Genomic DNA, 72089 nt, shown 5'->3' with positions numbered 1-72089 from the left:
AGGCAATTATCTTACATGAGCACTGCAATCCAAACGCAAGACTCTACGTGTAATATTTTTGTCCAAACAATATGAATGTAACTAAAAGGAAAAAGACAATCCTCAATAACTAACTGCCTATGAACAAAGTGAAGTGACTTTTGCTGTTGAATGTTGATCCCAGATAGAAGTATGCATGCAGCGCTCAACATTCAATGGGGCCGTTGTGGCATCACAGCCAGACTTAATTAGTTTTCCCCCATACCAAGAGAATTAATTATTAAATGACAGTGTCCAGTACTCTTAAGTGAAACAATATCAACCTCTATGTACTACAGAGCTGAATGAATGTTGTAAATACTACTGAGATAAAAAATACATAAAGATAATACTGTTACAATGTTGTAAATGGACATTTAAGTAGTAGGGGATAGTGGCTCTGAGCACAATGTTAATATCAGATTGATATGCAAATTAATTAAATTGATCAATTAATTACCCCCACCAACTGATCCCCACAGACCCCCACCCCAGATGACGCCCAGCAGTCACGTGGGTATCTGCCCCCTCCCCCTCCCCATGCCTTCCCCTCTACATTCCCCTCCCCCACCTACCTTATTGGTGGGAATTTCGAATTTTGCGATAATCTCGAATTTTGTTGGGAATTTCTTTGTCCCAGGGCTGTGCTGCCATCCCATCCCATCCCCCACCTGGGAATTGATTGGAAATTAAAGATGTCGGTAACCTTTCTCGGACTGGTACCCCAATCCTTCTGAATGGAAAGCCCAAGAGAACCCCTCCAATGCTTGGAAACTGTCCAGGTGCAGGAGAGGAAGGTTAGGTTAGTGTGCTTTATTTTTTCATTGGGAAACTGAAGTAAAGATCGGTCCTAATTACGTAATTAATCATAAAGATCGGTCCTAATTACAGAACTATATGCACAACAATACACAAAGAGCGCTTAATGTCGCAATACAGCTCAAAAATTGCCCATGTCATACAACTGGTGCTATCTCGTTGGGAAAAATTACACAATACCACTCGAAACCAGTGGCGGACATACTGAAACTCTACCCTTCATCTAGAAGCTGGCGCCGCGCAGGATTAGCCGAGCGGTCTCAGGCGCTGCAGTCATGGACTGTGCGGCTGATCCCGGTGGAGGTTCGAGTCCTCCCTCGGGCATGAGTATGTGTGTTTGTCCTTAGAATAATTTAGGTTAAGTAGTGTGTAAGCTTAGGGACTGATGACCTTAGCAGTTAAGTCCCATAAGATTTCACACACATTTGAACATAGAAGCTGGCAGGAAAAAGACTGGAGTGAAACACACTATCTTTATTTTTTGGGCAGGAATTGTGTTGAACTGATCAGTTGAGGAGTGTATCTATCGCTGTTTGACGTCAGAGTTCGCTACAGACACCTCCCACTGTTTAGCTTGAAAAATCACCCTGCAGCCCAAGTAACCAAAACTCAGGAAAGCCAATAAACGTTACCACTACTGATGGAAAATGCTTCACTGTTCTAATTAAACAACGTAGTTGTGAAAAATATCAGCACTCGTAATCAATGGGTCATAATGCAACAAATTTTCCGGGGACTACAGAAAATTCTCATCCGAAAAGAGGGATGGCAGTTGAATGTGCATTCTTCTTGATGCACAGTCACGAACTACTGACATTAGAGGCACTCTTGCCTCCCCTCATGTCTCTCTCTAGCTCCCTCTCCTCACTGTAGGTGGAGGTACAGACTTTTTCAAATGGCCAGCTGCTACTGCTTCCACGTGGCGCCTATGTCGAGTGCAGTCTCCCGCCAATCCGGTGACAGAGTCTTTGACCAATGTAGTATGTGGCCAGGTGGTCGAGGTGGAGGTTCTGCACTAACACATTGGACCATAACGCCACCTGATCAAAGTGGAAAAAAAAGACCGGCAACCCGAGTACAACGTTCTTGTTCGTTTAAAATGTAGGCACGCCCTGACCAGAGCGCAGCTGCCCCCTGGGACCACACACACACACACACACACACACACACACACACACATACACACTGGACCTGCCCCCCTTAAGCCCACAACTACATGCTGTTCTGCGATGGAGAAAACTTTTATTTAACATCGACACACTTCCTGCAATCGAGGATCTATTAAAAAAAAAAGAAAGAAAACACAACCGTGATGTTAATAAATGTCCTATTTCCACGAAAATAGTCGCAGTCCATTTTCTTTTAGTTTCCTGAGCAAAATCGGTATAGTTTCTGCGTTCAACTGCAGGATGCAATTCGCATCTCGCTCTCCCCCCGCCTCCCGTTGTTGTGCTACGTCCAATGAAATGAGAAAAGGCTACAGCACTGCCGCCAATTACAGATGACCAATCTGCAGTGGGCAAAGTGATTTCTCGGAGTTTGATGGACAAAATTTCATGGCTCGGGTGTGTACTTACGTTCAAGTCAGTGACTGTGTATTACAGTGTGTATCACAAACATTTAGCCACGTGAAATAACATTACAGAATACAGCCTTTCAAACCATTTGTCCACATGTCGGAAAAAACACAATCATTTTACGTTTAACAACAACAAGATACAATTCAAGAGAACAGTGTTATTTTGTACACAGTGGAAGGCCATATTTTACCATTGTGATGCCATATCTCACGTTTGCAAAACAGATCATGAGAGCCTATCTTCTAATACAGCCTCCTAACTTCACCTAGTAGAGAAGCCTATAAGATTCCTCCATTACATCGAAACAAATACTGGCTGTGTGCTTAAATTTTTGCTCCTTAACTCCCCTCTACCAACCTGCATGTAAAGTTTCTGTCATCCAGCAAACAATCATTAGCAATAGCAGCGATTCTTGCATTCTGGTTTCGTAACCAATTTGATCTTCAGAGAACAGCCTGTTTCATACAATCTACTCACATGTCATGAACAACACTATCATTTCTAGGCTCTACAGTGAGTTATAATTCAAGTGCTGTCTTCTTTATAATTAGAGATTATGAAGTATGAAATAAAACAAGGCTTGCAGTAACCCTTAATGTTAAACATTCAGTCGTGACAATAATAATTAATACAGTCATGACTCCTCACGAATAGATACGGCCGATTTCTTTTAGTATTATGAGCAAAATCGGTGTAGTTTGAGAGCATTCTGTGTGATAAAATTACAAATTGTGATGCACAAGGGTATTACATTCATTTCAGACGTATGAAATACCAATACAGATCAGTATCTATACATACATTTAGCATTTTCGAGGGCACTACTTATGGTTATTTTGTAACATCCAGAGTAGGTAAAAAACTATGAACTATTTGTATGCAAACTTTAACCAGTCATACCACTCCTTGTAATAGAATCTCCTATAAGATTTTACTGCATCTCTCTCTTCCAATATATCAAGAAACAAAAACCATCTCTGTGACAACACTGAGCATATCAAATATAAACATATTGCTCCATTGGCGCAGGTGGCCAGATGTCGAATCACTTACCCAGACATTGAAAAGTTTTGTCACTTGTATTGGAGGAAGACCGTTTCCAACAGACGCTCAGTCACAAGAGACAGTTCCTGTGTTGTTCTTGTATAAGCAATTTAATACAATATTTTTGAGCTGTAACACATCCAAGCAGCCTATGACTACAGCTAATGTTTTTCTACCATCACTTCGAGGTCTGTGTCAGGTGCTAAGCTGACATTAACACTTTTCGATCCATTGGCTCTCACAAAAAGCTGGATATTACATGGCGTAAACTATGCTGCACCCGTAACACACAAGATGGTAGAAATAATACACAGAGACGAAGCTTCTTATTTACAAAAATGTGAAAGACATCGCAAGATATGGAAACTGGAAGAGTTTGTGGCATTGTGTAACGTTTCCAAAGAGTTATCTGAAGGTGGTAACCTATACAATTAACCTCAGCTTCCACACCGATAGGGTAGCAGATTTCTGCTGTTCCACCAAAACTCTCTCAAATTAGTGTTATAAGACACAAGTGTGCAGAGCTACATGATATGGACACCGAGCAAAATCTGCATTGTATTCGCAGTCAAATTCTGTAACTACCATACCACAGAAATTAACTCCCAACCAGAGCAGTGTAACTGGCATTCACACCAGGCGATTTCGATAGCTATGGAGTGTTCATCAAACAATAGTCAATTGCATGATTAATGATCAATGTGTTTGTATGGACTCATGGATAGCTAAACTGCATTGGAAAGTGCTAAAGCACTGTTTACTAACTTTGACTGGAACGAGCATATTTACTGTACCGGTCCGACTTCACTCATTACACCAACATGGCTCTGCACTCCTAGTGAACTAGGAGGAGCGAACTTGTTCAGACTAAGGATGGTGCCATCTCCTGAGCTGGAGATGCATCCAGTGTCATCAAACTGAATGACGGATGAGTTTTTCGAAGTGGGGTCTGATGGTTGCTATACTTTCGAATATGTGGTTAAACTCTCTCTGATTACAATACAGATCAGTTGGTGAAATGAACCTGCTATCGCCGTAAAAAACTGCATTACAACCCAAATACGAAGTATGCTTGTTAATGTCGGTATAGTAGCTGACCGTGACATCAAAGTTACAGTGCAAATTGAGAATTTATGGTGGGATACAATGGTGCGAATAATTGAGATGGATTGGGAGAATCTCTGCAGCAAACTGACATAGATATCAAACGCAGTTGATGGCTAAGTACGACATATTCTGTCTCAGCATTCCCGTCTTTGGCAGGAGCAGTATTAGGACAGCATTTACTCATTCGGCTTACTATGATGAAATTAACATCTCAAGAGCCATCACATGATGTATTTCTAAAGCATCACATACACATTGTCCACAGTGGTGTACTTTGTTGTAAAGGATGGATCTTGTAGAATATGCTAGGTATGTAAGAGAGAGGTAAAAAAACAGCTTTTCCTATGAAAATATAGCCGCTTTAATCTATTTTTAAAACTTCATATAGGTCAGAAAAGGGTGTTGCTATACCCTCCACTTCCCAGTTTCAACTACTTTTCTAGGTCACACATCTAACTATTTTTCTCATTCGAAATATATGCACATGGATCATTGTGTGTAGGTAATATCGTAGAGTTTTTGATAGGTTAACGAGTAAGACATGCAAATACACCCAATGGCACAAGTCAAGAACGATATGTGATAAATAATTCAGAATAAAATCGAATGTCAAGCTCAGCGCTATTATGATCTTTCACTGAAAGCCATAATGCATGGAGTCCTAATACTAAGTAAACAGTGAACCATACAATTGTACTTGTGTGTTGCAAAGGACGACAAATGAAGTGCTGATCAAACAAACCAAAATTTATTCATGTGTCAAATAATATGCGCATGTGCAGCATCATGTGAAGGAACACGTGTGTTCAAAATGTTCAAATGTGTGTGAAATCTTATGGGACTTAACTGCTAAGGTCAGCAGTCCCTAAGCTTACACACTACTTAACCTAAATTATTCTAAGGACAATCACACACACCCATGCCCGAGGGAGGAATCGAACCTCCGCCAGGATCAGCCGCACAGTCCATGACTGCAGAGCCATAGACCGCACGGCTAATCCCGCGCGGCGAACACGTGTGTGGAACGCAATGTGATGTACTGCGAGACTCAAAACTTACACCAATGAGTGAAAACTGTTGATGCTTCCGCAATGAGGACATTGGCTGAAGACAATGCTCTGAGCTAGACTGGATTGTAACCGTGGAATGTCAGCCACAAAATCATACAGTATTCACAGTCACTGGAAATGCTCTGTATGTATGATCCACCAAGGAGACTTCTCAAATGTGTGTAGTGGCATCATAATGCTGTAAAATTGACTTTAAGCGATCATGGACTATGAACAGCGCATGTAGTGCAGTAAACAATAACATGATGTGTAATACAGAAGTGGTAGCAGATGGTCGTTTGAAAAAGCCTGTATCGCCACCTACCATGAAGAGAGGGAGGGAGAGATAGTAATGAGGGGAGGTAAGAGTGGTCCTAACGTCGGTAGTGTGACTGTACATCGAGGAGAACACATGTTCAACTGTCACCTCTCTCCTGTCGCAGTCTTTTGGGACAACGATTTTCCCTCGTCCCCATATATATTTTGCATTATGACCCGTTGATCATGAGTGCTGATATTTTCACCACAATTTCGATGTGTCATTAGAACAGGGAAACATTTTCCATCAGTTGCGATAGTTGGTTTTCCTGAATTTCGTTTACCTGAGCAGCAGAATGAAATTCGAGGAATGCAATATGAGGTCTCTGTAGCGAACTCTGAAACCAAACAGCGATAAATGCAGTCCTCAGTTGTATGCTTGAATTTAATACAATTATTAAACTCCCCTCTGTCCGCAACCAGCATCTCGACAGTTGAACACAGTTTCTGACAAAGAAATAAAGGTAGTATATTTCACTCCAGTCTTTTTTCCGCCAGCTTGTAGGTGAAGGGTAGAGTTTGAGTACATCTGCCACTAGTTTCGAGTAGTATTTTGTAATTTTTCCCAGCATGATAACACCAATGTATGGCATCGTCAGTTTTTGAACCGCATTACTATTTTAACAGCTCCTTGTTAGCGCTGTGCATATAGTTGTGTAATTAGGACAGATCTTTATAAATTATTATGTAATTAGCATCGGTTTTTACTTCAGTTTCCCAACCAAAAGAAATAAAATACACTAACCTAATTTAACTTTCCTCTCCTAGAACTGGATAATTTCCATGTGTTGGGGGGCGGGGCGGGGGGGTGTGCACTTAGACTTTCCGTCCAGAAGGACCGGGATTCGAGTCCTGGAAAGGTCACCGTCATTTTTAATTTTCAGCGAATTCTCTGGTGGGTGGTGGGATGGGAGGTAAGTACAGCCGTGGAGGCCCTTTCTGAAACTCCCACCATTTTTTAAATTCCTGCCAAACTTCGAAAATCTCACTAAAATTCGGAAACCCCACCAATAGGGTAGGTGGGTTATCGGCTAGTTGAGGGGATGGGGTGGGGATGGGGATGTGCGGTGACCCTCATGTGTATAATTTAATTAATTTGTATATCAGTCTGATATCAAAATTCCGCTCGGAGCCCCATTATCCTAGTACTCATGTATAAGTGTAAAAAGCTCTCTTCTTATCTTTCTCTCTTGTGCCCATGCTCTCTTGCCATTAGGTCTTGGATGGAATTAGATCTTTGTCGCTGAGCGGTACCAATAAAAGTGAGCCTGATTTATGTTTGCAGACTGAATGTCCATTAAAAGCATAAAAAAATACACTTGCCGGCCACCTAAAATGAATCACCCCGAAGGAAGCGTCCCAATCAGGTGAAATTTTCAGCATGCGCTGGTGGCGCCTAGAGATGGACACGACTAGCTGTTCACTGCAGATGCACATCACGGGCGCCAGTAAATGAAAGAGATGGGACCCCTCCACGCCCGCACCAACGTGGTGACCAGACAAAAAGTTCTACTGTCACCTCCGTCAACATGTTAGTTATCTAGTAAGTGGATCACAGGATGCTGGGCTGTGATGTTATCCGTGCGTCTGGGTAAGACTACGCATTAACACGGTCCATCAGGTGATAGATAGTGGACGAAACGCGACTGAGGGTAGCGATTTGAAGAGCAGAGGGAAAAAAGTGCCAAGACTCGTGCCGTGGGAAAAAAAAATCTCTGCGACAGTCGGATGGGTAGTAAGAGCAGTAGTGGCTTACTAGCTGCGATAGTTCATGCAAGGTTGGATTTGTTAGTAAGGGTATCGTACATCATTACCGTCGCAAGCGATGGCGATGTATCCCAGTTTGCTGCAGCCGCTACATTCATGGAACAATCAAGATCGTTATATAGTAGTGGGAGATCGGCCATAGATCATCTCACTGTGTGGGGGATGTGTGGAGCTAGTCTGCATGCAGTGTACGGTACGCCTTCCCTGTGTGGTGCCAGTTACTAGTGGAATTGTTATTTAGTGTGGTTGTTTTGCATAAGAAGCTTCAGTATGCCTAATATAAGACTGTGAGCATCTTTCGAACATGTTTCGTTGTTCGATTGAGGAAGAATAGTTGCCTACAGGCATTGCAGATTATAATTAGGAGACATTGGTCATCATATCGAACGGAACCAAGCCAAGTGTAATGCGGATTTGTAATCGCTGGATGTAGGAGGGAACGACGTACCAACGGGACCGATTGCATCCGCCTCGTTACACCGCCACACGTGATAATAGGCATATTGTACTCATGGCAGTGATAAATCGCTCTGCCACATCACAAACCACATCACAACGAATTCAGTACGTTGAACGACAAGCAGTGCCCGCGTGTACCATTCGATGTCGTTTGCAGCAGAGTAATAAGGAGTCCATTGCTGCGTTTAGTACTGAATCAACGGCACAGGTGTTTGCGCCAGCTGTTGTGAGTGTTTTTACTGAAGAATACCGATTCTGCCTGGAAATCGACGATGGTCGGATTAGAGTCTGCAGACAGCATGGTGAGAGACTATTGAACGTTGCTTTATCCACCGCCTTACTGGTCTGCACCCGTTATTACGGTCTGTGGTGGTATTAGAGTTCCCTCCCGCACCCTCCTAGTACACACTGCCAGTGCAGTAACCAGCCAGTGTCACATCTCTAGAATGTTAGAGCCTACTGTCGCCCCATACCTTTGGACTTGCTGATGACCACATTGCAACAGGACAACGTGTGTCTACACGTTTCACACAGTGTTGAAGACTTATTCATAGCCCATCGGATTGCATTGCCGCCATAGCCTACCTGTTCTCCAGATCTCTCGCCTATCGAAAACGTCTGGTCAGTGACTAGAGAACAACTGACCCAGGATATACCACCTGCTGCTACACCAGATCAGCTCTGGCAATATGTGGAAGCAGCAGGGACTGCTACACCCCAGCAACACATCCAGAGCCTCGTTGATTCAATGCTGAGGTGTACAGCAGCGGTTCTAGCCAGCAATGGTGGCAACACTCAGTACTGATTTCGCCATCTTCCTCATTTCACATGTGGCCGTATTTTCAATCATGTGATCTTTGTACATCGTGTTATTTCCCAGATCAGTTTCAAATGGTTCAAATGGCTCTGAGCACTATGGGACTTAACTTCTAAGGTCATCAGTCCCCTAGAACTACTTAAACCTAACTAACCTAAGGACATCACACACATCCATGCACGAGGCAGGATTCGAACCTGCGACCGTAGCGGTCGCGCGGTTCCAGACTGTAGCGCCTAGAACCGCTCGGCCACCCTGGCCGGCCAGATCAGCTTCGACGTGATGTATCTGGTCCTTGTTGAAGTTGTATGTTGGATGTCCAGCAGTGTAAATTGCGTGTTATGACCACGTTGTTTGAAGATATTGCTTCAGTTAAGCTCAGGCGTGAGCAGCTACATCTCCAACATGTTTGCATGGTGACAGATATATGTAGGCCTGATCCTTTCTTGCATTAACTGCCCACCATCACATGCCTTAAACTAGGACACTGCGCAGTGTTTCCAGATATTTAGCCAGGACAGTTATTTGCTAGAAGTTCTGCATGCGCGGCACTTTACGTACCAACACCATTTAATACTCAGACAATATGAAGATGCCTGAATCTGGCGAAATGCGTCATTGGTATATAAATAATAAATATATTCCTGCTACCCACACGAACTGTTTCTTCATTGTATGTTACTGGTGGCTATACCATACTTGTCATGTGTTGGAAAACGTATTATTTCACTTTCTTAATTACATTTGATAATTACATAACAACATAAAATATGAAATAAAATCTTAATATGTACCTGTAGATATTTTGTGTGTAGTGGTTTCATCGTATTTCATACAGTTTAATTGCACTGTAAAATGAACAGTTCTTGGGAGATTTCTTTCTATACTTTTATGGAGAATAAAGTTTAGAATGGTTCACTTGTCATGTGATATTGACCTTTGTTTGTTTTGTCTTTAAATAGTCATTACATTCAGTGTCATCACAAAGGATGCTTCAGTAATTATTAAATCCTTTTTTTCTTTCCCACAACTCTTCTTTAAGTAGTTTTTTTACATTGTTAGGAGAATGGCAATTTGCCGAATTTCTGCTGATTTCTCGAGTTGGACACGAGTGCAACAGCTCGCCAGACTGGTTGAGGATCGGTGCCAGGACTCTCGAAGCACAGGAACATGGAGAGGTGGGCCACCATCTCGAAAGCGATCAACAGGATAGAGGACGGCCTGGTTGTCATCATCCGGAGGTCAGCCAGCAATTTTAATGACCAGTAGTGTATATATACAGTAGAGTATACAGTAGCGTATATATACACTACTGGTCATTAAAATTGCTACACCACGAGATGATGTACTACAGACGCGAAATTTAACCGACAGGAAGAAGATGCTGTCATATGCAAATGATTACCTTTTCAGAGCATTCACACAAGGTTGGCGCCGGTGGCGACACCTACAACGTGCTGACATAAGGAAAGTTTCCAACCGATTTCTCATACACAAACAGCAGCTGACCGGCTTTGCCTGGTGAAGCTTTGTTGTGATACCTCGTGTAAGGAGGAGAAATGCGTACCATCACGTTTCCGACTTTGATAAAGGTCGGATTGTAGCCTATCGCGATTGCAGTTTATCGTATTGCGACATTGCTGCTCGCGTTGGTCGAGATCCAATGACTGTTAGCGGAATATGGAATCGGTGGGTTCAGGAGGGTTATACGGAACGCCGTGCAGCGTCCCAACGGCCTCGCATCACTAGCAGTCGAGATGACAGGCATCTTATCCGCATGGCTGTAACGGATCGTACAGCCACGTCTCGATCCCTTGGTCAACAGATGGGGACATTTGCAAGACAACAACCATCTGCACGAACAGATCGACGACATTTGCAGCAGCATGGACTATCAGCTCGGAGACCATGGCTGCGGTTACCCTTGACGCTGCATCACAGACAGGAGCGCCTGCGATGGTGTACTCAACGACGAACCCGAGTGCACGAATGGCAAAACGTCATTTTTTCGGATGAACCCAGGTTCTGTTTACAGCGTCATGATGGTCTCATTCGTGTATGGAGACATCGCGGTTAACGCACATTGGAAGCGTGTATTCGTCATCGCCGTCTGACATATCACCCGGCGTGATGGTATGGGGTGCCATTGGTTATACGTCTCGGTCACCTCTTGTTCGCATTGACGGCACTTTGAACAGTGGACGTTACATTTCAGATGTGGTACGACCCGTGGCTCTACCCTTCATTCGATCCCTGCGAAACCATACATTTCAGTAGGATAATGCACGACCACATTTTGCATGTCCTGTACGGGCCTTTTTGGATACAGAAAATGTTCGAGTGCTGCCCTGGCCAGCACATACTCCAGATCTATCACCAATTGAAAACGTCTGGTCAATGGTGGCCGAACAACTGGCCCGTCACAATACGCCAGTCACTAAACTTGATGAACTGTGGTACCGTAATGAAGCTGCATGGGCAGCTGTACCTGTTCACGCCATCCAAGCTCTGTTTGACTCAATGCCCAGGCGTATCAAGGCCGTTATTAAGGCCAGAGGTACTGATTTCTCAGGATCTATGCACCCAAATTGCGTGAAAATGTAATCACATGTCACTTCTAGTATAATATATGTGTCCAATGAATACCCGTTTATCATCTGCATTTCTTCTTGGTGTACCAATTTTAATGGCCAGTAGTGCAGTTTCTAGATTTGTATTTAACCTATTGAATTCAGCAGATTGTCTATTAGCCAATCCCTAGAAATCCTCATTCATTCGCTGTTGGATGCTAGTACTAATTAACACTGCTTGTTCATTCGAAAATCATTTGAAATTTTCATCCATCGTCGCTGTTTGTTCCTTCGCAATATGAAATATATATGTGTATGTATATATATATCTTAGCTCTCTCTTCCTTTGCGAGGTGGACAAAATTTTCCTTCATATTCTGTTTATATGGTTAGTAACCTCGGTCCGGCACACAGTTTTAATCTGCCAGGAAGTTTCATATCAGCGCACACTATGCTGCAGAGTGAAAATCTCATTCTATATGGTTAGTAATTTGTATCATCTCTTCATTTGCAAGTTGGACAACATTCTGGTTTACTACTGAGGCTAAACCTATATACTTTTCGGGAAACTGACCTGTTAATGGACATGGTGATTCAGCTTTTCCTTCGAGCTCTGCCGGTAATTCGACTTTACTCATGGCAGAACTCACACTTGCAAACGTACCAACAAAACTTGCCTCCATTCCAGACCCACACTCACAGGTGGATGTTCCAAGTAAGAACAAATATTCATTGGCCTCACATACCTAACGTTCATGAACTCGCATTATTATGCCTCCAAGGCGGATAATCCATCTTATTCTTTAAGTTATTTTACAAGAATTTTTAGTTACCTGATCATGCTACATCTTAGGTTATATTTTAGCGAGTTTGCTTATGGGGATTTGGAGCGAACAGCTTGTTCAGAAAATCACAACAACCAAATATCTTATTTTAAAGTGTAGTTTCGGTTAGTTTTAGTGTTATTCTCTTTCTTTATAAACTACTATTACTCATTCGAAATATTTTCTGTACATAGGTACGCACTTTACAATCTCAATTTTGATTCAGTTTACTATGTGTCATTCATTTTACCATTGCTTCTTGGTTGTTTGCTAGTTTGTGGAGATAGGTAGCTACTCTTTTTGCAGCTCCTTTCATTGACTACACTGGTGTCCAAAGTTAAAACAACAAACGGAAATATTGCAAGATTGCATTTATTTTGCCACAAAACACTATAAACAAATGATAGTAAAGTAGGAACATGTGTAGAATACAGAACGTAAACAACTGCAACAACCATAACGGTAGACAAAAATTTTCTTCTTTTTTTTTCCAACTTACCGGCTTTGTGCACACATTCCAACAATCGGTTAATGTGCTCAGTATGAGATGTGGTCACCACTTACAGCAATACAGGCTGACAACCAAGGGGCATATTGTGAATTATGTTATCAATCTCATTCTTCTTGCAGAGCTGCTCACAAGTGTTGGAGAGTGGTTGGTGGATGTTGACGTGATGCAATGCGTCTCCCTAGTGCATCCCAGACATGATCTATGGGATTGAAGTCGGGAGAGCACCCATCAGTAAAACGAACATTGGCCCCCTGCTGGACTGTCCAGGTGGCAGGTTGACGACTCCACGCTAGACGTTACCTTCTGTGAAAACGCGTCAGAGGTAAACACACAGCGGGTTTCCGACATTAAAGGCCACTCTGTCGAAGCCTTTTGTGCACCGTTTGGCTCGTTACAATACGTTCAGTGGGTGCTGCGAGGTTAGATGCCAGTTGCAGTGCAGTACTAAGGCCGTACGTCGTGCCCTTACAGCTAAATAACGGTCGTTTCTTTCTGATGCCACGCGTGGTCGGCCCTGACCTCGTATCCGGGATACAGTTTCCGTCTCTATAAACTGTCGCCACATCCGAGAAACAACAGAACGATTCACATTAAGCCATCGGGCCACATCAGTTTGCGACTGTCCTGTTTCCATTCTTCCTACGGCTCTTCACTGCAGAGTTACTGGTATGCGTCTTCTCTGTGCCATACTGCACCGTCTGTGACAGTGCACTCGGCAATTGTGGGACTACCTGGCAGACACTACCACGTTTGATAGGTGCCCTGACGCCGTTCTTGGCGTGGTTGTGAGTTGACCGGAATGCCATCTTCCATGCAGAACACGATCCTACGGACATCTGTTGACAGTTTGTGTGACTATATTGTGAATTAGACACAGAACAGGGAAATTGCGGTTCGTTGCTTTAATTTTGGACACCAGTGTACTTTCAGTGGGTAAATTGTAGCGTAGATTGTTCCTAACTCAGGCTGTTTTTTTTTTTTAGAGTGGTATGACTGGGAAAAATACCTGCAAATATGTAAAGCAGAAGCAGACGAATTATGCAGATGACGGTGGAGATGCGTTCTGAAGACTCTGCCTCTGAAGATGACTCCACAGATTCAAATGCTCCTGAAGAAAACGATCTGCCAACGTAATGACACGGCTCAGGCTCAGAAATATACGGAAACCAACCCAACGTGTCACATACGGTAAGCACGGAAATTGACCTTCCAAATTCGTCAGTTAATTCATCTAAGGTCTAACAAAGTGACTCTGTTCGTTACCTATGTACAGCTAAAATACTGTACAAGACTGTTAAAACTTACTTTAAGACTGATGGATTTCCTTTCCGCAATTGAGCAAATAAGCTGGTCTTTTAATTTCAACGGTTTACTCATTTTTAATTTTCGGATAAATCCTAATACTAAGCAGTGGAAAAGAAGGATGTTCGCCCAACAGGTGGATGTTCCAACAAACCGTCCGCCTCCCAACGAATGTTCCCGGAACGCACTGTAAAACGATGTTCCTAGCTGAGTGTTAAACAGCAGGACTCGTACCCTATATGCAGCATAGAAGGTTCACTGGAGCCAGCGGAGCGGCAGTTCATTGTCCCTGAGCACAACTGCGCCACGGAGGAAGAAATAACTGGAACACTCAACATTTTCAAATCTTGCCCAACATCACTTCTTCACGTAGCATAAAGATCAAATGAACGGTGGTGTGTTCTTGACATTGTTGTTGCATTCGCTGAGCCACTGATGGGTTGTGGTGCACTGTTTTAGTGTTCGGTTCTTTGCACTCCAGTTCGTTTGCTTTTTGCATTTCAGAAAGGAAGACTTCAGAACCCTGGTTTTCACTGCTAATTTATTGAATCTCGACATTGATAGCACGCAAATGCTTGAGTGTGTCTCCCATTGTCGTGGCACCATATTTAACTGACCGCAAAATAAACTGTACACACTTATACCGATTCCTTCATTATTGGGATCACCAGTTATGTGGAAAAGATTTACGCACCACGTAACATAGCACGTATCAATCTGAAGTGTACAGAATTGCTTTTGTTATAATACAAATTCAGTTCTGTCTAAAGGCTGGTATTAACGAGAAATGTGCTTAATATTTTGAGAGTGAAGCTTCAAGTTCATTTTACACAGTATGAGCTCAAAAAGTTTGTGAATTACGGTACTGTAATGTAAATTTTTGTTCTCGTAATCAGAATTTATATAGCTTTACATTGTGATCTCATTACTGAGAACTGGCCCATGCTGCTTCTGATAGTAGTACAACTTTTCGTTGCGAGACCCTGTGTTTTTTGCTTATCAGGGACCGCCATTTTACTAACGTAATCGCCTGATAAGAATGTGGCAAAGCCTATCCAAAGATGATACTAAACTCCGTATTGCTAACTCCATTTTGCAAGGGTATTTTGCATACATTCCATTGAACTTTTTTTCCTAATGTGATAACCTAAAATTCTTACTTAGTCATGGTTAATTTTTAAGAGAGTTCATCTTTATACGTACTGGTGAATAACAGTGTTTTTTCGTAGGACTAGCTTTTGGCATGAAGTACTCACGAAACAGTTGGCTACAGTGAGTTTGGAGTTCATTTTCTTTTCTTCGCTGGACGTGGACGCTGGCATAGTGGAATTCAAGCGTGTTTTAGTTTGGAAGGCGATATTGCTGAAGGTGTGAGGAGAAAATGGTCAAGTCGGAACCGGAGGTGAGCCAGAACATTTGCTAAGTTTCTGATTAATTCTGCGCGGTGTTCTTTTCGTAATTTTTCTGTAAAAACATTACATGTAAGTGGAGCGGGAACATTCCTTAAATCATTATGGAGGTACTTTGGAATATTGGCATAGAGAATCCTTCTATGCCGGTTGGAAATAATTGTGTGAAAACCTTAATGTAATTAAATAGTTCTACGAACGTGAGGTTTTCATTATTAAATCTCATAAAATCTAGCAGTGAAATGTGCAAATACCGGACTCGATTCGGCAACATGTGCATAAAATTCAAAATATTTGCACCTCAATCGACAGAAACATTACCATGCTGAAAAACAGAAAAAATATATGGTAATCTCGGCACGGAGTGATTTTTTTATGGATTAAATTTGTTGCCTTTTTTTTCCCTGTAGGCTGGTGACGATGTAATTCCTTCATTTGTTTCTTATCTGTAGATGCTTCTTCGGAACAAACTTTGTAAATTACATTAAATCATATTCGTCGTCAAGAAACGAACAAATTGACTTCCGCGTTTGTTAGGACTTGGTTTATAAGTCAGATTTGTTACGTGCATGTAATACGTGATGATAGTAAATGTGCAGGATAAGGACAATTTCGGCCAGTGCTATTAAATAGTACTGGATTGTGCATTTTACTGCGAGGAGTATCTTCACGGCTGCGTACAGCAGCTATGGAAAGTGTGTATTATTGATAAGTTTATCCTACTTAAGGGTTGAAAATTGAACACATGTACTGGTGTCTGGGAGGTCAAATTATATAAACAAATTAGATGCAGGCTTGTTGTCGGTGCCCTACTCTTGCAGCCATCTGGGTGTTTACTGCTTGAGTGTAGGTCCTGAATATTGTAAAATTGCTGAATGTTTATTTTTCTCCTTTTTCAAAATCAGGTTATGCATTCGAAAATTATGGAATGTATGGAGGGAAGGTATTTTATGAAGAGGAAAAACCACGCTGTTGTTGCTGTACACTTCGTAAAATTTTCGCTCTTTACTTGAGAAATACACTGCTGAGGTGGGGTGGGGGGTTTCCATTGTCAAGTGGGACAGTTGCACTAAGTATTTGAACAGTCGAAGACTAATATGATGAATAGTGTAAATAGAAATAAAGATTGATGGTCATCATAAGGAAAGTTTTTAACCTTCTCTTTAACTCTGGATGTTTGAAGTTAACTCCGCTGTTACCAACTTTAAAACTTTGTCATGAGTAGTACAGCAAGAGGACGTCACGTTGCTCACCATTATATAAGAGCGGTGTGAATTACAATACTTATTTTCTTTTGAAAACATTGGATTCACACTAACAAGTTTTCAGTTAGTGTGGTATTGGACAGACTGAGCAATAGTGCAACCTGAGGTCTTAAGTTAGGTTCAAAGGTGACACACTTCTTAGTTGGCTCTGCCGACGAACGTTAAAGCTGAGACTATGTGGTAGCAAATTGACCTGTAGTGAAGTGTAGAAAAGCAAATGGGGGATCCAGTTTTCTACATGATGAATCATCAATAAATGTTACATTATTAAAACTTGTAAAAACTGTAGTTGAAAACTCACTGGTGGGAGGAAGAATTGTCAGGTTAAACTTGTGCGAAGTTGTCCGCTTTGTTAACTTAGAATTAAATTTTAGTATCACTTGAAAATTGAATCAGTTGTTTACACATTTTGATCTCGCTTCCTAATAAAACAACTGGTGGGGAAAGTTTTGGTAACTATAATTTCAGTACAGTATTACTGTAACAGGAGTATCCAGTTATTTTGCATACAAAATTTACCACTTAAATATTAAGCTCACCAACTAACAAAAATGTCTAATTTCCTGAATAGTTGTAACATAAAAAATGCAAAACCTCAGTGAAACATGTCTGGGTAAAGAAAAAACAGAAAAAATTGTTCTACTGAAGGTGGACCCACTCAAAAAACAAATTTGTAAGCAAACACAGTTTCTGTGGTGGAAAACTTGATCCTTTGTTCTTTCGGGTGCCCCCGGCGAAAGTCAGTACCTTGCTGGTCGCTGGAAATTGCTGAGGTTGTTACAGAACTTCGAGCTCTACAGTAACATCAGCGGCATCCTTCCCTAGAGCACCTAATAGCTTTGAAACAGTTTTGTGGCCATGTTCGCCAGCTTATAATATGACAGAAACAGGAGTGTTGGGAGAGCTATGTGTCGATCATTGGGCACCATACATCACCTTCCCAAGTCTGGACGAAGATCAGATGTGTTTGTGGTTACCAGACCCTGACAGGTGTTACTGGTATTAACATCAATGGTATGTTATCCACTGACGCAAATGCTATTGCCGAGCACTTTGCTGAGCTCTATGCTCGAGCCTCAGCATCAGAATATTATCCCCCATTATTTCACACCCTCAAACAATGGATGGAAAGGAAAGCCCTCTTGTACACTGAACGTCACAGCAAACCCTATAATGCTCCATTTACAAAGTGGGAGCTCCTCATTATCCTTTCACATTGCCACAACACAGCTCCTGGGCCAGATTGGATTCAGTCAGATGATCAAACCCATCTTATCCGACTACAAGTGACATAATCTCGTCATCTTCAACCAGATCTGGTGCGATGGTGTCTTTCCATTGCAATGGCGGAGAGCACCATCACTCTAGTGCTTAAACCCGGTAAAAACCTGCTTGATTTGTATAACTATTGGCCTATCAGCCTCACCAACATTCTTTGTAAGCTGTTAGAATGTGTGGTAAGTCGGCGGTTGTGTTGGGTCCTGCAGTCACGTGGCCTACTGGCTCCATGCCAGGGCAGTTTCCATTGGGGATGCTCTACCACTGATAATCTAGTTTCCATATAGTATGCCATCTGAACAGCCTTTTCCAGGCACCAACACCTGTCTGCCGTCCTTCTTGATTTGCAAAAAGCATATGACGCCACCTGGTGACATCATATCCTTGCCACATGATGTGAGTGGGGTCTCGAGGGCCAGTTCCCGTTTTTTTTTGTTTTTAAAATCCAAAATTTCCTATCGCTCCATACTGTGTGTGTCCAAGTTAGTGCCTCCCATAGTCCTCCCGCCCTGCCCCCCATAACCTATGGTCACTATCAAAAGTATCAACTACCACCTCGAGACCTACCATGCTGCTAATTTCATATGTTGCTATGCAACTACTGCTAATGTGATCATTCTTTTCAAAGATGCACTTCTTCAAAGTGCGCAGGTAGGAACTATTCCTTGAGTGCTATATGAAAAAGGTTGTCCACAAGTTTACCAACTGTATAGAAAATGTTTACTTTTGGTTATCTGCTTCATCTTAAAAATACGAACTTAGTTATGTATTTTGCACAAAAAGTAATCCCAGACTTGATTTTCCTTTTTTTTTTTTTTTTGAAACCCCTGTGTGCTGCTTTTACAGGTATTGTTGAATTGCAAACACGATTATATTGTTACGAAGTTTTAGTATAATTGATTTTCTGCTTTTAGGGGGACAGGCCAGAACCAGAACATGTCAGGAAGCTGTTCATCGGTGGTCTGGACTACCGAACAACAGATGAGTCCCTGAAGAAGCATTTTGAACAATGGGGTGAAATTGTTGACGTTGTAGTCATGAAGGATCCTGGTACAAAGAGGTTAGTGTTAATGAAAGAAGCTATAATTTTCCATATTTTTTCTGTATCATATAAGTTTTTTGTAAATAATGAGCACCTTAGTAATTATACTAATGGGGTGTATGTGTGTCAGAATGTGTAGCATGGAGAAATACGGTAGCAAGGGGTAGAGCACAGTATTACACATACGGTCACAAGTATTTTGGAGGGTATGCTGATAATTTAGTGTTTTTGGTGTTTGTTTCTAGGTAATTTCATGACAACTATTTTACCATTGGTCATATAAATCCACTTAAATACTTCACAAGCCACTATATGGTACGTGATGGTGTGTACCATGTACCATTACTAATTATTCCATTTCCTTATCCCACTTGCATATGGAGTGAGCAGAAAAGGACTCTGCTTGCCTCCATATGAGCCTTAATTGATCTTACTTTCTTTGCTTTCTGTGTGTGAAATGTAGCTTTGTGCCAATAAAATTGTACTGGCATCAACTGCAAATGGCAGAATGTTGTCTTGCCTCAAGCAATTACCAATTTGAATCTGAAGCATATCACTAATGTTGATTGAACCTACTGGTAAGAGATTACAACACTCCTCAGAATTGCTTCAATGTTTCTCTCACTTGAGCAGTACTAAATAATGGAGTACTAATGTTCTATACTTTGTCTCATTTATAGGTAAACCACACTTTCTTAGAATTGCCAATAAACCAAAGTTGACCATTTGCGTTCCCAACTGTGGACCTTATATGCTTGTTCCAAAGATAAGCCTAGATATTTAATTGGTGTGATGAGAGCAGGCCACCATTCATATACCAAAATGGAAATTATGTCCAAACATTTCTGTATTCTTCTACAGTCACATAACGTTTACACTTTCCCATGCACTAAGGCATCATGAGCAAATTGTTGTAGATTGCTGCTCACCCTATCTGTCAGATCATTCGTGTACATAAGAGAACGAGAGTGGTCCTATTGTACATTTGTCTATAAATACTCTCAAGGATAATATACAAAAGTGGTCCTATCACTTTTGACAAAACCCTTGTCTGACTAATACTCACGGTCACATACTAGGCTCTATTACTTAAAAGTGAAGGCTATGACATTGGGACCACATATTATTTCAAACTTTGCTCACCTTTAGTAGGCCATTAAAACATAATGGGTCAAGTAGTAAGGTGCACTACTCTGGCAGTTCCGAGAAAATTGCAAGAGAAGTTTCACGCGTCTATTAGGTAACTGATGTATCTGTGTGAAGGTAAGAAATCATTGGGCTCAAGCAGTTAGTGTTTGTAATTTGATAGAGTTTCATGGATGAGGTGACTGTTCGAAACTCGCTAACACTTATTTTTTAATCACTGGTCCATTATGTCATTTGATAGGTAATATAATGAAATCACATGCGTTTTCATGGGGTTGTAGTAAATTTCATATGTTGGCTATTTCTAATTAAGTTTCCAAGGAAATGGATCAGGCTTGGAAAGATAGTCAAACCATGATAAAAAGTGATGCAAATGACATTATTCACAACCAGTGATGTAGTAAATCACAATATACTAGACCACAAGAGTAATGTACACTCGTCGGATGTGCTCTAGACATCACACATAGCAGAATGGTATATGTGGTACAGACATGGAAAACGTTAATTGAAACTGCATTTACATCATCAAATGCAATTTTGCTGCATGTACTGGGAATTTTCTTCAGATAGTTTGGATGCAAACCATGTGCTAGTGCAACATTTTGGCAAATATAGGTGCTTACAGTTGGTGGTGTACAGTGGAATGGATCCTAATAGCATATATGTGAAAAGCAGTTTTTCGCTCATTGTCAATCAGAAATGAACAGTTCTGAAAGCGCGTGACCAAGTTTTTTACTTGGCAAAATAAATAAATAAATGGTGCATGGTTGACTTTAACTGTGCAAGTGGGAAGACCATTGATAAAGGTGAGACTTCCTGGCAGATTAAAACTGTGTGCCGGACTGAGACTCGAACTCGGGCTGTGGCTAAGCCGTGTCTGCGCGATATACTTCCTTTCAGGAGTGCTAGTTCTGTAAGGTTGGCAGGAGAGCTTCTGTTAAGTTTGGAAGGTAGGAACTGAGGCACTGGCAGAAGTAAAGCTGTGAGGACAGGGCGTGAGTTGTGCTTGGGTAGCTCAGATGGTAGAGCACTTGCCCACGAAAGGCAAATGCCCCAAGTTCAAGTCTCGGTCCGGCACACAGTTTTAATCTGCCAGGAAGTCTCATATCATCGCACACTCCGGTGCAGAGTGAAAATCTCATACTGGGAACATTGATAAAGGTGTCACCACATAAATCAGGATTCTGGACTTCTTTGCACTTGATATCCAGCACGGTAGCCAGACCGTTGTGGTGGGGTTACCATGTACCCTGGTGGTTGTAGCCCCCTGACCACACAGGGATCGCTCTGCTGATGCTTGCGCCGTTAACTCCTCATGTATGCTAAGGGGTAGAGGCCCATTCCCCTGGGGCATCGGGACTCCCGGCTATGGCCATCCTGCCAGGTGGCCTTTGATGCAGCTGCGTGGCACCTGTGGGGAGGGCCCCTGGTCAGAGTGGGTGGCATCAGGGCAGATGACGTGCGATAAAGTGTAGTCCATCATCTCTTGCTGGTGGTGAAACACCAGCAGTCTCTTAAGTGTTCACAAGCTCAATTAAACGCACAGAAGTACGAACCCAAATCGTTCCACCCTGGCCACACAATGGGAGGAACATCAGGCTAGGATGTCAGCAGATCTTATTTGCCCCAGTACCTCGTATGTATGAGAGCTGATGGGAATCTTTAATGACAATGAAGCCTCAGTTTTTTGTTGAGCATTTAGAGGACAAGTCTTGGGGCTTGTCCAAAAGGAGATCTGGCATCCTCTGCCCAGTCATGGGCGTTGCTCGCTTGTGACAAGCTGGGGAACGTTTCTGTAACAATCATGCCCCATAAGAACTTAAATATGGTCCAGGGTATCATACCACACAGGGACCTTCTTTTGTAGTCCGACGATGAGCTGCACGCCAATTTAGAGTGGCGAGGTGTACATCTCGTCCGGCGTGCCCACTGGAGTCGGAGGGATAATCAGGTTGCCACGGTTGCCTTCATCTTAACCTTTGAGGGTGATACGTTGCCAGAGGACGTCAAGGTGATGGCCTACCGCTGTGATGTAAAGCCCTATATCTGTCCCCCTGATGCAGTGCTTTAAGTGCTGGTAGTTGGCAATATGTCTTCCCGCTGTACTTCTAGTGTCACATGTCGAGGTTGGGAACACCCATCACATGCCAATTCTCCGTGTGCCCCGCCTACCGTCTGTGCCAACTGTGGAGAGCACCATTTGCCATGCTCGCCAGACTGCAGGATTCTCCAGAAAGAAAGTAAAATCATGGAGTACAAGACCCTGGATCAACTGACGTACACTGAGGCTAAGAGAAAATTTGAATGCCTGCGTCCTGTGCGTATGGCATAGTCTTAGCCACCGCTACAACAGTTCTGGCACCATCAGCTCCGCAAACTCCAGTCACCTCTCAGAGCCGGAAGACTACACTACACCTACCCCCTTGATGGTGGCAGGCATTTCCCTCCCACCCCAACCCTCTAGCCCATGGCTTCCAGTTTTCAGCCCCAAAGTCTGTCCCCCTCTTCCAAGCCGGAGAAGTGTAAGTCTTCTTAGGTTTCTCTCACTAAGAAGGGGTCCCTTGGGTCACTCCCTTTCCAGGTTTCTGCTAGTGGGAAAGATGACACCCACCTGTGTCTGAAGGGCCCAAAAGCAGCTGGTCGTAGGGCTTCATGCTCATCTACAGTCCAGGAGACTTGAGCCAGTGAAGTCCTCCCAGCCAGGGAAACCAAAGGAGCAGCGAGACAAATCCAACAAGAAAACCCCCAAGACCAAGGAAATTGCAGTGGCGCACACACACCACCAGTACCTAAAAGCTCTGCGTCTGAGAATGGGGTGGAGATTTCAGCGTCTGCCGAGGACCTAGATCTCACCAGGCCCTCGGACACAATGAATAGAGACTGCTTAGGCAATAAGTCAGTGGCAGCAGGTGACTGAGGTGTAAAGTGCCTCATTAAATGTTCCATGCCTTCCCAGAGGAATTGCGGTGGCTTTTTCCACCACCTGGCTGAGCTACGGCAACTGTTAAGCAGTAAAACTGGTATCTGAATTGCCCTCCAGGAAACCTGGTTCCCGGCAATGCAGAAGACTCCTTGGCTATAAGGGATGTAGTGACTATAATAGTGTCAGGTGGAGTTTTCGTTTATGTGCTAAACTCGGTCTGTAGTGAAACAGTGCCCCTTCAAACCCCTCTTGAAGCAGTGGCTGTCAGAATGATGCCGCAGGAAATAACTGTCTGCAATGTATATCTTCCTCCAGATGGTGCAGTACACCAGAACGTATTGGCTGCACTGATTGATCAACTCCCTAAACCTTTCCTACTTTTATAAGCTTTTAACGCCCATAATCCCTTGTGGGGTGGCACTGTGCGTACTGTCAGAGGCAGAGATGTCGAAACTTCACTGTCTCAGTGTGACCTCTGCCTCTTAAATACTGGGGCCTCCATACATTTCAGTGTGGCTCATGGTAGTTACTCGGTCATTGATTTATCAATTTACAGGACTTCTCCCATCTATCCACTGGAAAGCACATGATGACCGGTGTGGTATTGACCACTTCTCCATCTTCCTGTCACTGCCCCAGCATCAGGCACACGGACGCCTGCCCAGATGGGATTTGAACAAGGCGGACTGGGAACTTTCACCTCTGCTGTCACCACCGAATCTCCCCCGCGTGGGAACATAGTGATGGTTGAGCAGGTGACTACAACAATTGTTTCTGCATCAGAAAACACAATCCCTTGCTCTTTAGGGTGCCCGAGGTGTAAGGCGGTCCCTTGGTGGTCGCCAGAAGTCGCTGAAGCAATTTAAGGAGCGTCGGTGAACTCTACAGCGGCATAAGCGGCACCCTTACCTGGAGCACCTCATAGCCTTTAAACAGCTCTGTGCCCGTGTTTGCTACCTTATCAAACGATGGAAGCAGGAGCGTTGGGAAGGTGACATATGGCACTTAATGGTCGAGACGTATCTCTCCCAAGTCTGGGCAAAGGTAAAACGTCTTCTCAGGTACTAGACCTCAACAGGTGTTCCCAGTGTTACCATAAATGGCTTGTTATCTACCGATGCAAACGCGATTGCCGAGCACTTTTCTGAGCACTTTGCTTGAGCCTCTGCGTCGGAGAACTACACCCCAGCCTTTCGCGCTCTCAAATGGCGGCAGGAAGGAACATTCTGTCATTAACTACATGCCACAGTGAATCCTATAATGCCCCGTTTACAGAGTGGGAGCTCCTTAATGCCCTTGCACATTGCCCTGACACAGCTCCTAGTCCTGATCAGATCCACAGCCAGATGATTAAACATGTCTCATCTGACAAGCGACATATTCTAGTCATCTACAACTGGACCTGGTGTGATACCATCTTTCCATTACAATGGTGGGAAAGCACCATCGTTCTGGTGATCAAACCCGGCAAAAACCTGCTTGATGTGGAAAGCTATCGGCCTATCAGCCTCAACAACGTTCTTTGTAAGCTGCTGGAACATATGGTATGTCAGTGGTTGGGTTGGGTCAGGTCTTCGAGTCACGTGGCCTACTGGCTCCATGTCAGGGTGGCTTTCGCCAGGGTCGTTCTACCACTGTTAATCTTGTGTCCCTTGAGTCTGCCATCCGAACAGCCTTTTCCAGACAGCAACACGTGGTTGCCATCTTTTTTTTACTTACGTAAAGCATATGACACAACCTGGTGACATCAAATCCTTGCCACATTGTGCAAGTGGGGTCTCTGGGGGCCCGCTCCCTATTTTTATCCAAAATTTCCTGTCGCTCCGTACTTTTCATGTCCAAGTTGGTGCCTCCCATGGTTCCAGCCATGTCCAGGAGAATGGAGTCCCGCAGGGCTCTGTATTGAATGTGTCTATTTTTAGTGGCCATTAATGATCTGGCAGCAGCTGTAGGGCCCTCCGCCTCACCTTATCTGTATGCAGACGACTTCTGCATTTTTGTACTGCTGCTCCAGTACTGGTGTTGCTGAGCGTCACCTACAGGGAGCCATCCACAAGGTGTAGTCATGGGCTCTAGCCCATGGCTTCCAGTTTTCAGCCGCAAAGTCGTGTCGTGCACTTTTGTCGGTCTCATGTCATTTATCCAAACCCAGAACTTTACCTTCATGATGATCCACTCACTGTAGTGCAGACGTATATATTCTTAGGACTGGTTTTTGATGCTCAATTGACTTCGCTTCCTCATCTTCGTCAGCTTAAGTGGAAGTGCTGGCAGCACCTCAATGTTCTCTGTTGCCTGAGCAACATCAATTGGGGTGCAGATAGCTCTACTCTGCTACGGCTCTACAGAATCCTTGTCCAGTCCCAAATTGACTATGGGTGTGTGGTTTATGGTTCGTCAGTGCCCTCAGTGTTGCATTTACTCAACACTGTGCACCACTGTGGGGTTTGAATAGCGACAGGAGCTATTAGGAAGAGTCTGGTGACCAGCATACTGGTGGAGGCTGGGGTCCCTCCACTACAGATCAGATGTGCACAACTGCTTGCCAGTTATGCAGCACAAATTCGTAGTTCTCCTGAGAATCTGAATTACAGTCTCCTTTTCCCGTCCAGCTCCTGCTTCGGCGGCCCAGTTCGGGGCTAATGATTGCGGTTTGCATGCGGTCCCTTCTCTCCGAACTGGAGTCTTTCCCTTTACCACCTCTACTCGCAGTCCATTCACTTACGCCTCCATGGTGTATACCTCGGCTGCAGCTTTGTCTGGACCTTTTGCATGGCCCTAAGGACTCCATTAACCCTGCGGCTCTCTACTGTCACTTCCTTAGATTCTTGGCATGTTCCGGGGCTCTGAAGCAGTTTACACAGATGTCTCGATGGCTGATGGTAGCATTGGCTTTGACTACGTTCACGGTTGCCATATTGAACAGCATTCCTTACCATTGACTGCAGTGTATTCACTGCAGAGATGGTGGCTATTTCTCGTGCACTCCAGTATCTCCGTTCATGCCCTGGGGAGTCTTTCCTATTATGTACCGACTCCTTGAGCAGCCTGAAAACTATCGACCAGTGCTACCCTTGTCATTCTTTGGTAGTGTCCATCCAGGAGTCCATCTATGCCCTGGATCAGTCCAGTTGTTCAGTGGTGTTCGTCTGGACCCCTGGTCACATCAGAATCCCAGGAAATGAACTTGCTGACAGGCTGGTCAGACTGACTACGTGGAAACCACTTCTGGAGATGGGTATCCCCGCAACTGACCTGCGTTCGTTATTACATCGTAAGGTTTAAAAGCTTTGGGAGACCAAATTGCAAATTCTCAGTACGCACAACAAACTATGCGCCATTAAGGGGACCACAACTGTGTGGAAGTCTTCGGTGTGGGCTTCTCACCAGGACTCCGTGGTTCTCTGCCAGTGCTGCATTCGCAGTGCCTGGGCGACCCACAACTACCTCCTGTGCTGTGAAGACCCACCTCAGTGTCAGTGTGGCACCTGGTTGACAGTGGCCCATGTTCTTCTGCTCTGTCCTCCTTTGGTTGTCTTGTGACTTCATCTTCGGTTGACGGACTCATTACCATTGATTTTAGCAGACAATGCCTCATTGACTGATTTGGTTTTACGTTTCATCCATGAGATAGGGTTTTATCATTCGATTTGAGTTTCAGCGCATGTCCTTTGTCCCTCTGTGTCGTCCACTCCAGTGCTTTTAGGATGGAGGTTTTATTGTGTTGCAGGGTGGCTGGCTTTTTCTTTTTATTTTCGTAGTCGGCCAGCCACTGTATTCTGCTTCCTTGTTTTACTTTGTTCTGACTGTTCCTTGCATCTCCATTTTCCTGTCCTCTTTTGTTCCCTGTAGTGTTCGTTGCATTAGGAACAAGGGAATGATGACCTTGTGGTTTTGTTCCTTTGCCCCTCTTTTAAACCAAGCAAATCAGGATTCATTTGATGCCCAAAAATCTATGATTAGGAAAAATTCTCTCTTACTACATTAGGTGGCATGACACTAGTGAAAATGAACTGTAGAGCTGTGTGGCAAGGTTCCCATCCTTTCAACAAGTTACAATGACTTTTGTAAAGTCTGTTGTTAATTTCTTAACAGTTTGTTGCATTTTTGGTCCAAACTTAACTGTAGTCTCTCGCAAACACAAACAGTACAGTGTTAACTCACCAGACACCATTATCGCATATTTGCTGTGTTAGTGTGTTACCGTGTTCATATTGTGCCTTGTAGCATACTTTTTTTTTGATTTTTCAGTGAGAGTTCTGTTTTAAGTTGACTGGTACTGGCAGCCTGTCTGGTCTGTATCGATCACCAATTTTTTGTTGAACTTGGGCATAAAGTCCTTCATCTGCAGTTGAAACAGAAAGTTTCCAGTGTTTCTTCCCCCAATTCACAGATTCCCAGTTACTTACAAATGTCATGATCTTCCTCTGCTGAATTCTGTGTTATTGATTGAATTTCTTAGCCCATGAAAGTGATGCTTTAAAGATGATGCCCTCAGATTGAAATTGGCGTGCAGCTGCCAAAACCCACTGCTGTAAAATCCTGGTTGTTACCTGAAACATAAAATCAAAGTTGCATATCATGGTCATAATCTGTTGTTAAAATACCCAGCTAAATTTGTGGTCACACGTAATGTCATGTCGACAGACAAATATTTTCATAAAGTGCAGTGGATACTACTACCACTACTTCCACGGTATATAAACTGCCTTTTTGGTATAAATGCCATACCTCATTAAATACTTTGGAGCTTTCTACGTGGGTTTCGTCCAGCTCTCTTCAGAGTACAGTTTGAGTGACAGCTTTCCTGGAGGGCAGTAAATTTATGGATGTTGTTAAAAAAGCTTCAGCAATTTACTGTTAAAATTTTGATGTTTGAAATTCCTTCACTTTGTGTGCAGTCTGATTTTGCTCTGTGCATATCGACTGGAGAGTGTTCATCGGAAGACATCAAACTACCACCTATGCTAAAAAAATGTGCACTCCACAAGTACTCTGCTACCAAGTAACTTCTTCTTTTGTGTACAGCACCCCAGATCTATTGACAGTCCTAAAATTCTCCACACCATAATGCAGGGCCAGAGATCTGCAACCTTGGACGTCATAGAATCTGCGGAGCTTCTGGTTGGACCCTCCAGTAGGCTTCAAGCCAAATCCTGATCAGTTCTGGACACCATACTGCAAACTATAATCTTTCACCAAGTGAATGAGGCCAGCAGCTTTCACTTCGGCCATCACTCTTGAAGAACTGCAGGTAGGCTCAGAATCCAACACGTCATTGGTGCCAAGATTAGCCATGACTTGCAGATGACTGTGGCCTGCACCCTGGATAGTTGCAAGTATGGGTTTCTCCATATCTCTGATGTGGCCTTCACCCAGCCTAAGAGTTCTTTCCAGCCCTGGATGCTATTTCTGTAACTAGCAAACCCTGTCCCCATGCGGCTGCTTCGACCCTGTTGGGGTAGTGGCCACTTGGCCCACTAACAGAGTGAACCGGCAAGGCCAGGCAGCTGGTCCCCAAATACCACCACCCCCCCCCCCCCCCCCCCCAAATTGGGTTTGCTATTAGGTGTCTTTGCAGTAGAGACTGTGAGTGAAACAATTGATACTTGAGATGTGCCATGTCAGCTTTTCTGCAGTCACAACATGCTGAAGCAGCAACCTGCAAATGGCTGACCACGGCTGAAATTATTTGCATTGGATTGCGAACTGCAGCTAGCTACTTCAGAGTTGGCACACAGCATGCACACTTCCTATTCAATCTACTACCAAAATTCAAATGAAAAAATAGTTATCAATTAGATAATGAACCCTGTTGTCTTTTAGAAATGGATTTACACTACCAAACTTGTTTGGAAAAACAAAAACAAAAAAATGCGAACCCAAGCTACTAGGAACTACTGACGTCATTGTCACTGACAGTAGTTCACTGCCTGCTGATATCAAGTAATGCAGCTGAAAATTACACTACATAATTACATAACTCACTCAGTTAACAAATATGCAAACTCTTACAACAAAATAAATAGCACTGCTAAAAACAGATAAACAATCACTCTTCACTTATGCTCAGCCTGTAAGAATACCACTAAACTAACAATGTATACAACCTGTGTACAGATGATAAGCTACTGCTGAACTCCTCTGCTATAAGACTGTTACTCTGGTATTGGTAACAGAGGAAGGGAAGAGCTTTTACATAAACAAATAAGCAAAATAGTGTTCATTGTGTACATGTGTTTGAGTAGTAGAAGAAATGATGGGGATGTAAAGTGGGACTAATAGAGAAAGTGAGCAATTAGGCTGGGTAACAGTATTCTGTCTGTACAGAATATATAGCATGCCAAACTTGGTTTGTGTACATCAGTTTTTCCTTATGTACAACTGGTCCAAAATGAGGGCAGAGGTCTTCTGCTACGTCTGTTTGTCATCTATACCTTTATTTTTGCTTTTGTTTTTATATTCCTTCATTATCTCCTCAGTTTATTACCTCAGAGTTTTCCCAAAACTATTGAACTGCTCGTGGGAGGTTCACTCTTTGATATTTATAATATGTAATTATTGTCAACTCTTTAATTTTGTTGTCAAGGCACAGATTACAGTCCCCCTTCTCTCTCTCTCTCTCTCTCTCTCTCTCTCTCTCTCTCTCTCTCTCTCTGTGTCTGTCTGTCTGTGTGTGTGTGTGTGTGTGTGTGTGTGTGTGTGTTTTTAAGTTGATTTGAAAATTCAAGATAAGGTAAAGATACAACGGTTGGTGTTTCATTTAGTGATGTTCTTCAAACATATTGGTCTTATAGTAGCAAACCTATTTAGCTTAAACCTGTAGTTTATTCCTGTAGGCTCGATTATCATTTTCAATTTCTTACTTTGAATTTGGGAGATGCAATATTTATATTGTTGCCTGTAGGTCCCGTGGCTTTGGTTTCATCACATATTCAAGGGCACACATGGTGGATGATGCACAAGCTGCACGGCCTCATAAAGTGGACGGGCGTGTGGTGGAACCAAAACGTGCAGTTCCTCGCACAGAAATTGGCAGGCCAGAAGCTGGTGCCACAGTGAAAAAGTTATTTGTTGGTGGCCTCAAAGAAGAGGTGGAAGAAGATGACCTTCGTGAATATTTCCAACAGTTTGGGACTATTGTGTCATGTGCAATTGTTCTCGATAAAGAAACAAGGAAAAAGAGGGGCTTCGGTTTTGTGGAGTTTGATGATTATGATCCAGTTGACAAAATATGTCGTAAGTACTTTTTTATTCATTTTGGATTGTAATTAGAATAGTTGCAGCAACCAGATTTTTATTACTCGCGCAATTTGTGGTAAACTGTGCCGAAAACTAAGAATTGAATTTGTAGGTATCAGCAGCTAACTTTTTGAAATGGTTCTTGGAGTATACAATTTTCTGTGAAAGGTATCTGTATAATTACTGTGATGTCTGCCTGGACTGCTTTTGTTGAAATGTCTCTTTGCAGAGGCCTGGTTGGTAGAACATTTTCACATGGAAATGGATCTTCGTTCAGTTAGCTGGTTCAAGTGGACAGTGCAAACCTTTAAAACAATCTGGTTCATGTGAATAGTGCACACCTTAAAAATAATAATGGAAAACCTAAAGTGAATGACTGGTTAGTGGACAACCTTATGGACACCTGCTGCAACTCATTTATATTATGCTGGCTCAGCCTGATTTGTTAGCCTTTTTTGCATATGAGATGGTTTCCAGTTTTTCTTTGGAAAATGCTGCTGTTGGGGCAACTATCTGAAAACAATGCAAATTAACTGATGAAGGCATTAAATGCTCTAGATATCTTGGAATCAAACAATGAAAAATCCAGGATGGAATGTAACTATATTAGGGAAGGAAAGTTGCTACTCCATACATAGCGGAGATGCTGAGTCGCAGATAGGCACAACCAAAAGATTCTCACAATTATAGCTTTCAGCCATTAAGGTCTTTGTCAAGAACACATGCACATGCATGCAATTTACACACAAGACTGCAGTCTCAGGCAACTGAAACCACACATTATTAGGATCTTTGTTGTGCCGATAGGCTCTCTGCTATATGGTAAGTAGCAACTTTCCTTCTCTAATATTGTTAGAGATCTTGGAATCTGACTTGTGAATTGTAGATAATCATGTAATGCATCATCTGATGAGCAGCCAAAATTGTGTGTTTGAAATTAATTTTACTTAGATTTAAAACCTATTGAAGGAACTCAGTCTTGTAAATGACCTGGAAAAGTGTGCTTGCAGTAGAAACATAAAATTTTTAAAATACCTCTCATAGTATTGCTTAACAAATAGGTCAAGGACTGAAGTCGATATAGAACATCTAAAACAGGGACAATCATTGTGCCTATATAAACCAAGCTTTAAAAATTTATTTCGCTATGTTACTTGGCTGAGAGACTATCTCTATTGTGAGAGAACTAAAGGTAGTGGCAATACTGGTCAAGAACTGACATAAGGTAGCTTTCTAATGATGATTTTAGATGGGCTCTAGAATCGGCAGTGCATGATACACTATGCGGTCTACCAGCTCCTGTTCCTTTGCTTAAGCTGTTGCGAATCTCGTTGTCATTTTAAACCTTCCAAACCAGATCAGAGCCGCAGTTAATCACTGATAGGTCAACATGGCCACTGTTCTTACTTACACTGGAAAATTGTCAGTTGCAGGAGGTTTGAACTCTGCTCCATGGGGCGTGGGTTCTGTCAGCTCACCTGCAGGCAGATGCAGGTGGCTAGGCTACTAAGATACGACAGTTTGAATTGGAGAAATGTTTCAATTAAATGCTTATATTAACTCTCAATTAAGTGTGTACATCATACTCCTTCTTGCAGGTCTCCACTTCACACCCAAGTTATTGTCTACAATTTCATCCTTTTCCTTTGCTCATTAGTGTGTGTGTCTGCACTGCTTGACATCAAAATTGGTAAAGGCACCAATTTCCTCCAAATATTCTCTCTTGAAACAGACCATTTGCCATCAAATATCTTAACTTCACACTTTAGACAATATGAAAACTGGCGGGCAAGCTACCTATTACTGCTGCATGTTAACGAAGTCCTGCACACACAAACTTACAGTGAAACATGTTACACAGTCTTAATCTGTCTACACCTGAAGACTTAAGCAGTGCCCGTAAGAAATCTGCCAAATGAACTGTATGTTCAGTTAACTGGGTATATTTGAATGTAGTATTCAGGGATTGGTCAATTAGATTATGAATCTCATCCACAAAGCTACTCAGACATCTATTGGTCATCAGGACAACTAAGTCATTACTGTTCTGCCAGATTATTCATACAAAAGTGTTTCTCAAGGTAGTCTTTATTATTACCACCACCTCTTCCCCCCCTCCCCCTCCCCCTTCCAAAGTGCGTGCGCGCGCACACACACACACACACACACACACACACACACACACACACACACACACACACACACACACACACAGAGAGAGAGAGAGAGAGAGAGAGAGAGAGAGAGAGAGAGAGAGAGAGAGAGAGAGAGAGAGAGACTGGCAGTGAGGTAAGGTAGACCCATCCCCACTCTCTCACTCTTGTACTTAAAATATCAGGTGTCAGAGACGGTGGAAAGCTGAGTGTCTCTAGAATTTACACTGAAATTCTTGAGGCACTACATACTTAGTCATGAAAATACTGTTTTTTACTTTTTGTCTGTGTGAGACTTTCCCAAAAAGATTGCATTATACCATTAAAAATACTCCGTAAAGTAGAAACAAGCTGCCATAAAGGAAACTCAAATGACTTGCAGCATATTTCATTAATTACGCCATAAATGAGTGTAGACATAAACTCTCAAAAGGACTTCATGGCACTATCAGAATATTGTGGAAACTGAGGTTGCTATACTCATGATGAAGAGTACAAGAAAACTAATAGTGAGAAAAAAATTAGTGTGTCTTCAAAAAGGGCAATAATTTCCAATCGGTTCTTTGGGTGAACATCTATAAGAAAATACTAGGAAGTTCTGAACATATGTGAAGTCAATGAACAAATCCAATAAACTTACAAACTAATCTTTTATATATTATAATGGTGTTGGAAATATCAAATTGTAGATTACAAATTCTGTTAAGCATGAAAAACAGGCTCACCAATGTTTGGAAAGTGTCTGTGTATGTGTACTCACAGCCAGTGCGCCCCCCTCTCTCTCTCTCTCTCTCTCTCTCTCTCTCTCTCTCTCTCTCCCCCTCCCTCCCTCCCTCCCTCCCCCCTCCCTCTTCTGTCCTCCAAATGTTGCCTCTTGGAACAGACCATTTGCCATTAAATAACACGCTGCACATTTTACACAATAGTCACTCTAAATTTCTGTTAATCTTACGGTTTTTCAGTTTCAAGAAATCACCAGATTAATGGAAAACACATAGATGTGAAAAAAGCATTGCCAAAGGGTGATGTAGGATTGAGCCGTGGAGGACCTGGGGGGCGTGGAATGGACGGACCCCGAGGAGGAGGAGGAATGGGTGGTGGAAGTAGTTGGGGTGCCCGTGGTGGCAGAGGAGACTGGGGCAATGGCCCTGGTTTTGGAGGAGGATTTGATGGTGGCAGAGGCATGGATGATGGTTGGAGAGGTAAGTGCAGTAATATAATAATGTTTTGTTCTATGTTCTGTAATATTTAGTGGTAGATAACATTATTTCCATACCTCACTTGTGTACTCTTCTATTTATGATGATACCACATGTGCGAATGCACTATAATAGAATGAAAAATAGTTTCATGGGGCTATGAGAGGTTGTGTTTTTTCATTTGATTTAGTTAGGTGTCATTCAAAAGCCTCACCTGGAAACAGATTGTATTCAAAGATTTTCGCTCTGTTTGCTTTTTTAACACTTTTTCTCACACCTTTCTCGGCTTTTTAAATTGTGGTTCCCACTTTGGGTTTGACCTCCAGTTTCCAAATTTTACGAAAGTGTGGGCTGTTTGGGAAGGACGCCTTACTGTTGGGTATTAACTCTCCACTGTGCCTTCCCAGGGAGTCCACAACTCTTTTGCGGATACGTGTGTGTCGAACACGGGGCCTGAGCTATTGCAGCTCTTTCCTTTCCGGGTTGCATACCTTCCCTTTCCACATCCATCCCTGTCCCCAATGCTTCCCCCCACCTCCTGCCCCCTTCCTTTCCCCTTCCCCTTTTCCCTCTCTTTGGGAGTATGTTTTGCTCCTAGGTCCGGAGACGGACGCTTGTGAATGTATGATCCGGTTTCTTTTCTTTTATCTCTCTAATGGAAAGTCTCTGTCCTTCCTTTGTTCTTATCTCTTCCTTTGTTCTTATCTCTTCCTTTGTTCTTATCTCTTCCTTTGTTCTTATCTCTTCCTTTGTTCTTATCTCTTCCTTTGTTCTTATCTCTTCCTTTGTTCTTATCTCTTCCTTTGTTCTTATCTCTTCCTTTGTTCTTATCTCTTCCTTTGTTCTTATCTCTTCCTTTGTTCTTATCTCTTCCTTTGTTCTTATCTCTTCCTTTGTTCTTATCTCTTCCTTTGTTCTTATCTCTTCCTTTGTTCTTATCTCTTCCTTTGTTCTTATCTCTTCCTTTGTTCTTATCTCTTCCTTTGTTCTTATCTCTTCCTTTGTTCTTATCTCTTCCTTTGTTCTTATCTCTTCCTTTGTTCTTATCTCTTCCTTTGTTCTTATCTCTTCCTTTGTTCTTATCTCTTCCTTTGTTCTTATCTCTTCCTTTGTTCTTATCTCTTCCTTTGTTCTTATCTCTTCCTTTGTTCTTATCTCTTCCTTTGTTCTTATCTCTTCCTTTGTTCTTATCTCTTCCTTTGTTCTTATCTTCTTTTCCTTCTTCTCTGCTGTGGTGATTGAGAATTCTTCTCTTCTTTCCTTTTCTTTGTTCCTCCATTTCTCTCTCTTTCCTGTGCATGTCTGGAGGCCAACCCTCCAGCCTCCCACACATAGCTGGTGATGGGATAACGCGTAAATCCCCGCCCAGGGTAGACAAGTAGAACACTTACCCCTGTGGGTCCGGGGTAAGAATAGGCCCGAGGTATTCCTGCCTGTCGTAAGAGGCGACTAAAAGGAGTTTCAACCGTTTCGGCCTTCCATGTGATGGTCCCAGTTGGGGTTTGACCTCCATTTTTCAAAATTCAGCAGAAGTACGAGCCTTTTAGGGAAGGACGCCTTACGTGGTGTACCACTGGTCCTCAGTGCACTAAGACCTTGGCACTCAGCATTGTACTGGCATTGTAACCATACCCACTATTCCTCAAATTGGGCCTAAACGCCTGATGGGTTGTACAAGTTACGCCCATAGTGCGTCCCCATCTGCACCTACGATCATGATGGAATTTCCATGGCACCAGAAATCCAGCACGGTAGCCAGCCCGTTGTGGTGGGGTCGTCATGTACCCTCTAGGTTGTAGCCCCCTGGCAACACAGGGGTCGTACTGCCGATACCTGAGCTGCACCCTCCCCACGTCGGCCAAGGAGTAGATGTCAGTCTCCTTGGGGCATCAGGACTCCCAGCAACGGTCACCCTGCCAGGTGGCCCTTGCTGAGGCTGGGTGGCGCCCGTGGGGAGAGCCCCTGGTCGGAGTGGATGGTATCGGGACGGATGTTTCGCAGATGAAACGTCAACACGTATCAGGTCGCTCTGCGGCAGAGTCTTTTGAAAGGAAAGGTACTGTCTCTGTCTCTGGTTCTGGTTCTACTGCCCTTTCCCCCTTGGCCACTCCCTGGGAGGAGGGACAGGCCCGCCGGCTTGGGCGAAGTACTTCCCCCCGCTATTTGGTCTATTCTCGAACCGAGGGGGGGGGACGTTCGGCACCTCCAAGCCCATGTTCTTTGTTCAGCACATTGAGGACATCTTCGGGGAAATCGAGGCTCTCAGTAAGATGCGTTCGGGGTCTGTTGTTATAAAGACCACCTCTGCCACACAGTCGGCGGCGCTCCAGGCGTGCGACCGCCTAGGGGACATCCCAGTGTCCATTGTCCCGCATCTGGCACTAAATAGGACGCAGGGGGTTATTTTACATCGGGACCTCCTGCTGCAATCTGATGAGGAGCTCAGGGCCAACCTGGAGCGCCGAGGCGTGCATTTCGTCTGGCGAATCCAGCGCGGCCCGAAAGACCATCGCGTCGACATCGGGGCCTTTATCCTCGCCTTCGAGGGAGACGTTCTCCCGGAGAAGGTAAAGGTGATGTGCTACCGGTGCCACATGCGACCTTACGTCCCGCCTCCTATGCGCTGTTTTCGGTGTTTGCACTTTGGGCACATGGCGTCACGGTGTGAGGCTGAGCCCCTTTGTGGCGATTGTGGATGTCCTCTTCGTGAGGAACATACATACACCCCACCACCTCGGTGCATTAATTGTCCCGGCATCCACTCGCCTAGATCCTTAGACTGCCCCGCGTATCAGAAGGAGAAGAAGATACAAGAACTCAAAACTTTGGATCGTCTCTCTTATTCTGAGGCCAGGAAGAAGTATGACCGCCTCCATCCCATGCCGTTGACCACTTCGTTTGCCTCAGTTGTGTCCACTCCTTCCGCGGTATCCTCACCCCTATCCTGTCCCCCCTCCGTCTCCTCCCCCCATCCAGGGTCTATGCCTCCGCCTCCCAAATCCCTCCCTCCCAAATCCTCCTCCCCCGTGGCCCCCGCCCCCTCTGCCCCAGGGGTCCCCCCCTCCCCCCCGCCACGCCTGAGAAGCGATCCTCTTTTCTCAGGCGTCCATCGGGGAAACGTTCCGGACCCCAGCTTCCGAGGTCCGGTGTTCCAAAACGGACCCCGCACGTGAGGACCTTCTTCGGGTCCAGCCCACCATCCCTGTGCCGCCTCGGACTTCCAAGAAGGCCTCCAAGACGAAGTCTCTATCCCCCTCTCCACCCCGGTGCATTTCGTCTGACGCTCCATCCGTGAGTCGCTGCTCCCGGCCGTCCTCAGTTTCGCCGGGACGCTCTGCTGCCAGGTGCTCAGCTGGCCTCTCGTCGGCAAATGATGCTGCCCCTCCTACACAACCAGGGACAGCGGCCGCAGCTGGCGACGACTCGATGGAACAGGATCTGCCTCCCGCCGGTTGTAGCGTTGTTCCCTCGAAACCTGGCCCTCCGCGGCCGTCGAGGTGACCAGCTCTTCCCCCGTCTCGTTCCCCCTCTTTTTTGACTCGCAATGGCCTTGTTACATTGGAACATAAGAGGTATTCGATCTAATCGGGAGGAATTACAACTGCTCCTCCGCCTGCACTGTCCGCTCGTCCTTGGTCTCCAGGAAACCAAGTTGCGCCCGACTGACCGTATTGCCTTTACCCACTATACCTCGGAGCGGTATGACCTCACCCCTGTGGACGGTATCCCAGCTCATGGTGGGGTCATGTTGCTCGTTCGGGACGATGTCTATTACCATCCCATCCCATTGACCACCCCACTCCAAGCAATAGCTGTCCGTATTACTCTTTCTGCTTTTACTTTTTCAGTTTGTACCATCTACACTCCGTCATCCGCAGTCAGTCGGGCTGACATGATGCACCTGATTGTTCAGCTTCCCCCGCCGTTTTTATTGTTTGGCGACTTCAATGCCCATCATCCCCTTTGGGGCTCTCCTGCATCCTGTTAAAGAGGCTCACTCTTGGCGGATGTCTTCAACCATCTCAATCTTGTCTGCCCCCCCAGGGGGTCCACAACTCTTTCGTGGATACGTGCGTGGCGAGCACGGGGCCCCGAGCCATTGCAGCCTTCTTTCTCTCCCGGGCTGCATTTCCTTTCCCTTCCCCTCCTTTCCCCTCCATACCCCTTTCCCCTCACCCTCTCCTCCCCCTCTATTGGTGTCCTTGCTTATGTTGGCCCCCGCTATCCTCCTGGTTCTGTTGGTTTTACACTCTGGCTTTGTTGCGTAATCATCTCCTCCTTTTGGCATTCCTTGGTCCCCCTCTGGGGTTTGACCTCCATTCCAAAATTTCTCTTCCGTAGTGTGAGCCATTTGGGGAAGAGCACCTTACCTAGTGTCTCCGACGTGTGCCCTCCTAGTATATTCCACCTTTCTTCTACGTCGTTGTCTGATGCTAGGGTGCATAGCCAGCACGGTAGCCAGCCCGTGTGGTGGGGTCGCTATGTACCCTTATGGTTGAGCCCCCTGAACACACAGGGATCACACTTCTGATACCTGAGCTGTGACCTCCTCATGCATGCCTTGGAGTGGTTGCTCGTCATCCTGGAGCATCAGAACTCCCGGCAATGGCCGCCGTGCCAGACGGCCCTTGCTGTGGCTGGGTGGCGCCCGTGAGGAGAGCCCCTGATCGGAGTGGGTGGTATCAGGGCGGACGCTATGCAGATGAAACGCATAAGGGTCCAAACCTCTGGCCGCTCTTCTGCGGCCGTCTCTCTGCGTGGTACTGATTCCTCAAGTGCTGCTTCTCTTGCCCCTTCGGCCTTCCCTTCCGTGGCTACCCCCTGGGAGGAGGGTCAGGCCCGTCGTCTAGGGGCAAAACCTTTCCCCCGTTATCTAGTTTGCACCAGGACTGATGGAGATACTTTCACCAGTGTCAAACCTTTATTCTTTGTGGAACACATTGAAGACAAGTTCGGCGAAGTGGACTCCCTGAGCAAGATGCGGTCGGGTTCGTTACTGATAAAAACTGCTTCGGCTGCCCAATCTGCGGCCCTTCGTGCCTGTACCCATCTTGGCACAATTCCCGTGTCCATTACCCCTCACCAGTCTCTAAATATGGTACAAGGTGTGATTTTTCACAGAGACCTCATCCTTCAAACTGATGAGGAACTTCGGGACAATCTCGGACGGCGGGGTGTTCACTTTGTTCGGCGTGTTCAGAAGGGTCCTAAAGATAATCGTATTGATACTGGTGCCTTTATCCTGGCCTTTGAAGGGGATACCCTTCCTGAGAAAGTTAAGATTATGGTCTATCGCTGTGATGTGAAGCCGTACATCCCACCTCCTATGCGGTGTTTTAAGTGCTTGCGTTTTGGCCACATGTCTTCTCGCTGTACCCAGGACCCTCTCTGTGGTGACTGTGGACGTCCACTCCATGAGGGGAGTCCCTGTGTTCCCCCTCCTGTATGTGTAAATTGTCATGGTAGTCATTCTCCACGTTCAGCAGATTGCCCAGTCTATAAGAAAGAAAAAAAGATACAGGAGTATAAGTCTCTTGATCGTTTAAGCTACACAGAGGCCCGTAAGAAATATGCACGATTGCACCCTGTGTCCATGACATCTAGTTACGCCTTGGTTACATCTTCCTCCCTTCCTCCCCCTTCCTTACCCCCATCCCGGACCCCTCTCCTTCCCCCCTCCCCTGCGGCTCCCACACCTTCTCCCCTGGGCGCTGCTCCCCCTCCCCAGCCGGAGAAGTGTCCCACTCCTTCGGCGTCTGCCGGTCAAGGGCGCCTCTCCCGGGATGCCCCTTCCCGGCACCTTCCAGGTCAAAGGTCTGCTGCAGCGCGGCGATCGCGAGAGCCGCGGTCTATCGGCCCCCAGGTCGCCCGGTCACTTTCTGTTCCTGATCTTGCTGCAGCTGGCTCCATTATGCCACACAGCCCTCCTCGAACTCAGCCTGAAAAGAAGAAGAAACATAAGTCCCGGGACAAAGAGCCTCTGGTGTCACCGGAGGTCCCTTCCCCGGCTTCACAACCGGATTCTGACCTGTCGTTTATGGATGTCGCCCCCTCCTTGTCGGTGACGGGTGGGGACCCGGCGGTATGACTGGATTTAGCGTGTTCAGCCCTCATTTAAACCATCGTTCTGTGGTTCTCCAATGGAATTGTAATGGCTACTATCGTCACCTTCCGGAATTGAAATCCCTTCTTTCGTCCTACTCAGCAGCTTGTGTGGTTCTCCAGGAATCTCATTTTACTGATGCTCACTCACCGACCCTCCGTGGGTTCCGTGTTTTCTGTCGAAATCGGGTCGGACCCTTGCGGGCTTCTGGTGGCGTTTGTACGTTGGTCCGTACAGACATTGCTAGCACGTGGATTCCTCTCCAAACTACATTGGAAGCAGTTGCTGTTAGGGTCCACTTAGACTCTGCAGTCACAGTATGCAATCTTTATCTCCCTCCTGACAGGACTCTTACACCTGCTGCCTTAACCACCCTTCTTCAGCAACTTCCTCCTCCCTTCCTCCTCCTTGGGGATTTTAATGCTCATCATCCTTTGTGGGGCAGTGCCTTTCCATCTAGACGAGGTCTTCTTATCGACCAATTTATTGCAGACCACGACCTGTGCCTTCTTAATGATGGCTCCCCTACTCATTTCAGTGCTGGTCATGGTACCTTTTCTGCCATTGATCTTTCTCTTTCTTCTCCCTCTCTCCTCCCTTCATTACACTGGTCGCCACACGACGACCTTTGTGATAGTGACCATTTCCCGTTGATTATCACGCTCCCTTCCCGCTCCCCGATGGAGAGGTTACCTCGTTGGTCTTTCCACCGCGCCGATTGGCCTCTATATACTGCACAGGTCGAGTTTTCTCCCTCTTTGTCGGGTTGTATTGATGACGTCCTACGTGACGTGTCTGACGCGATTGTTCGCGCTGCTAACCTTGCTGTCCCGCGCTCATCTGGACAATTTCGTCGTCGGCAAGTCCCGTGGTGGAGTACGGCCATTGCCATTGCCATCCGTGATCGCCGTCGAGCTTTGCAACACTTTAAGAGGCACCCATCTGTAGCCAGCCTTTCTACCTTTAAGGGGATACGGAATCACCTATCCCCGCAATGTTAATATATGCCTACTATAGGGAACATTTTCTCACAAACTACTGGAGACACAGAGGTAAAAATTTTACTGTATGTGCATTCATATGTTACAACAATACTGAAACAACAGTTTATTGTCAAAGTATTTTCTTACAGAGATATTGTACATTTATTTTTAAGTAAATTTTTTCCATCGCTTTTTACTAGACTATCACCCCTAAGTCTTTTGTAAATCAAGTAATTAAAAAATCGTTGTTTCAGTATGTAATAGGGACCTATGTCACTACGTCATAAAAATTTCAGACTTCTAGGTTGACCAGTACCTGAGATAATGTTCCTAGATGAAGTAAAAAGTAAACTTACGGGAAACGGAGAAAGAAGATTAAAACATTCCTGATCCGTAGCTAATACTCCCTTCACAGTCTTCATAATCATCTTCAAGTCTTCTTTTGGCACCCCTCTGCACCTGTCTTGCTTTTTTCACTAATGTCTTGATTATATTATCAGCATGCCTTAGTCTGTGCTGATCTAAAAAGAACATAGCACGTACCGTACGGGAACCAACACACATACCCAACTTTTGAAGGACCTGGCATTTAGTTATATTTCCAAGATTGAAGGTTGCCACAGCATCATACACACCAAAATGTAGTGTATTAATTCCGACAAACACTGTTTTTGCGAGACGATGCCATATCACACTATTCAAGCACTCGTTGGGGTTCTGCGTTTTTCCGTGAAGACATTTCATCAGAAGACTTCTGTCAGCCAGATCTCTGAAAATGGGCTTTATTTCTGCCATGATGGCTGATGGTAGACTGTGGTGGTGAATGTATTTCTCTCCTGTTGTTAGTCCCCTATTGTATTTACACCAGCTGTTTTCACCTTTGGGGCACAAACCATGTTGTGGATGCTCATCCGTGGATGCGGTGTGGAAATATAAAGCCCATATAGCTCTCCTCATTTCTTCAAGATTGCCTGTATTTTGCCTGATTGCAAGGCCATAGCAGTTCTGAATGTGGTCTATTATGGAATCAGTCAATCTTCCTCTGCCATCCAAGGTTTTCCCATCATCTAGTTTTTTCCCTTTCATAACTGATTTTAACCTTCTCAGCCTGGCACCCATTCTCTTCTGCACATGTCCTATACATTCAAGTTTGCTTATATTTACACTGTTCCCATATGGTTTGCTTTCCAAAACTTCTTTGAATGCTTTAGAGTCACCATCTCCCAGATATTTGACATAGCGAACATTATACCACTGTGAAGAGCGATGAAAAATTTTCTTCACCCCAGCAACCTCCATGCCACCACTACTACCATAATAATTAGCAATACAGTCATCACTGTGTTCATTTTTCAGCCTGCCTGTGCACCTACAGTATTTAGACATTATTGCAACATCAATAACCTTGCCAGTATCAACACTAGTTGCTGTTACAACACCATTGTTGGAGGTGTGTCCCCTTTTCTGCCACGTGCCATCAAACGCCACTGTGAGGTCACGACTGCCGTCATTTTCTTCCACTGCTTCTTCCACAGCAACCTGCATTGACTTCTGTGCTACATCTTCAACTGCAGATCCTAGTACATAATTGTAAGCTTCAAACTTTGAAGGTGCACTTGGAAGATTTAGAACACCACATAGCATATCACCAGCTGCTTTGCCCTTACCAATTGCTCGCAATCCATAAACTAACCTAATATTTACACTATAAAGTTCAGTTTTCTTGTATCCATTATTTACAGTTACTGAAACCGAACTTGGAAACTTACAGCTGTATTTACAAACACTGCATATTAAATTAAACTGGGCAGCCAGGCCAACATGGGATTCTACTTTCAGAGAAACGTTTCCATGACATTTTTTGCAGCACAAACTGTTTTCAAGAGCTTCACACAATATATTCGTATCAATGAGTTCAAAAACTTCATTCCCTCTATCAAGTAAATTATATTTCTCTTCCAAATCTCTTAGTTTTTTATGAGAAGCACTGTTTTCATTTGGTGTAAGTTCGTTCGGCAAATCAGTAATAAGTGGATTCACATTTTCCAACAGTGATGATGATGAACTGCTTTGCTTTGCTAATGAATCATTATTTCTTTTCTTTTGCCAGTTCACACGCTTTTTAAATACTTTTGCTTTAGCTCTAGGCATTTTCACTGCGAAAAATGAAGCACTAAATACGAAATAACTCAACAACAACTACTTTCTTATATCACACTGTTTACAAAACAGTCCCGCCACAAAGTCAAAGAGTAACTTGAGGAAACCAGAGAGAAACATTTTCGGGCAACTAGTGTATAAATAGTCGCTGGAAACCGGGATAATTGAATTCATGTCACTTTAAAGGTACTGCCAAAAAGTTCATGGTCAGCCACGAGAGACGTGTATAACTAAAGCGCAATACCCGATCTCACAAATATATAAAAATAAAATAGTTATAATTGTAGTAGAGCTATGTATGATACGTCATTTTAAAGAGGAAACATGGCAGAATATAATACGCCAATAAAAAAAAATTCGATTTTTTAACCCAAAATCCGATTCCGTATCCCCTTAAGCGCCTTCGCGCTAAAGCCCGTTATTTAATCAAACAGAGCAAGCGGATATGTTGGGAACGATTCGTTTCTTCCCTTGGTTCCACTGTCCCTCTGTCACGGGTATGGGCTAAACTTCGCTCTCTCCAAGGTTGCCATCGGCAGTCCACCCTCCCAGGCCTTCACCTCCCAGATGGCATTTCTACGGACCCATTAGTTCTTGCAGAACATCTTGCGACCCATTTTGCAGTGGCATCAGCGTCGGCCTCCTATCCAGCTGCTTTCCTTCATCAAAAACAGCAGGCTGAAGCTGTCACCTTATGTTTCACCACTTGTGAGTCAGAATCTTACAACGAACCTTTCACTGAATGGGAATTTCTTTCTGCTCTATCTGCTTCTCATGATACGGCTCCTGGCCCAGATTCCATTCATAACCAGCTGCTTCAACATCTCAGTGCTCCACAACGGCACCATCTTCTTCGGGTGTTTAACCGTATCTGGCTCCAGGGTGACTTCCCTTCTCAGTGGAGGGATAGCATTGTGGTTCCTGTCCTTAAGCCTGGTCAGAACCCTCTATCTGTTGACAGCTATCGGCCAATTAGTTTGACCAATGTTGGTTGTAAGTTACTTGAACGGCTGGTAGCCCATCGGCTCACTTGGGTCCTCGAATCTCGGGATCTATTGTCCCCTTACCAGTGTGGCTTTCGAGAGGGACGATCTCCATTCGATCATTTGCTTCGCTTGGAATCCGCAGTTCGGCAGGCTTTTTCCCAGCGCCGCCATTTGGTTGCAGTGTTTTTTGACCTTCGCAAGGCCTATGACACGGCCTGGCGCCATCACATCTTACTAACCCTTCATCAGTGGGGTCTTCGGGGCCCACTCCCGATTTTTATCCGCCAGTTCCTGATCCATCGGTCATTCAGAGTTCGAGTTGGTACTGCTTTTAGTTCTCCACGGACCCAGGAGACGGGCATCCCACAGGGTTCTGTCTTGAGTGTCCTTTTCCTCATTGCTATCGATGGACTTGTGGCCTCTGTCGGTCCCTTGGTCGCCCCTGCCCTGTATGTGGATGATTTCTGCATTTGGGTTAGTTCCTCCTCGATGCCATCTGCAGAACGGCAGCTCCAGGTGGCTATACGGCGTGCCTCTGCATGGACCCTCTCCCACGGGTTTCAATTCTCTCCTTTAAAATCGCGGGTGGTCCACTTCTGTCGCCGTACTACGGTCCACCCTGATCCAGAGCTCTATCTCGCTGCACAAAGATTGCCTGTGGTTCCACAGTTTCGTTTCCTAGGTCTTCTTTTCGACAACAAGCTCACTTGGCTGCCCCATATCAGACTCCTGAAGGTAGGATGTTTCCGTAAACTCAATGTCCTTCGCTTCCTTGCCCACTCCTCCTGGGGTGCGGACCGTTCCCTCCTCCTCCGTCTTTATCGTGCTCTAGTTCTGTCACGTTTGGACTATGGTTGTCAAGTTTATGGTTCAGCTGCTCCTTCCACGCTGCACGTGCTGGATCCAGTCCACCATCGTGGTATCCGTTTGGCCACCGGTGCCTTCCCTACTAGCCCTGTTGATAGTCTCCTGGTTGAAGCTGGGATCCCCCCCCTTTCTGTTCGGCGGTCCCAGCTTCTGGTGTCTTATGCCCTTACTATCCGTTCTTCTCCCGCTCATCCTTCCTATTCTATCCTATTCCCAGACCATGGACGTCGCCCGCCTGACTCCCGCCCTCGGGCGGGTTTACCGGTTGGGCTGCGCCTTGCGTCTCTTACCCGTGATTTTCGGCTTCCTTCTTTGTCCTGTCTTCCTCGCTCCCTCCCCTCCACCCTTCCTTGGTTAGTTCCTCGGCCTCGACTTCGGATGGATCTCCGCCGCGGACCGAAAGATTCCATCCCCCCCGGTGGTGTTCCGTACCTTTTTCCGCCAAATTTTATGGGAGTTTCGGGATGCTGTTATTTTTTACACTGATGGCTCTAAATCTGCTGATCATGTTGGGTATGCCTTCACGTCCTCTGTTGGAACGGAAAATCATCTGCTGCCACCTACATGTGGGGTGTTTACTGCGGAATTGATGGCAATTTCCCGGGCCCTTACCTTTATTAAACAATCCCAACACAACCGCGTTTTGTTATGTACGGACTCGATGAGTGGTCTTCTTGCTATTGACCGGTGTTTTTCGCGCCATCCCTTGGTCTCTGCCATCCATGACCATCTCGCTGATCTTCACCGTGCTGCTTGTTCCATTGACTTCTTATGGGTCCCGGGCCATGTGGGTATCCCGGGTAATGAGCTCGCTGATCGTTTGGCTGGGGGAGCAGTTACTTACCCCCCGTTTTCCGTAACCCCTCCTGCAGCGGATTTACGGCTTCACATCAAATCCCACTTTGCACAGTCATGGGCCAATTCTTGGGAGGCTACTCCACTGTCTAATAAACTTCGTGCCATTAAGGTGAATACAGGCCCATGGCGTTCTTCCTTTAGCCTCTCCCGCAAGGACTCGACCACACTGTGTCGTCTCCGCATTGGCCATACCAGGCTGACCCATGGTTTCCTTTTGCGTGATGAGCCACCCCCGCTATGTGGTTGTGGAGCCTTCCAGTCAGTGGCCCACATTTTGGTTGAATGCCCCCTTCTTTTGGCTCTGCGTGCTAAGCACAGACTCCCCCACACTTTACCTTTGATGTTGGCTGACGATTCCCGGATGGTCTCTCTGGTTCTAGGTTTCCTCCGGGAGAGTGGTTTTTATTCTCAGTTTTAAAGTTTTTAATCTCCCTCTGGTGTTGGGGCAGGGCGGTGAGTGTTTGGGTGTCTCCCACTGTAGGCAGTGTTCAGAGATTCCCGATTCACCTCCCTGACCGGAATCCTCTTTTCTTTCCCTTTTACCCCTTCTTTTTAAGGCTTGGTTAGTTTTTTCTATTCCCATACGTACTTTCTGCATTATAGCAGTTGTACCTTTTAAGTCACAGGTGGTCTTGCCTATGCTGTTTCAGCATAGTGTTGGGTTCGTTCTCTTGCCAACTTCCCTCATTTGTTTTTACTAATGACATCGCGACTGACCTTTTACGTTTCCCCTTTATCCGTTTTATTTTTCTGACTATACTGAGATGTCCCGTTAGCAGAATGGAGTCTATTTGAAACAAGGGACTGATGACCTTGCTGTTTGGTCCCTTTAAACCTCAAACAACCAACCAAATCTTGTCTGCCTCAATACTGGCGCCCCGACTTTCCTCTCGGACTCTACTCATACCTACTCCCACTTGGACCTCTCAATCTGTTCTACCACTCTTGCCCGTCGGTTCGAGTGGTATGTCCTTTCTGACACCTATTCGAGCAACCATTTCCCCTGTGTCGTTAGTCTTCTGCACCACACCCCATCCCCACGTCCTTCGAGCTGGAACATACCAGAAGCTGACTGGGGACTTTACTCCTCCCTGGCGACCTTTCTGGACCACGATTTTCTCAGTTGTGACAGTCAGGTCGAATACCTCACGGCTGTTATCATCAATGCTGCCGAACGTTCCATTCCTCGTACTACCTCTTCGTCATGTCGCGTTTCCGTCCCCTGGTGGAACTAGGCTTGTAGAGACGCTATCCGTGCTGGACTACGTGCTTTACGCACCTTTCGCCGCCATCCTACGTTGGCGAATTGTATTGGATACAAACGACTCCGAGCGCAATGCCGTAGAGTCATCAAAGACAGCAAAAAAGCTTGTTGGGCCTCTTTCACCAGCTCCTTTAACAGTTTTACTCCCTCTTCTGTCGTATGGGGTGGCCTGCGCCGGCTGTCGGGCATTAAGGCACACTCCTTGGTACCTGGCCTGACTTCCGGTAATGAGGTCCTTGTTGATCCTGTGGATGTCACCAACGCCTTCGGCCGCTTTTTCGCGGGGGTTTCAAGCTCCGCCCATTACCACCCTGCTTTCCTTCCCAGGAAAGAGGCAGAAGAGGCTCGGTGACCTTCCTTCCACTCGCTGTATCTGGAAACTTATAATGCCCCCTTTACTATGCGGGAACTCAACGTGCTCTTGCACTGGCCTGGTCCTCTGCTCCGGGGCCAGATGCCATTCACGTCCAGATGCTGGCACACCTTTCTCCGGCGGGCAAAAGCTTCCTTCTTCGTACCTACAATCGCGTCTGGACCGAAGGTCAGGTCCCCATGCGTTGGCGTGACGCCGTTGTTGTTCCTATACCCAAACCCGGGAAGGATAGACACCTTCCTTCTAGTTACCGCCCCATTTCTCTTACAAGCTGTGTCTGTAAGGTGATGTAGCGTATGGTTCATGCTCGGTTAGTTTGGATTCTTGAATCTCGACGGCTACTTACCAATGACCAATGCGGCTTTCGTCGCCGCCGCTCCGCTGTTGACCACCTTGTGACGTTGTTGACATTCATCATGAACAACTTTTTGCGAAGGCGCCAAACGGTAGCCATGTTCTTCGATTTGGAGAAGGCTTGTGATACCTGTTGGAGAGGAGGTATCCTCCGCACTATGCACAGGTGGGGCCTACGTGGTCGCCTGCCCCTTTTTATTGATTCTTTTTTAACGGATCGAAAGTTTAGGGTACGTGTGGGTTCCGTATTGTCCGACGTCTTCCTCCAGGAGAACGGAGTGCCTCAGGGCTCAGTCTTGAGCGTAGCCCTTTTTGCCATCGCGATCAATCCAATTATGGATTGCATTCCACCTAATGTCTCAGGCTCTCTCTTTGTCGATGACTTTGCGATCTACTGCAGTGCCCAGAGAACATGCCTCCTGGAGCGCTGCCTTCAGCGTTGTCTAGACAGCCTATACTCATGGAGCGTGGCAAATGGCTTCCGGTTCTCTGAAGAGAAGACGGTTTGTATCAACTTTTGGCGATATAAAGCGTTTCTTCCGCCATCCTTACATCTCGGTCCCGTTGTTCTCCCATTCGTGGAAACAACTAAGTTTCTAGGGCTCACATTGGACAGGAAACTTTGTTGGTCTCCGCATGTCTCTTATTTGGCGGCCCGTTGTACACGTTCCCTTAATGTCCTCAGAGTTCTTAGTGGTTCATCTTGGGGGAGCGGATCGCACTGTCCTGCTTCGCTTGTATCGGTCCATAGTCCGATCGAAGCTGGATTATGAGAGCTTCATCTACTCGTCTGCTCGGCCATCCCTCTTACGCTGTCTCCACTCCATCCACCACGGGGGTTACGTCTTGCGACCGGAGCCTTCTACACTAGTCCTGTCGAGAGTCTTTATGCTGAAGCTGCCGAATTGCCATTGACCTACCGGCGCGACGTACTGCTGTGTCGGTATGCCTGCCGGCTGTTGTCTATGCCCGACCACCCCTCTTACCAGTCCTTCTTCGCCGATTCTCTCGACCGTCAGTACGGGTTGTGTGTGTCTGCGCTGCTGCCCCCCGAAGTCCGCTTCCGTTGCCTGCTTCGACAATTGGATTTTGCCCTCCCTACCACCTTCAGAGAGGGTGAGAGCCCGACACCACCTTGGCTCCAGGCTCCGGTTCATATTTTTCTCGACCTCAGCTCACTCCCGAAGGAGGGTACTCCGGCTGCAGTGTATTGCTCATGGTTTGTCGAACTTCGTGCTTGACTTGCCGGTCACACCTTTATTTACACCGATGGCTCCAAAACTGACGATGGTGTCGGCTGTGCCTTTGTCGTCGGGCCGCCACCTTTAAATACCGGCTCCTCGACCAATGTTCCAGCTTTACGGCCGAGCTTTTTGCTCTCCATCAGGCCGTTCAGTATGCCCGCCGCCACCGCCATTCATCGTATGTACTCTGCTCTGACTCACTCAGTGCTCTTCAGAGCCTTGGAGCTCCCTATCCGGTCCATCCTTGGTTCAACGGATACAGCAGTCCCTCCATTCTTTCGCTGATAATGGTTCCCCTGTCAGCTTTCTGTGGGTTCCCGCACATGTAGGAGTGCCTGGGAATGAGGCTGCAGTCCTCCTGCCTCGGCCAGCCTCCCATTGTGTCCCGTCATCTGACGTTCGTGGGGATATTTGTAAGAGGCTTGTGTCGTTGTGGTGGGATGCTTGGTCATCCCTCCAAGGAAACAAGCTCCGGGCAGTTAACCGCTCCCAACTGCTTGGACAACCTCCTCCCGACCATCTCGGCGAGAGGAGGTCCTTCTGACCAGGTTGCGGATTGGGCATTGCCGGTTTAGCCACCGCTACCTGCTCTCCGGTGACCCAGCCCCGCAGTGCCCTTGTGGTCAGGCATTAACAGTGCGCCATGTTTTATTGTCGTGTCCCCGCTTTAGTCAATCTCGTGTTGTCCTGTCCCTGCCATCTACTTTACCGGATATTTTAGCTGATGACGCTCGAGCAGCTGCTCGTGTTCTGTGTTTTATAACTTTGACTGCCTTGTCCGAAGACATCTAACTTTTTTACTTATTTTATCTGCATCTTTGTCAAGCCTTTCTGGTGTCCCCCCCTCCCCTTGAGTTTTACTAGATTCCATGTGCTCTAACAACTGTGACTGGGCGCTAATGACCTCAGTAGTTGAGTGCCCTTAAACCCCACCAAAAAAAAAAGTAGAACACTTACGTACCCCCTGGTAAAGGCCAGGCTCAGGGAGGGGTGATTACCTGAGCTAGTACCTTGGGAACATGCCGATTGATTCCTCTATCCCTTTCTCAGGAGGGGTGACCTGAGGTGTGGACAATCACCTAAGGCGGGAGTGCCCTCAGAGAGGGCCCCCAACTAGGAAGGAGAATGCCATCGGAGGTGCTGGTAATCATGGGGATACTTTCACAATAATTTCTTCTACTACTTCCCACAAGACAAAACTAGATGAGTCTCAGCCGTGGACAATTCTTCAGTAGGTGCCAAAGTTCCTAGTTGTTTCTCAGTCTGACGAAGGTAAAGACTTGTCCACAGTCAACCCTTTCGTTATTCATAAAGGTGTTGACGCAACTGCAGGTCTTGTAGAGCCTTGTTCACGGTTATGAAATGGCACCTTGTTGTTAAAAACACAGTGCCCTCCAGGCACATAAATTGCTTTAAACTACACTGCTACACACGTTCCCTGTCCGGGTGGAAGTGCACCATACTTTAAACTCATCACGCAGTGGTTTATACAAGATCACTTGATGGATTATCCAGTGAGGACATTTAAAATCACGGCATTACGCCCATACATAGTCATGAATAGGGTTGAAAAGGAATCTGTACCAACCCGTACTCTCTTCTTGACATTTGACGGAGTTCAACTGCCATCGAACATTGAAGCGGGATATGAGAATTTCTGTTCACCCTTGTATTCCCAACCCTACCCGCTGCTATCAGTGTCAGCAGTTTTAATCATACCAGCCAGTAGTGTTCTAATACAGCCTTTAGAGTCTGTCCTATTTTTAATCAGGGACGAATTATTAGGAAATTGGAGTGAAGAAAAGAGTGTGAATTTTCGCAGCTTGCAAGTTATTTGCCTGTGTGCTATTGTGCTCCCAGTGGGTAAATGTAGCACTGTCCTCGCCTCTCTTAGAGTTACTAAGGAGGTAGCCACGCAGACATGCAATCTCACCTCTAGTGCCACAGTTGCCAGATAGGCCAGCCCAAAGACAACCCCTTCAGCCTCCGCACTATCACCAGCTCACTCTAAGGCTCAACCTTCGTCGGATCCTGCTAAATCACGGTCCCCAAAATTGGACAAAGACTTCCAAGAAAGAGCCTACTCGTGAAGATTTTTTACATACCCAGACCTCACAACCATTGACTCCTCCCTAATCTCAATGCGCTGCTTCCAAGAAGGCTCATGAGAAACAAAGTTCCTCTCCTTCTCCGCCACGGCATCTCTCTTCTACACTGCCACCCAGCAGTAGCTGCCCTTGGCCATCTTCCCTGTCACTGAGATGCACAGCTGGCAGCCGATGAACCAGCTGATCACTGGTGGCAGGAAGCTTCCCCCCCCCCCCCCCCATCCCCCCCTCCGAACAGTGTATGGGTCAGGATCTTCTGCCTCTGGCTGAATGCCATTCCACGCTGTCTGCCACCGGCTCTCAGTGGTCGCTGAGTTGATGGCAACCAGGACGAGATTTTTCCATTTTCCGTCCACCCTATGTCAATATGGGAGTATCTGCGGAATTGGCTCCAATCGGGATGAATTGTCGATCCTCTTATCCTACTCCCCAATCTATCCTACTCCCCAATCATCTTCTGTCTTCAGGAAACAAAGCTACGTCCCCACGATTGCTTTCTCTTCCCTCATTTCCAGTCAGTCCAGTTTGATCTCCCCTCTGTTGATGGCACTCCAGCGCACGGACTTGAGATTCTTCTCCATTGTACTATCCATTATCACCCAGTCCCCTTACACAGTTCCTTCCAAGCTGTTGCTGTACGTTTTTCCCTTTCTGCATACATCTTTCTCTCTTTGTACCATGTACGTTCCATCATCCACACCACTGGCAAGGGCTGATCTTGTTCATCTCCTTGGTCAGCTCCCACCCCCCCTATTTGCTGATTGGAGACTTCAACGCCCACCACACTTTGGGGGTTTCAATGTCCTTGTCAGAGAGGCTCCCTATTGATTGACCTCTTCCACAGTGAATCTTATTTGCCTCAACACTGGGGAATCTACGTTTTTGTCTGCCTCCAAATCAACCTATTCTCACTTGGACCTTTTGGTCGGGGACTGTTCAGCTAGCTCGGCACTTTGAATGGTTTGCTCTTACTGATACACACTCAAGTGACCCTTTTCCATGTGTCCCTAAATTACAGCCACAACTGCCATCAGGCACCCAAGATGCTGGCAGTTGTCCCAAGCCAATTGGACACTTTTCTCCTCTTTAACTAAATTCAATGACCGTCAATTTCCTAGCATCGATGATCAGGCCACTCGTGCTACATAAGTTATTCTACAGCTGTGGAATGGTCAAACCTCCTACCTCTCCTTTGCTTCGGCGCACTCCAGTTCCTTGGTGGAACAAGACGTACTGTGACGCATACGCGAGTGGAGACGTGCTCTTCGCATTTTCTGCAGTCATCCTACGTTGGCCAACTGTATCCACTAAAAGCAGCAACATGCGTGATGCTGTTGCGTTATACGCGGTAGCAAGCGGACAAGCTGGCACTTCTTTGCCAGCTCCTTTACCACCTTCAATCCCTCATCTGTAGTTTGGAGTCGAATTCGATGGATATTTTGCATGTCTAGTTTCTACCCAATCCCTGGGTTAACTGTTGCACAAGATACCTTAGTGGACCCAGTCGCAATTTATAACTCAATGCTTTAACACACTGCTGAGATTAGAGCTCTCCAAATTACCCACCAGCCTTTCTCCTGAAGAAATGAGTAGCGGAAGTAGACCTCTTTTTTTCTCCTTTCAAAATCAGGAAATGCCAAACGCTAGGTATATTTTTTGATCTGTAGAGGGCGTACAATACCTGTTACAGGACAGGCACCCTCCGTACACTGTTCTCTAGGGGCTTTCGAGGTTGGCTACCCCTTTTCATCCGTGAATTTATGATAGAGTGCACATTTAAGGTGCAGGTTAACACTACTCTCTCCCGTACTTTCTCCCAAGAAAACAGGATGCCCCAGGACTCCGTGCTAAGTGTTGTACTGTTTGCCATCGCCGTAAATCCAGTTATGGATTGTCTCCTTCCTGCTGTTTCGGGCTCCCTCTTTGTTGATGATTTTACAATCTGCTACAGCTCTCAATGGACCAACCTTCTTGAATGACATCTTCAAGGATGTCTGGATTGCCTCCACTTGTGGAGCATCGAAACCAGCTCCGATTTTTCACCCAGTAAGACCGTTTGTGTAAACTTTGGGCGTCATCCAGTTTATCTGCTGTCCCTACAGCTAGGCCTTGTTGACCTGTTTGCAGACGTCGCCAAATTCTTGGGACTTGTGTTGGACAGAAAACAGTGCTGGTCTTCCCATGTTTCATATCTTTCAGCTTGCTGTTTACGATCCCTCGATACCCTCCGTGTTCTGAGTGGTAACTCCTGCCTATATCACACCTTAGTGAGCTTGAAATTGGACTATACAAGCATAGTTCACTCTTCTGCCTGGCCGTTTATTCTTCGGCACCAAAACTCTGTCCACCACTGTGGATTGCATTTAGTGTCTGTAGCTTTTTACACCAGCCCCGTGGAGATCCTTTACGCTGAGACTGCTGAACGTCCACTGTCCAATCGGCGAGCTGTCCGTGTGAGTCGTTATGCTAGTCATGTCTTCCATGCCTACTCATCTGACCCATGCCCCTTTTTTTCGACACCATAAAGGGTATGCAGGCCACCTTTCGTCTCTACTACTACTACTACTACTACCACTACCACCACCACCACTACAACTACCGCCACTACCGTCGCTACCACCACTACCACCACCACCACCACCACCACCACCACCGGGAATCCGCTTCTGTCAGCTGCTACATTACCTTTCCTTCCATTCTCTTAAAACTTTCTTGACAAATGGTGGTATGACACCACCTTGGCTTCACCACTGGACCTGCCTTCTCCGTGACCTTTGTCATCTTCCCGAGGGTAGTAACCCCCCTCCATATAGTTTGTCGGGCATTTGCTGCTCTATGCACACAAATGGAGGTTGCCACATTTATTTATACTGACTGCTCAAAGACTACTGTTGGTGTTGGGAGTGCATATATTGTTGGCGACACCACTGTTAGATTTTGGCTTCCTGACCAGTGTTTGGTTTTTACTGCGGAGCTTTATGCTGTTCTCCAGGCTGTCCAATACATCAGTCACCATAAGCGGATTCAGTATATTATATGCTTGGATTTGCTCAGCTTTCTTTTCAACTTCCAGGCTCTTTATCCTGTGTACCCTCTGGTCCACTGGATTCAGGACTGCCTCCACGTGCTCCACTTGGGGGCATCTCCATGGCATTCCTCTGGATCTCAGGGTGTGTTGTTATCCGCAGAAATGAGGCAGCTGATAGAGCAGCAAAGGCTGCAGTCTCTCGTGCTTGGTGCACTGTTTGCATAGTTCTCTTTGCTGATCTAACGAGCGTTTTATGTTGTGTTGCTCTTTTATGGCATACACATTGATCTGCCCTTCCCAATAAATTACGGGACAAAAAACCTGTTCCCTGTGCTTGGACCTCTTCCTTCCGGCCTCCTTGTCAGGAGGAGGAATTTTAACTAGACTCTGGATTGGGCACTGTCTTTCTAGCCATCGACATCTTTCAAGTGGTGATCCTCCCCCACTTTGTCCACACTGATCTCAATCGAGGATGGTGAGAGACCTTTTACTTCAGTGCTCCTATTTTAATCTGCTGTGCGCCCGTTTACAGCTGTCGCCTGATATATCTTCCCTTTTAGCAGATGACACATGCTCAGCCGATTGCATCCTTAAATTTAGGTTTTTTACCCTTCACTAAGCTACAGGAAAAAAAAACTCCACTGTGTGCTGTTATCTTTCGCACCTACCATTCAAGTAGATATTTCACTGCACCTGAAATCCAGCAGAGTAGTGAGTTAGCAGTGGGGTTGTCGTGTAGCCTCTCGGTGGTAGCCCTCCGACAACACAGGAATCTCACTGCCGATGCCAGACCTGTAACCTCCCTGTGTTGGCCAAGGCACTGATGCCTCTAAACTTAAGGTTACCGGGACACGGGACATCAGCTACTGAGGCAGGTAGCCTTTGCCCTGGCAGGTTGTTACCCATGGGGAGAGCTTCCGATTGCAGTGATTGGTTTTGGGATGGGTGGTCTGCAATGACATGGATCAAACTTATTGGTAGCCCTGCCAACACAAACATCTCAGCAGTCAGGAACAGTGACTTTAATGAGAGGTTTACCATACTACGGTATTTACTACATTCTCAGAGCCAGATAAGGAGAAATGGAAGTGAACAATTTGCAGAGTTCTTGGTACGTTTCCAAACTGATGGCAGATCTTTTGCTACAACAAAGCCACTCTTTTTCGTTGAAAATATGGAAGATTGGTTTGGGGAGGTTGCAGCAATAGAAAAGATGAGAAATGAACCTTTGCTGATCAAAACATCATGCCAACCAATTGCCTGCACTTCAGGCATGTTTAAAGATAAATGTACCAGTCACCATTTATCCTCATAACAAGCCCAATAGAATTAAATGTGTTACCGTCCACCAGGACCAAATGCTGCAAAATGATGATGAGTACTAATCCAGTGCAGTGTGATATGTTTTGTTCCCCACATCTACAAGGGAGCCAAAGATAATACAATTGACACTGGAGCTTTTATCCTGGCCTTTGATGGCAACATTTTGTGTGAGAAGGTTAAGGTCATGGTTTATAGGTGTGATTTCAGGCCTTATTTTCCTCCACCGATGAGCTGTTTTAGGTGCTAGTGGTTCAGACACATGTCCTGCAGCATTAATGAGGCTACCTGTCTGGCATCTAGATGGGCATCTCATGAGGGCAGCCCTTGGTGACCAACCCCCTCAATGTCTCATGTCTCGACTGCACCCTCCTCATTCACTGCAATGTTCAGTGTTTAAGAGAGGAGAAAATTGTTGTTGTGGTCTTCAGTCCTGAGACTGGTTTGATGCAGCTCACCATGCTACTATATCCTGTGCAAACTGCTTCATCTCCCAGTACATTCTGCAACCTACATCCTTCTGAATCTGCTTAGGGTATTCATCTCTTGGTCTCCCTCTATGATTTTTACCCTCCACACTGCCCTCCATTACTAAATTGATGATCCCTTGATGCCTCGGAACATGTCCTACCAACTGATCCCTTTTTCTAGTGAAGTTGTGCCACAAACTCCTCTTCTCCCCAATTCTATTAAATACCGCCTCATTAGTTACGTGATTTACCCATCTAATCTTCAGCATTCTTCTGTAGCACCACATTTCGAAAGCTTCTATTCTCTTATTGTCCAAACTAGTTATCGTCCATGTTTCACTTCCATACATGGCTACATTCCATACAAATACTTTCAGAAACGACTTCCTGACACTTAAATCTATACTTGATGTTAACAAATTTCTCTTCTTCAGAAACGCTTTCCTTGCCATTGCCAGTCTACATTTTATATCCTCTCTACTTCGACCATCATCGGTTATTTTACTCCCTAAATAGCAAAACTCCTTTACTACTTTAAGTGTCTCATTTCCTAATCTAATCCCATCAGCATCACCCGATTTAATTTGACTACATTCCATTATCCTCGTTTTGCTTTTGTTGATGTTCATCTTATATCTTCCTTTCAAGTCACAGTCCATTCCGTTCAACTGCTCTTCCAAGTCCTTTGCTGTCTCTGACAGAATTACAATGTCATCGGTGAACCTCAAAGTTTTTACTTCTTCTCCATGGATTTTAATACCTACTCCGAATTTTTCTTTTGTTTCCTTTACTGCTTGCTCAATATACAGATTGAATAACATCGGGGAAAGGCTACAACCCTGTCTCACTCCTTTCCCAACCACTGCTTCCCTTTCATGCCCCTCGACTCTTATAACTGCCATCTGGTTTCTGTACAAATTGTAAATAGCCTTTCGCTCCCTGTATTTTACCCCTGCCACCTTCAGAATTTGAAAGAGTATTCCAGTTAACATCGTCAAAAGCTTTCTCTAAGTCTACAAATGCTAGAAATGTAGGTTTGCCTTTTCTTAATCTTTCTTCTAAGATAAGTCGTAAGGTCAGTATTGCCTCATGTGTTCCAACATTTCTACGGAATCCAAACTGATCTTCCCCGAGGTTGGCTTCTACCAGTTTTTCCATTCGTCTGTAAAGAATTCGCGTTAGTATTTTGCAGCTGTGACTTATTAAACTGATAGTTCGGTAATTTTCACATGTTAACACCTGCTTTCTTTGGGATTGGAATTATTATATTCTTCTTGAAGTCTGAGGGTATTTCGCCTGTCTCGTACATCGTGCTCACCAGATGGTAGAGTTTTGTCATGACTGGCTCTCCCGAGGCCATCAGTAGTTCTAATGGAATGTTGTCTACTCCCGGGGCCTTGTTTAGACTCGGGTCTTTCAGTGCTCTGTCAAACTCTTCACGCAGTATCTTATCTCCCATTTCGTCGTCTTCTACATCCTCTTCCATTTCCATAATATTGTCCTCAAGAACATCGCCCTTGTATAAACCCTCTGTATACTTCTTCCACCTTTCTGCCTTCCCTTCTTTGCTTAGAACTGGGTTTCCATCTGAGCTCTTGATATTCATACAAGTGGTTCTCTTCTCTCCAAAGGTCTCTTTAATTTTCCTGTAGGCAGTATCTATCTTACCCCTAGTGAGACAAGCCTCTACGTCCTTACATTTGTCCTCTAGCCATCCCTGCTTAGCCATTTTGCACTTCCTGTCGATATCATTTTTGAGACGTTTGTATTCCTTTTTGCCTGCTTCATTTACTGCATTTTTATATTTTCTCCTTTCATCAATTAAATTCAATATTTCTTCTGTTACCCAAGGATTTCTATTAGCCCTCGTCTTTTTACCTGCTTGATCGTCTGCTGCCTTCACTACTTCATCTCTCATTGCTACCCATTCTTCTTCTACTGTATTTCTTTCCCCGATTCCTGTCAATTGTTCCCTTATGTTGTCCCTGAAACTCTGTACAACCTCTGGTTCTTTCAGTTTATCCAGGTCCCATCTCCTTAAATTCCCACCGTTTTGCAGTCTCTTCAGTTTCAATCTGCAGTTCATAACCAATAGATTGTGGTGAGAATCCACATCTGCCCCAGGAAATGTCTTACAATTTAAAACCTGGTACCTAAATCTCTGTCTTACCATTATATAATCTATCTGATACCTTTTAGTATCTCCAGGATTCTTCCAGGTATACAACCTTCTTTTATGATTCTTGAACCAAGTGTTAGCTATGATTAAGTTATGCTCTGTGCAAAATTCTACAAGGCGGCTTCCTCTCTCATTCCTTCCCCCCAATCCATATTCACCTACTATGTTTCCTTCTCTCCCTTTTCCTACTGACGAATTCCAGTCACCCATGACTATTAAATTTTCGTCTCCCTTCACTACCTGAATAATTTCTTTTATCTCGTCATACGTTTCATCTATTTCATCATCTGCAGAGCTAGTTGCCATATAAACTTGTACTACTGTAGTAGGCATGGGCTTTGTGTCTATCTTGGCCACAATAATGCGTTCACTATGCTGTTTGTAGTAGCTAACCCGCACTCCTATTTTTTTATTCATTATTAAACCTGCTCCTGCATTACCCCTATTTGATTTTGTTTTTATAAGCCTGTAGTCACCTGACCAGAAGTCTTGTTGCTCCTGCCACCGAACTTCACTAATTCCCACTATATCTAACTTTAACCTATCCATTTCCCTTTTTAAATTTTCTAACCTACCTGCCCAATTAAGTGATCTGACATTCCACGCTCCGATCCGTAGAACGCCAGTTTTCTTTCTCCTGGTAACGACATCCTCTTGAGTAGTCCCCGCCCGGAGATCCGAATGGGGGACTATTTTACCTCCGGAATATTTTACCCAAGAGGACACCATCATCATTTAACCATACAGTAAAGCTGCATGTCCTCGGGAAAAATTACGGCCGTAGTTTCCCCTTGCTTTCAGCCGTTCGCAGTACCAGCACAGCAAGGCCGTTTTGGTTAATGTTACAAGGCCAGATCAGTCAATCACCCAGACTGTTGCCCCTGCAACTACTGAAAAGGCTGCTGCCCCTCTTCAGGAACCACATGTTTGTCTGGCCTCTCAACAGATACCCCTCCGTTGTGGTTGCACCTACGGTACGGCCATCTGTATCGCTGAGGCACGCAAACCTCCCCGCCAACGGCAAGGTCCATGGTTCATGGGGGGGGTTTTACCCTTATAAACTGATATTTTCAGTGAGCAGGAGTACCTACCACTGAACTAGAGCCATGGCCATTAGTGTATGTCAGTTTGGACGACAGTTGTAATGTTTATATATCCCCAGACCGACCTTTTCATTACCACGAGCTGTTACTTCATGGAACAGTTACCATCCCCATTCCTCTTACTTGGGACTTGAATCTTCACAGAAATCAGTCTGTGCGGTAACGACACTTGTCTCGGAGGCCGGGTACTAGAACACCTCCTTTAAGAATTGGGTGTATGCTTATGCAACCTTGGAGCTGCAACACATTTCAGTGCAGCTCGCGGGACATAATAAACTGTTGATCTCACAGTTTGCAGCCCACATATCTTATCTCTGGTTCAGTGGCATGTCTGTGGCGATATTTGTGACTGCGACCATTTTCCTGTCATTCTCTCCCTCTCCACTCAGACATTTGCAATATGCTCCACGTTGATCACTTTGGAAAGCTATCTGGCAGGCTTTCTCCTCTACCGTTGCTTTTGTATCCAGTTGTGTGACGGATATTGACAAAGTGGTACAGGATACTATTGATACTATTATTCATGCTGCAGCAAAAATGATAGCCTACTCCTCCGATGACTGCCGGTACCATGATGATCTGAAGACGTAGCCACATATATTAGGGAATGCTGCAGGGCCCTTGAACTACACAAGTACCATCCTTCAATGGATAATTAATAGCATTCAAGAGACTCCAGGCAAAAGTGCAGTTTTTATAAAGAAAAGGAAAATGAAGTGTTGGGAGTAATATTTATCATTTTTGCAATCTCACACCGCACCGTCCCGAGTGTAGACTGAACTCTGCCACATTTGTGCCCATTCACCATCTGGCATCCTTCTCAGTGGTAACATCTGCACTGATTCGTGGATTTACCAACTGTTTTGAGGTTCACTTTGCTGAAGTGTCTGCTTGCAGTAATTAATGCTCCTCATTTTGTGACCTGGGAACACTTGACTGACTGCCACCTATCTATCTGTCCTTGCACATGGCTCTCTTATCACACAATGCCCCTTTTAGTGAATGGGAGTTTCGCAGTGCTTTGGCAGAGTATCAAGATAAAGCCCTTGGACCTTACAGAATCCACAACTGAGTGCTCAGACATATTACATGCCTACATTATACAATATATCCTCAGACTTTTTAATCATATTTGGTGGGAAGGAGAATTTGCCTTTCAGTGGCAACAAGGTATTGTTGTTATTGTCCTGAAACTGAGGAAGGATCCGCATATTTTAACTATCTGCTGGCCTTATCTCTGAGTGGGCTGTGTAAGTTATTCGAACAAATGATCAGCCGCTGTCTTTGTTGGTTCCTTGGAGCAGGAGGGCATATATCGCAATTTCAAAGTGGCTTTCGGTCCTTCTGATCCATCACAGATCACTTGATTCATCTGGAATCTGCAGTGCACAATACTTCTGTACATCACAAACATCAGATTCCTGTGCTCCTTGACATACAAAGCACCTGATGCCATCATGTCCATTCTACACTGCATGAGTGGGATTTCTGGGGCAGTTTACCCATTTTTATCCAGAGTTTCCGATCTCTGGGACTTCTTCAGCTCTAGATAGGTTAGACTCTCAGCAACCAATATGTACAGGAAACTGCAGTACCTCAGGTACCAGTTCTAAATGTAACGCTGGTTTGCGACTCACTATTATCGTAAGTGGGGGTGCTGCCTCTGCAGCGTGTGCCCCCCCCCCCCCCCCCCCCAATCAACTATAGGTTACTTTCTTCCTCCTTCACCTTGTTGTGCCCTTAGATCCTCTTGTTCACGATGCTGCCTGTGTTCTCAATTTTCTTTTACCTATCACGTTACAACTACTGTAACACCCTTTTTAAACTCGTTGACTTCTTTATGTAGCTGGAACAGCCAAATCCCCCACTTTTTTCTTTTTTTACATTTCTACGTGTTTCTGAGCTGAAATGGAGTGACTGCTGATCCAGTAATGTAGTCCTTTTAAACAAATAACTATCAATCATCACAATGTTCGATAAATTTCTTGCTCATGAAATTAACCCTTTCAGACCCTCTGACTACAATTATGTACATTAACTTTTACAGTGTCTTGCTTGTAACATATTTTTCCCAGTAGAAACCTGAGATACGCATTTGCGAATGTTCAACCTTTTCATCATGCGCAAGTGCTGCCAGCTGTTGAGCATCATGATAAAAATATCAGCAATAGCAGCACGCAGCAGCTCATGGCCACCGTAATTCACGGGTGTGGTTGGTTCGCTATATTCCACTGTGTAATTGAATATTGTTATTTTGCATGGTAATTGTTGAATGATCTTTTCACTGTTTACTACAGTAGAGAATATTTCAGAATTAGTTATTTTAGTCCTTATAATGAAGCAAAGTTTACAAAGTATGTTTTGAAAATGGTTCCATATTTTGGTATAAATCTAGCATCTAAAATCATCTGAGAGCATTACAAAAAAAAGAAAAATTTTCATTACTCCAGAAAAAACTTCTCAGTGAGTTAACAGAAATGTGGCAACAATGAGCACAAAAATTTATTAGATATTGCAAATGAGCATTTCTTGAATCCTGAGCAGTGTATGTGGTTCCTCTAGTGTTTACAGTAAAGAAATTTCAGTTGTAACGGACTACTGATAATTTAACTTTGTTAGCCCAGCCCTCGTGGAATGGCTCAGAGTTCACTGTAGGGTATATGTGTTAAGGGTCAGTTATTAAAATGCTGCTGGTTTGACCTTTCATTGCAAGGAAACAGTTTAATAGTATTTTTGTTTTGTAACTAGAGATAAATTACGAATATTTGACCCAAAAAGAGTAGAGGAATATAGATTACAGGATTCATTTTCGGAAATCGACCCTAATACTGCGCTAAATGTGCCTCCCCCCCCCCCCCCTCTCGTGTGTGTGTGTGTGTGTGTGTGTGTGTGTGTGTGTGTGTGTGTGTGTGTGTGTGTGTGTGTGTGTGTATATATATATATATATATATATATATATAAAAACAAAGATGAGGTGACTTAGGTCGATAGACACACAAACATACACACAAAATTCAAGCTTTCGCAACAAACTGTTGCCTCATCAGGAAAGAGGGAAGGAGAGGGGAAGATGCAAGGAAGTGGGTTTTAAGGGAGAGGGTAAGGAGTCATTCCAATCCCGGGAGAGGAAAGACTTACCTTAGGGGGAAAAAAGGACAGGTATACACTCGCACACACGCACATATCCATCCACACATACAGACACAAGCAGACATTTTACCTCATGTTACACTTTCCACCTTCTAATACCATGTCACCCTCACAACACCCCCACGACCCCATTAAGTTTTATTTACATTCCCTCCGCAAACATGCCTTCGCCCTAGCCAGATTACGCTCCCATATTCTATTTTCTCAGGCTTGTCTGACATTTGGCATCACCCCCAAAGGAATGGTCTTTAAATATGTCTGCTTGTGTCTGTATGTGTGGATGGATATGTGCGTGTGTGCGAGTGTATACCTGTCCTTTTTTTCCCCCTAAGGTAAGTCTTTCCGCTCCCGGGATTGGAATGACTCCTTACCCTCTTCCTTAAAACCCACTTCCTTTCGTCTTTCCCTCTCCTTCCCTCTTTCCTGATGAGGCAACAGTTTGTTGCGAAAGCTTGAATTTTGTGTGTATGTTTGTGTTTGTTTGTGTGTCTATCGACCTGCCAGCGCTTTCGTTCGGTAAGTCACCTCATCTTTTTTTATATATAATTTTTCCCACATGGAATGTTTCCTTCTATTTTATATATATATAAAAACAAAGATGAGGTGACTTACCGAACGAAAGCGCTGGCAGGTCGATAGACACACAAGCAAACACAAACATACACACAAAATTCTAGCTTTCGCGACCAACGGTTGCCTCATTAGGAAAGAGGGAAGGAGAGGGAAAGATGAAAGGATGTGGGTTTTAAGGGAGAGGGTAAGGAGTCATTCCAATCCCGGGAGCGGAAAGACTTACCTTAGTGGGAAAAAAGGACAGGTATACACTCGCGCTCGCGCGCGCGCACATATCCATCCACACATACAGACACAAGAAGTTATTTCTACATCTGACGATGACTCTCCAACAAAGATAACATGCTACATCCTCCCTGCCAAAAAGTCCTTAATTCAGTCACAAATTTCACTTTATACCCCCACATGAATGTACTTCTGACAAGCATAGATGTGGTACTGTGTCAAATGCTTTTCAGAAATCAAGAATACAGCATCTAGCTGACTGCTGTGATCCAAAGCATCAAGCAAGAAAAGTGCGAGTTTGGTGTCACATGACCAACATTTTGAAGTCAATGGTGGCTGCATGGAGGAAGTCATTCTGTTAAAGATAGCTCATTATATTTGAGCTCAGGATGTTCTAAGAGTCTACAGTTAATTGATGTCGGGGATATTGGACGGTAGTTTTGTGGATCACTTTTACTACCCTTCTTGTCGATGTGTGTGACCGGTGATTTTTCAAAGAACTGGGCATGGTTTTTTGTTTGAGAGACCTTAGATTATAGTCAGAAGAGGGCCTAACTCAACTGCAAAATCAATACAGAATCTTGCAGGAATTCAATCAGGGCTTGGAGCTTTCTTCAATTTCAGCAATTTCAGCTGTTTCTCAACATCACTGACACTTGGGGACAATTTTCTTGGGTTTTCCTTTGTAAAGTAACATTTGAAAGTGGAGTTAAGCATTTTAGCTTTTGCGTTGCTACCCTTAATGTCAGTGCTTGTCTCATTCCTTAGGGACTGGGCACTAGCAACCTTTACATATGCCCAGAATTTCTTTGAGTTCTGTGAAAAATCACTTGACAGTATCATGCTACAGTAGTCATTGAAGGCTTCATGCATTGCTCTCTTGACAGCTAAATGAGTTTCATTCACAGTCTATCTACAACCCTACACTTTTACACTTATTATGCAATAATCTGTTTCTTTCCTAGTTTCTTCACAGTGGAGGTGCCCTCACCTTATGAACTGTTCTACTGGCTACATATCTGTCCACTGTCGGGTCAAATATTCTTTTAAACTTTGCATGGTCAACTGTTCTTTTAAATTTGGGACAGAGTTCCTCTACGTGTTTCTACCCTGTGTTTTGGTTGTCCTTTTTACTTTGGTTATAATTGTTGCCACAACCGTGACATGGTCACTAATACCAGTTTCGATGTAGGCATCCTCAGATTGTCAGGTCTGTTTATTGCCATTAGATCCAATATATTTCCTTCATGACTGGGATTCCTAACTATCTGCTCTAGGTAGTTTTCAGAGAAGCAAAGTTTCACAGGATGGCTTATCATACCAACCACTAACAAAACTGTAATTTTCCCAATTGTTGGATGATTAGTCTCCAACAATTACAGTATGATTGGGGAACTTACGTGTAAGTGAACTAAGGTTTTCTCGGATGTTTTTGATTACGTCAGGATATGAGTTTAATGGCCAATAAAAGGATGCAATTATCCTTTCATGCCTACCTTGGTACTGAGTCTCATCCAAATAATCTCACATGCAGCTTCAGTTTCTACCTCAGTGGATTTGAATGTCTCTTCTACTGTGACAAATACTCCACATCAGTTTTCCATTAGCCTATCATGTAGATATACATTTAAATTTTCCCCAGAAATCTCGCTGCTCAATTTGTTTCCAACCACCTTTCTCTACCTATTAGTATGTGAGCTTCATTGCTTTTCACAAGCATTTCAAACTCTGGCACTTTGTTGTGAATTAATTGGCAGTTTACCATTAGAATTTTAATACACTAATCTTGGGAGGCATTTCTTTCAATCTTACACTGATAACATCTGGGTACAGCTATTATCTAGATTGGATGGAGAGTTACCTAATTTCAAAAACTGTTATGTGCGCAGCCTGTGATATGTAGCACACACCTGACCCATTCAGGGGAACCCTATAGTTGTCAATCCCATGCACAAGCCCAGGAAGTCGGAGCGAAGCTTGTCATTGAACTTTCAAAGTATCTGGTTCAGGCCTTCCACTGGACTCGGAACCATAGGACTGTGATCAGTTTTGGGGACAATGCTGCAAATTTTGATCTTCGTTGAAACTACATGCGGAAGGCTGGGCTCAGCCTTCTGTAAGTCGCTGGAATGATCCAAGAATGTCCTTGGAGCCCAGATGGCAGGCATCAATTGTTCCAATATGTGCCACAGTCTTGTAGTTGGTTGGGGAACTTCCTAAATCTTCAAAACTACTGATTAGTATCCTTTCAGTCAAAGCTTTACTAGTGTGGATATTTTGAAAATAAATAAAAATCAAATTTGGTGATTGATGTTATTTTTGTTCTTAGAAACTAAGATATGGATTTTTAAATGTTTACTTTGAACCTTTATTTTTTCAGATGGCCCATGGGATAACCAGGGTAGGGGTGGTTGGGACAGCCAAGGAGGTGGTGGGAACTATGGAGGTGGAGGGGGCTGGGATGATGATAACTTTGGTGGTGGATACCAGAGAGGAGGTGGTGGTGGCAGCGGCGGTGGTGGTGGTTATGGCGGTGGACCAATGAGGGGTAGTGGTGGCGGTGGAGGTGGTCGACCAGGCCCATACTCAGCAGATCGATCTCGTAAGTCCGTATTCAGTGTAAAAGTGTGGTGATACATTATAAACCTTAGCATAGTTAACTTTGAACTGGTCACATGTTAAAATTATGATTTTCTGTGTGTGACAAACCTTGGATTTAAAGACAATAAGAAAGAGTTGTCTCAAAGTGCTTCAGTTTACATATTAAGTTGCTACAAAACATATGCACTATGGTATGTAGTATTTGTTAGAGTGTCAAGCACATGTTAACGTGGCACTGTAAAGATTGATTTTTTAACTGCTATGAATTTTTGGGCAATATCCCATTTTGTAAAAGAGTGCACATTCATACGTACGTGTCCATCTTTAAATTTCTTTAAATGATGAAAAGAAGGAACATAAAACTGACTACAAAGCTGCTGTATTTGGCCGAGTAAAATCTTGCCGAGTAAAATCTTGCCATTGCTGTGTGGAAGTGTGTGTCCTTAGTCATACTGACGGCTTATGAGCAGTTCAAATACTAATGTTTTTAAGGATTAATGCTGTAAGGGTTTAAATTATGAATGACTTTCGGCTCATTGTATATATCACTATTTTTTTCATTGACTGTTAGATAAAACATCTTCAAATTTAAGAATTCTTTTAAGATTTTGGAGTAAAACAGAAATATATCACTATCTGATTCACATGTAGGAACAACTTTTGCAGGGTTTGTCTGGTAGTAATTATCGTTTAAAAAAATTAAAGGATTCTGTACAGAATTTTATGCATTTGTTGCAAAAAATTTAACATTAAAAAGCTGCAATTGTTTTTGTGGTCAGTTTTACGCTGTAAATTGCTGTGGGCTGCATGCCTGTAACATCCATGTAACAATTTTTTTTTCTTCCTTCATTTTGTGTTAAACCGTATTGGCCATTTGAAAGGTAATTCTTTCATATTACAGGTGGGAAAGGTGGTTACGGTTCTGGTGGTTATGGCGGAGGTGGCAGGAGATACTGAACACTTGACAGATCTCAGGTTTGTATAAGTATCAAGTATGTTTCAGTGTAGCTTATTTTGTAAGTAAACTGTCATGGACCCAAAGACTGGCTTTCCCATCTCAGTGCTTTACTAGGTCTGCTCCTATGTCTTTGGACCTTTCTCTGATCTCTGGAAGGACTTACCCAGCCCATTACAGAGGGATCTACAGTTTAATATGGATTCTAGGCCACATTGGAACTTGGTTATTTTGCGTACACAAATCATTGCCAGAGGTGAAAGTACTGATAAGTAACAAAAATATGCCTGGACCAACTGAGAATTGACTCTTGACTATTTAATTTGTAATCTCACATGAATTCACTTAGCTACCAAGCAACATATTTGGCTTGAAATTTGAGTTTTACTAATTGAAAATATGGCCCTTTAGGCTATCAGCAAAGGATGAATGGCAGTCAGTTGGTCTGTTTGGACAGAGTTTAGCTTCTGGTACCTTGTGAGTAGAAATGAATACCATTGCAAGTTACTGAAGTGTAACCGTGTGAGGTGTTAAAATAATACCAGCAGGGTAGCTTTATTGCTTTGGAAGGGTCTTTAATTCTAAACCCCAAACAGTGGCAACTTGTGTCCCATCAGCCATAATGCTCAGCATTACTGTGCACTGTTACTTTTCAGGACCACATATGTACAAATTTGCATGCTACATACCCCTAAATTATTTACGGTAGTGCTGTTCGGCATATCAAGATAAACCGACATGTGGTCACATTATTATTACTCTGTGCTGCGTAGTTATGTAGAGTTGTCAACATAATTTAGTGTATGCATCATGTAATTAGTAGTAGTACTTCATAATTGGAGTTATATTGGCTGTTTTATCTGAAACTAAAGCTGTAGATTGTGCTTATTAAAATGGGAAGGATTGTGCTTATTAAAATGGGAACAAGGACCACCATGAAATATTAGAATGGTCATAATTATGTACATGCAGGAATTGAAGGGGATGGGGAGATGCTACTAAAAGTTCTATCTGAATGAACCTTCTTGTGCTACGGATGCAGGTTCGAATCCTGCCTCGGGCATGGATGTGTGTGATGTCCTTAGGTTAGTTAGTTTCAAGTAGTTCTAAGTCTAGGGGACTGATGACCTCAGATAAGTCTCATAGTGCTTAGAGCCATCAAACCTTCTTGTAAATTTAGTAGTATGCCATATATTAGTTTTTTTACTATAATGTTGTCAATATTTTTGGTTTTTATGGTCCTGGCATGTAAATTGTACCACACTTTCCAAATAGTTTGTGTTATTAGTAGTTAACATATTTGAGACTCATCATACTGCTCTTACTATAAGTCTCACAGAATATGCGCCTTCTACACTTTAAATTTAATCATTTATTTCTGAATAAAATTATTTACTACTTCAGAAGTGCTGTGTCAAAGTTCCATTGATTTCACATAGTTTACACAACTGATTTTTTTTATGATGGCATTGTTGTAAGGGTGTATTAAGTTTTATTGGAGTAATTGTTCAATATTGGGGACACTGGTTTAGTTTTAGTATTTTGTTTTACAATAAATGAAATGTAACTCATGATCTATCTTTGTGAAATTTTAGGTGTGCCAGGCTGTTTCTGCTGCTGCCAGTACCACCACCAACACTTTCACCTTCATAGCACTGACAACTTGATTGGATTGTAATGATATGTGATGTGTGGAGTGAGACAATAAGACAATGCAAAACATTCAAAAAGCAGTTTTAAGGTTGGAAGGTGTTTCAGTGTTAATGTTAGCACTCGTGAAAGGAAGTGATTAGGAAAGAAACTTCTCCTCTGTTTGCTCATTTCCTTTTTTAAATTTACTGTGTTTTGTGCTGTCTTGCCATGGTGCAATATTCATAGAAATAAGAAAATGACACTTTTAAATATTTGAAACTGTTGACTCATGGACATCTGCAGTGTCACATAAATTGAGTAGATATACTCAGATAATGAATGAAAATATATTGATTTAATTGACCCAAGTTCTTTCTGTGATGTACCAAGCAATTTATCAAAAAATTGTATCCTTGTTGCAACACTTCCTGTAACAGCACATTCTTAAGTTTTTTTTTATCAAAAATAAAGACTGTTGTACACTAGTTTATTGAATCGGTTCAGATATCAAGTGGAACAAAATATAAATTTAATGAATATAGTAGTGGAGATAGGCATTGTTTAAAAAGTGAAAGTTGATGTATTGTGGTAAGATGGATGGAATTACAGCTGTTTTCACATCAAACAGTTCAGAGAAATAAAGAAAAAAATAGCAAACAGTGTAAAATAGGTGAAGATTTAATGAAATAGGTTGCACATTTAAGGTTTTAGGAGATTGTTAATGTCGGTCTGATGTAGCGACATTGTAATACTGGCTCATGAACACTTGTGGCTTTAAATTCTCATTCCATCACTACCAGTAAAGATATCAGTTACGTAACTGATAAATGGATTACTCCAGTATATATTTAAGTGCAGTTGCAAACAGGTGTATTACTCAGATATATGTACTAAACTAGATCAGGGTTAATATGGTTGACAGAATAAACAGTTCAGAGAGGTTAAATCCATAGGTTTATACCAAAGAATTAAATGAAATATTGGCTGACGCCAGAATGTCTAAGGAGGGTAAGTATCAGATTTATTTTTATATATAGCATCATTGGAGTCATAAAATTAGTGGTATTGTGAAAATATTCTTTCATCAGTATTGGTAATGATTTTAAATTAATGTAGTAAAAGAAAGAAAGCACCTCTGGGTCACTGGAAATCGTGCAGACTGGCATACCAAACTGTGTACACGGTGAATGTCTTACCACATTCACGAAAGTTAAAAATTGTAATATAAATAGTCTTGCAAAAAGTACCCAATTGTGGCATAGTGTTCGCACATGTAAATTTGGTATAGCTGACTCGTGACCTGATTTTTCTGAAATGTGGCCTGTTCAACAGATGGTGTGACTGTTGTGAAGATAGTTTACCATATCTTTGAGTCTTTATTTTGGACTTTTTAATGCTGTACATGAATCTCTGACTACTGGTAACATAATGATAATTTTAAATTGCTGTAGTACAGGGATCTGTACAGATTTCTGTTGCAGCTGATGGATTGTGTGAGGGAGGAAATTTTGATAAATGAGTCAATGGAATGGAGATTTTATGACACAAGCACTGATTTAAACGCATTATATTAGTAGCACACATTTAAAAAGCATCATTAATAATATAAAAAGCACAAAAATAATGTTCTTCTCTCAGATCTGCTGTAGTGGCAGGAGTAAGACCAATCCTGCATCTTTTGATCAACAAGCAAGAAAAGTCTATTTGACAGACTTGGTAACATTACATATTGATTCCTCATGAAAGCTTCTTTGCTATATTGCAATAAAGCTGTCTCAACCCAAAGGCTGATTTGAACTTGTGATGTAAATTTATCTTGTTGGTTTCAAGAAAACAGCAAAATTCTTGAATATTGTAAAACATCTGTCACAATGTGCTACACTGACAAGATAGGCAAATTAATGCACCGTTAATATAAGAGCTACTCTTAAGTGTGGTTATTGATTTCTGCCACATGTCTACAGGTCTCAAATGCTGCTGCTGGTGCCACGCATGCTAAAAAGTATAGTTGAAGTGGCTTATGAAGTATAGATTTGGATGAAAAAACATCGTACAGGGTGTAGTACTAAGCATATTTTGTACAACATTTCAAAACAATTAAGTCTTGTAATTTAAATCTGGAAAATAATGGAGCCTCGTGGAGTACTGCACTAAATGCAATCTGATAAGTAATTTCCAGAAGCCTTGGGGAGATATCAATAATAATGTAATTAGTTGAGGTTGTCACTGCAGTAGTAGCATAAGCCCAAGAAAGCTGTTATGGAAAAATGACACTGCAAGGTTCTTGGTGTTAGAAATGTTATTTCGATGTACAGACATGATTTTGGTATACATATTTAGAGTTGAACTTCAATTTTTAATTTCTCCAGTCTTATTCTTTTTGCGATTCTACACCGTAAATTCATAGCCCCTGTGAAAAACTCAATGCAAAAAATTTCCCGATTGTACACTACTTCCTAGTAAGGTTTAGCTCGATTCTAAGTCCTTACTCAACATCTCGCTTGACTATGCCCCAATTTCTTCCAGTTGACATTTGATGTGACTGAACAAGTTAAGTGGTACAGACAGACACACACAGTTTGCACCTTGGGTGGTGGAGGAATTAAGGGAATATTTTAGGCTGTTGTGGAGAGAGGAGACAAGAGAGGAAATGCTGACATAATCCACAATTGGTGTTGGCAACAGAACTTGCAGCATTTATAGTCTGTCTGTAAACTCGAGCGAGCAGCGCTTTTGGTGGGGAAGTGGCCTTTCCCGGAAGAACGCTGCCACCGGACTACAGGGGTACCCAAAATTTGTTGCCTGTTACCTGTCTAGCGGTGTAGATCGGCATGCAGTGATATACGTCGTTTCTGTTCGTAGGATCTTAGTTGCCAATGTCAGTTAACTTTGTATACTTACTGATATACTTAGATATCCGGAAGTGATGGATAATTGTCTAGCATTGCAAGAAAATGTGCAGAAGACGAAGAAGAGGAAGTATTTGCCAAGTAATGAGCGTTCGATCGTTTCTAATGTTAGTACAGCGTATGTTGGAGGCGACACAAAAAGAACTGTTGGTTAATATTACCACTCCCAACCAAATGGCTGCAATTTATGCAAACGTCAGCCTCGCCCAATAGGATGCATGAAGAAGGAATGCGGAAATAAGCTGCGTGGCTTACTGGAATTGCCACGAAGGAAAACTAATAATTTTGTGAGGAAACGCATCGTTATAGACAGTTTTAAAATCGTAGTCTTTGATGCTGATGGAACACTAAATCTGTCTCTGTCACCATTCACCCGATTCTAAGACGTATTGCTTAAAACATGGGCGCAATAGCTATTCTAAACACTGCTGAAATTTCCTTCGAAACACACCCCGATTCTGGACTTCTAAGCAGAAAGCTTAACATAAGAGGTGCGTTTACATATTAACTTTTATTTTTTGGTAAGAACTTTATCTGTTAGTCTACAGCAATGTTATATTCTTCAAAATATTCCCCATTACATTCTATACACTTATGCCAGTGCTTTTTCCAATTTCCGAAACACTTTAGGAACTGTTTCTTGGGGATAGTTTATAGGTCTTCTAACTGTGCATTTTTAATCTCATCCATACTTGTAAAACTGCTGCCATGTAAGACCCACTTTCAAATGTTTATACCACTTGTATGCCCTTGGTTTACTCATAACAGGCTCACCAAAAGCAATATTCATCATTTCTAA

General features: G+C 44.1%; 1 protein-coding gene across 2 annotated transcripts; it reads left to right on the top strand.

The window, feature by feature from the left end:
- The first annotated feature begins 15432 nt into the window (after positions 1 to 15432).
- On the top strand, positions 15433 to 68744 carry LOC124802963 (heterogeneous nuclear ribonucleoprotein A1, A2/B1 homolog). 2 transcript variants are annotated; one of them, XM_047264054.1, is made up of 7 exons: positions 15433 to 15587; positions 19052 to 19197; positions 30159 to 30490; positions 33609 to 33848; positions 65574 to 65795; positions 66705 to 66769; positions 68345 to 68744. In XM_047264054.1, exons 1-6 carry the CDS (start codon positions 15567 to 15569, stop codon positions 66749 to 66751), a joined length of 1008 nt encoding a protein of 335 aa, XP_047120010.1. In that variant the 5' UTR covers positions 15433 to 15566; the 3' UTR covers positions 66752 to 66769; positions 68345 to 68744. The 2 variants fall into 2 exon arrangements, with proteins under 2 accessions (XP_047120010.1, XP_047120009.1); XM_047264053.1 differs by having other exon boundaries at positions 66696 to 66769.
- The last annotated feature ends 3345 nt before the right edge of the window (positions 68745 to 72089 follow it).

This window comes from Schistocerca piceifrons, chromosome 6, assembly GCF_021461385.2.
Source record: "Schistocerca piceifrons isolate TAMUIC-IGC-003096 chromosome 6, iqSchPice1.1, whole genome shotgun sequence".
NCBI lineage: Eukaryota > Metazoa > Arthropoda > Insecta > Orthoptera > Acrididae > Schistocerca > Schistocerca piceifrons.
The sequence above is the reverse complement of the archived record's forward strand: the minus strand, read 5'-3'. Positions and strand labels throughout refer to the sequence as shown.

What these genes read in the sequence shown, in the direction of transcription:
- LOC124802963 (XM_047264053.1), top strand. Translation starts at nt 15,567, where the DNA reads ATGGTCAAGTCGGAACCGGAG. An exon ending in TCCAGTTGACAAAATATGTC is followed by an intron (nt 30,491 to 33,608) that starts GTAAGTACTTTT and finishes ACGGTTTTTCAG; the next exon opens with TTTCAAGAAATCACCAGATT. An exon ending in CATGGATGATGGTTGGAGAG is followed by an intron (nt 33,849 to 65,573) that starts GTAAGTGCAGTA and finishes TTATTTTTTCAG; the next exon opens with ATGGCCCATGGGATAACCAG.